This window comes from Perna viridis, chromosome 11 (assembly GCF_037379345.1).
Source record: "Perna viridis isolate PV_CMFRI_1.1 ecotype Kerala chromosome 11, ASM3737934v1, whole genome shotgun sequence".
NCBI classification, from domain to species: domain Eukaryota; kingdom Metazoa; phylum Mollusca; class Bivalvia; order Mytilida; family Mytilidae; genus Perna; species Perna viridis.
The window spans coordinates 2,248,126-2,305,383 of NC_142455.1; the positions used below are offsets into that span (position 1 = coordinate 2,248,126).

Below are 57,258 nucleotides of genomic sequence, written 5' to 3' on the forward strand. Positions count from 1 at the left end.
CGATGAAAACGATTTGACAGTTTGTCTTAGGATTGTCAGAGGATGTAGAAAATCGAGTTAAAAGTTACAAAAGAATGATAGGGGAAAAGTGAGTAATATCTTTTTGATTTATGAAATCGCAATGTCATTTATATAATTTATTTTTCGAATTACTGACACTTAATAAAATTAATGCATTTCTATATTTCAGATGACATTTTGAATAAGATTTCATGGAAAAACTTGTATTGTTTTCACTATGATTGCCTGATTCTTGTAGATAACAGTACTGAGACAGTTGCAATAACTAATGATACAGCCCCCTCTTTAAGTTAATATAGCTAAGGAAAGACAATCAGAAAAACTGTCACAAATGAAAGAGAGCTTTCTTGGATGAAGATAAACAATATCAAAAGCCACCCAAATTGTTTTAGGATATATAAAAGTGATCAAGAAGACAAGAAAAATTAAAAGAACTGGATTCTAAAACAATACAAACAATTTACTATAAAATTATAATCCCTTAATACAACAATTTACTATAAAATTATAATCCCTTAATACAAACAAGTTACTATAAAATTATAATCCCTTAATACAAACAATTTACTATAAAATTATAATCCCTTAATACAACAATTTACTATAAAATTATAATCCCGTAATACAAACAATTTACTATAAAATTATAATCCCTTAATACAGCTATAAGTCATTATACAATAAATGGATGAAGAGATAAAACATTCGCCAAGAGCATGTAACGATATCTCCATGTACCAAACTGACAATCTGCAGTATATGGACATATGGACAAACTGAGGGATATGAACATTTAGCAACCAAAAGATGACAGGTGAAATTTGCCGTACAGAGCTGTTAATCTTACAATAAATAAACGGAGGGATAAACAGAAAATTGAAAATTTGCATGGGAGGATCTCTACAACTTAATAAAAAAGAGGGGAGAATTATACAATCCCAAGATTTTTCCTCAATTATTGACAAATATGCATTCCTTGAATATAAAAAAATTCTGATAGGACTGGCAGAACCAGGCGCAGTTAACATCGCCAAAAACGGCATCAGAAGAGTTGTTGTTCTGAATAAGACAGGGGAGATAATTCTCACTTGTTAATATGACATAAACATTTAGAGACCATTTACAGCACCATGGCGGATTGCAACCAGTAACGACAATGCCAATATTTTTGACATACTGATCAATACCTTGAGGGTGTTAGATCATACCTGATTTCTGTTTATATTGAGGTCACACACACTTTTAGTGCAGCACAAGTTCTCAATAAAAAAATATCGAAATAAGGCAGAGCAATGACAGAGCTATTTGCTAATGTGACAACAACAAAGTCAGATTACGGATGATCAAAGTAAACAACTTCTAAAATGCACTTTTTTCTATGAAGGATGATAAATAAATATTTTGTTGGCATGTACCTTTCTTTATTTTTTCATTCATTGTTTGTCTTTATCTGTAGGCATTAAATATATGGAAAGCTATCTGTTATAATTCATTTATTTCATATATACATAATAATTCCTGCTTAAACAAATGATTGAAATAAAACATTCTCACAAATAGAAACAAATCAATATTTTGAGATATAATTAAACCTCCATATTATTATAGAGAAAAACAGATAAGTTAAACATTACACAAACAAAATATGTCCATATAGAAAATTGTGAATTAAGTTACTTGAAGATTCAGCAATTATATATGATTGGTTCGTGTCACAAAACAAGACAGAAAAATCCTCTGTGAATGTCCAATTCACAATAAAAATTATGTGAACATAACAACAAAACATAGAAGTTAAATTCACATCAGGAAAATTTCCGCATGTGTCAAAAACTACTTTGAATATGATAAACTGAATAGATAACGCTTAAATTTCCCTAGGAATGTTTAAGAGGTAATAATATCAAGTTTTAAAACAGTTTGTTTAACTCAATGTAATTTAAACAACTGTAAATGGTATATGATATTAAATACGGATTCATACTGCATTTAATGAGTTTATTGGTCAACCGGAATCGCCCAATTTATAATATATGAATGGGGCTGGATATGAGATGCTAACCAATTGATTTTCGTTGAGTGGGGCATGGAAGGAAATCTGAAAATAATATTGCACTATGGTAGTTTTTTTTATATAAAATGGAGAAGTGTTGTATATACTACAAGCATAAAACAAAACATCAAAATATATGATTGTTTCATCAAACTTTTATTTTAGAAAAAGGAAATTAGGCACTATAAAAAATAACAGTTCATTGAACCTTTACACGTACTTCTTGATCGTATTTAAATCCTATCTACTAGTATAACCTTCATCGCCTAAACCCTGAGAAGCAGTTCCTTTTCAACACCCATCAAACGGTCCATTAACCTCCTTCCATTCATCAGTTTTTTGCCCCAACCATAAAAATCAAAAGGTTGCATCCTTACCATCGAAACAAGAAACACATGATTACCCTAGTTATATATAACTGAGTCACTCACGAAAACGTTTCATCTATTGTAATGAAAATAGTTGATTTCTCGTATTCTTATTTTTGTTGCACGAATAATAGGAAACAATAAAAAGTAAAAAATACACAAAGTCTGGTTTTATTTGGATTGATCTCAATCTAGACGCTGTTTTAAAAAGGTCTGTTATCAAATGATTACACATAGTATTTTTTAATTCCTTGGGAATTTCATCTATTCTGATTAGTTAGTTTATTCTGCCAAAATCAGTTCCGTTTAACAAAATGTTCAATACCCTGCCAGTTGGAAAAATTGTCATGTTCATTAAAGTAGAGAATGATTATGTTTATATCCAATAGAATTAGACCTTCTATGGCGTGATATTAAAGCGACTTAATAATAAATTTATGCAGTCACATAAGTGGTAACATATGTCTGACAAAAAGAAAATCAAAAACTCAGTTGAATCAATGTATGCCATGAGACCAATTTAAGAGAAACATATTTTTCCAAAACTCTCTCATTCTCTCATTGGAAATACGATATGTTTAACCTTTTGCGATAAACTTTGATCATTAAGTACTAATAGATCAATATTGTCTTCTTTTACACCGGGAAAAGGAAATAGCTCCTGATACAAATTATGCTAATAAAAAAGGAAAAACAGTCAATTTGAAAGACATTTGTTAACTTGAAAGGCTAATTATCAAATTTTGGTTCATGAAAATTTTCATAATCAATGTAAAATTATAGAACTAAGTCGTTGTTTAAATTCATATACCAGTATATCGAGTTGACAGTCAACTTAAACCGTCAGATCCTAAGAAATTGTTACGACAACTATTTTTTGTAAATCATAAAACATTTCTTTTTAACTTTATAAAATTGAGTCGGTACTTTATTCATAAGACTGACAGTAAATATTGTGCAACGAATTTGACAGTCAGCTTTGATTCATAGATCAAAAAGTCAATTATCAAATTAAGTCACTTTATTTTAGAAATGGAGCAATTTTTTTTTATTTGTAGAAATGACTATTTTGGATTTTCATTCATTTATCAATAGAACTTAAACAAACAGCTAAGCCTCAATGGCTCTTATAGAGATTTCAACTCATTTTGTTGAGAATGAATTTATGAAATATGTTTAGGCCATTCATAGATAATTGTTTAGTTCTAAGTTTATTTGTCAAGCTATTCAAAGGTTATTATTTGGTTCTTGGGCTATTTGTCATGGATACAAAAGAGGATAGAGGTCTCTTTTTTTATCTTCTTATTTCCTGCTAAGAAAATTGAAAAGGAGTGTTTCCATTGTTCATACCCATCTTCTCCAAAATAAGTGCATTTTGTTTCAATTCCATTGATATGGCGATAAGATTAAATAATGATGCATACTTGTAAGAAAGGTTAAGGCGTAAGAACCAAAAACAAAATTTCAAGGAAGTTCAACCAGAACAATATAGTTTAGATATTATAAGCAATCTTCTACTATCTAATATAACACTATTTCTGAAAAATGCATGAAAAAAAATTTAATTTATATCCATTAAAAAGAAGCAGAAAGTATTAGAGTTAAGATTTCTTGAAAGTTATGAGGTATGTACATTACTACAAATTACTTTTAATTATTTTAAGTAACATTCTGTATAAGAATCAGGCAGTGGGTGATGCGTCATTTTTCTTAATTGGATTTCTTTTGCCTTAAATACATTCAGCACATATAGAAAACAAACGAAACGCTACTTAAATTTATCCTGAAGCATCTGTGATGTAGATACCTTTTAGCTAGTTATATATAGATATATATTTATCCATAGTGTATTTGACCTATCAATACCTTAAAAAGGCTTACTTTACATACACTTTGAGCGTTATTTTTGGACATTATGAGTATGAATACTAGTATAACATTAAGATACCACACCTTAAACACATTTTGCCTGATTCTTACACAGAAAAGTACTTTATTAAGTATGATTTTTTTTAAAATTTCATTCTTCTCTAAGATCAAACAAAACTACCATTAAATATTATCTAATGACTTTAAACAAATACTTATGAACACATTGAAAAAAATATAGAATACATGTATTTAAAAATTTGCTGTCTACATAAATACAACTCATATAATCTTACTTTAATGTCAGTTTCTGTAAGAATCAGGAAGTGGATGAAACATAGTGAGATAACAAAAAAAAAAGAACCACTCTAAAGGTGTAATGTTGCGATTTTATCAGAGTACTCTATGTTCCTAATCATGCTGCTGAATTAGATATCATACAATTGAAATACTCTGCTAATGAACATTTCACAGGGAGATAACTCAATCAAAAACCTCAATTTTCTAACATTCTAGTGTAAAATGATTGAATATATCCAGTGCTGTTGAGATAAAAGAGAAGTGAATTAAAACAGAACAAACTTCTTAAAGTGAAGTTTTATCACCATACCAGTGTGCATTTTTGACTTTTGTTTCAAAACTTTCCCATTTTGCCTGATGCTTACAGTGACTTTTACTTAAACAATTATAACATTATTTAAACTATCTTATAAAGTCAACAATAACAATATGTCACCAGGGGGCACTACAGGTGACTATAACTAATCAAGGGAGATAAACATTTGTCCTATCCAACACTTATATGGAAGGAGGAAGTGGAAATCTTGTAATGAAAAAAGGGGTTGATGCAAAGTAAGGAGATGTGCCTTATACCTAGGGAGTAAAACCAAGTCATGTTACCAGGTACCATATGCTAGAAAGGGGGGGGGATGGTCGCATGAGAAAAAAATTGTGATTATGGCAAATAAATACAAAATTAAGAATACCGAGATCTTTTCAATAGGCTTTTCACAATATTGTACCCACACATAAAGGGGCAAATACCCAAATAGGTAATAGTATTTCTTTCATCGTTATATTAAATAACTTGGCCATTATAAATTATAAACAATTGAAAATAAAACCATAATTATAGTATGCTATTTTTACATATTCTGCTTTTTACAATTTTTGTAAAATAATAGTAAATAGGAGACAGGGGAAGATTTTGTTAAATAAAAAAAAAAAGAAACGCCACAAAAATTGAGTACTTTAATCAAGAACATACCAGGTATATTGAGAATAAGGCCCGAATTGGAAAACTGTAAAAAGTGTTGAATATTTTTAAATATGTTTTAAATCTGGCATAAATATGGCTATACATTTATTAGTAGAAGCCAGTTAGATACATTTATAAACTGATATGCTTTTTCTTGAAATAATAATGTACATTTTCCTCCTCAAAAATCTAACCACTTAAAGAGGAAGACCTAGGGTATGGGGCATAACTCATAAAATCAGTGATATGTTTGCATCATATTCAATTTCACCAAAGCCTCTCAAACTTTCATTTGAAGCAGAATAAAAGGAATCCAAGTTAATTAGATGTTAACATACGATTAATGTTAAATTCTGAATACAAACGTTCCAATGATTTTTAAGAGTTGTGCCCCTTACCCTAGGTTTACCTCCTTAAATATATGCAAGTTTAAAATTTTCTGTTGGTCCTAAGGTATCTAAGGTAATATTCACGGGCACTTGTTTCCATCAATGGGGGGTGGGGTCAGCTCCATTATTACATTAGAAAGATGGTGTATCCCCCTCATTCACAGAAACTTGTTTCAATCAGTTGGGAGGAGGGGTGTATTGCTCCATTCTTAGTTCAGTAAGGTGTATCCTCAATCTATTTACAGAAACAAATGCCTGTGGTAACATCTCATTCAACAGAGTACCAGGACACACTAATGCTCTATTTCTTTACTGAGCTGAATCATTTAATAATGCAATAGAAGGGCTGTACCAGGAATGTTTCTCTTCACATCAATATATCAGGAATGTCCTAAATATTGTAATTGTGAATGTTCCATATATCATATTTAGGAATGTTCTATATATTGACCTTATGGAATCTTCTATATATATATATATATATATGAAACTTCAGGTATGTTCTATATATTGAACATTATCACAATAGGGAATGTATGTAAACACAATTTTATAACAATTTTAACAATAACTATATAAATTTCATCACATTTTCATTTTGCAGAAAAAAAAACAATCAATAACAGATTCATCAACTTAGTCATTAATGTAAATTTGGGGTTTTTCTGTGAAAATAATTCTGAGTACACACTAGTTCATTGGATTTTACAATAATCCCTATGTCATGGTGTATATATTTCCTGAAGGTCAGAGCACTCCCTAAGAAAACTTGGGATGTTTCGTATGTACAGGTCTAATTAAAGTTCATGCTCTAAAAAAGCAGTAATAACATTAAATATCTCTACATAAAAAAATCAACATTTCTGAGCCACACCAATCACAAATACAGTATTTTCATGTTTCCTATTTTCAACAGTCAACAAAAACTTTGACCTTTAATTTCAACTATAACCATAAAACTCATTGTATCAGCTTATGCTACAAAACATTGCACCTAGCACCATGATGAATGTGAAAGTTGCAAAATAAAATCTAAAAAATACTACCAAAAAATGGTTATATGTGAAAAAACACATTTGAAAAGATAAACAGTAAACTTGAAAATGAACACTGAAATCAATTAAAACCCTTTAGTACCCACAGACCAGAAAAATTGTGCCATTTTCACACATCTCAGTTGATGTCAATATACAATTAAAAATTCAATTTTTATTCAGCTATTGGTGGGAAAATGATGTTTATCTATTATGTATATTTAATATAGCTTAAACTTCCTTATGTAGCAATCAATCAGGACAAAAGATTAAAGTGTTTTCCCACCATGGGCTGATGGAACTGGCAAAATTGTCAAAAACTGCAGAGCACATCCAATAATTAATTTCTCTTTTTATTTAACATTTCATTCAAAGCTGTTGTCTCATCAGTGAAATATACACCAATCAGTTGCACCAATATGTATTTTGAGATGGCCCTTTGCATTGCTCCATTATTTCCTGTTTCACTCAGTCATACCACATGACTGTTAATCAATTGTAAATAAATGAATATAATTATTTTTCACTCATTTGAAAATAGACTTATGTTCTAACAGACAATACTCCACAATACGACTTTGGTAGACCATATTGGTAGCAATACAGTGATTATTTTCATGTTGTGGCCAGATCAAAGTTGGTCCAAATACAATGGCTATGTTTTGCACTTCCATTCTATTTTCTTTACTTAATTCTACAACTCTGAAAAACAAGGCAATACATTAATATACATAAAGTTTATTCACATCAGAAAAAGAAAGTTTCAAAAAAGTTTCATCAAAAGATTTGCACAGACCTTAGCTTTCTAATTCTATTCGCAAGCAGTACAGAACAAATAATATCAGTATTTATTTAACACTGAAATCATCACCAAAGCTAAAACTTAGGTGACTCACTACAGGTTATTACCAATATCCTATCTGATCTAAGTTTGATTATCTCCCCTTGCAAGTCTTCAGGATATTACCCACATCCAATCTGATCTAATGAACATCTATAAATGACTCCTTCTTGAGATTGCTGACTTGATGCAATCCATATTTTTACTGTATTTTACGAAAATAATCCACTTAATCCAGAACTTTGTGTTATTTGGGACTATGTACAGAATCACATTATGTACGGTGTAGGCAAAAGTCACAGAAATTATAATAGTACAGTGAATTGGTCAAAGTAAACACCTTTGGGGTTGTTTTCTCAAAATAAAATGCACTAATAAGGTTTATAAATACAAAGACACATGGGCAGACAGACAGTTCGATGGACATGGCTATTCCAATATATCCCAACAAATGTTGTTTCTTATCTATCTTTTTCAGTACACTCTTTTCTAATTGAAGATTTTCTGATGACATTAAAAAACCCAAAAGAAATGTGTCCATAGATGCCCCTCCGACACTTATGATTTCATCAATGAGATACCAGGAAGTTGAGATTCAACCAACACAAATGCTACACACAGGGTACAAGTTAGCTAAGGTAACATCAGGTATTTTTTCTTCTATCATTTCTTAACTATGCAGTCTTACATAATTCTAGTTTCCAGTGTTCCAATTCAAATTATTTCCATAGTTTTATCCTATGACATACTCTGTACTTACTTCAGGAGATGATGGACAAGAAATTTGAAGGTTTCAAAGTTATTTTTTGGCAGACTATGTACACAGTCTTTAAATATTTTTAGCCTCTCAGCATTGGAATCTTTCACTGAAAAATTAAAACTTATGTATATTATTTCATGTGAAGGCTTGATTCATCCAAATTTCATGCAAACTCTGTCATAAGGTTTATCTGCTCAATTCAGGTGAAAATCATGTGAAATTTGTGTGAAAATTATATGTAATAATTTTGCCTGTGTATCCAAACAGCTTGATGCAAAAATAAAAAAAAAACCATTCAGGCAAATTAAAGCTTGGTTCATAACTACAATTCAGGCCAACTTATTTTTTTTATCAAAAACCATTCAGCCAACTAAAAACAATTCCTTAGTTTTGCCCTTCTTCGTTTTATTCAAGGATGCTTCATTAGCTTTTTATAAACCCTGTCAATCAGGATAGTCAAAATCATTCTCTTTGCCAGCATTACATTGTAGCAATTTTAAACTCACTTAGAGCAGGAACAGCTTTGTCGAACATGGCAAATGTCAGCAGAGGTTCCTTCAATTCTCGGAAAAATAATTTTAGAGCACCTGTTAATGTATAAACATCCCACTCCTTTGCATCAAGATCGTACTTATCTGTAATATAAAAAAGTCAAAATTATCTGTTAAAAAAGATGAAACTTATCTGTAATAAAAAATAGAAATCTGTTATCTCTGGACCTATGCTTTAAATCACGGTAAAAGGTAAAATAACAAAGTCCTCGGTAAACAGGAGGTTGTTGTCCAAAATGGATCCCACCATGTGGTATACCTACAAGGAGAATGTGTTAACATTTCAAGCTGCTGTGATGAGCAGTTTCTGAGGAAACTGTGACGTAAAAAACCTGTTACAGATGGAAACATGGACAAAGCAGTGTACCCTTCTCATTTGGAGCGGGGTTATAAAAATATCAAACTTCTCTGTGATAAAAAAAAAAATATCATTCTTACTTGTAAAGAAATCATATTTTCAAATCTTTATGAAATGAAAGGCATTAAGCAATCATATTTGAGAAAACAACTAATCAATCAAATCAGGTCTACTACACATTTATAGGAAACATGAAAACTAAAGTTTACCTTGATCAACTTGGAACCTGAGTTTCTGAATTGTGGCCTGATTCCCACTGATTCTGTAAATTCCATCGTGTTCCAAACCTAGAATATATGTATATGTCATCAACCCTCTTTTTTTTAAAGCAAAAGTTAAATTCTTAGTTCACCAGCCATAACAGAAATAAAAACCCTGATGCATTAAGTTTTACTTTTACTTTTTTTGCCTACAGTGATAAAGGTATTATGCACATATTGATAGAATTTAATCTCAGAAGTAAAACATAGGGCTATAATGGAACATGAAGTAATACCCCGGCATGTAATGCTGAAAAAAAGAGGAATGGCAAAATGTTCAAAATGGCATAACCTGAAAACCCCATTTTAGAATTTGCTGAAAATTATACATAACCTGTATTTTAAGGTACTTAACAATTGTGCAAAATGTCAGTAAAAATTCATCGATTGATTCTCAAGTTATCATCTGGAAACCGTCATGATACAACTTTTCAGAGGGTATCACATAATACCTTAGCATCCTTAAAATTACCGGAGGGCCTAAGAAAACAACGAAATTATTTGACGTTGGACCGAACATTGCAAACTGTAGTCATTGGTTGATTAGAATGTAGAATCTACAATCACACCTGGGAATTACATTTAGCTTGATATAGTTTGGAGTTATCTAATTTCAACAACATTAATCAATGAGCCTCAGGCAAGCTTAATATATTTTTACTTATTAAATAACAAAGGAAAATATATATTTCTCTGAAAATTTGCCATATAGTCACTTTGAAAAAGAGTTTGTGAGCTCTGTTCGAGTTTCATTTTCCTTCCAAACATTTTTTATGTAGAACGTATTGAAATCAGAAAACTGATCTGCGTTATATTGTTTACTGCTGGGAATTCTGGGATCTCCAAACACTGCATTACAATGGAAAATCTGCTGTTCATCAATTTTCCAAACATTTTTACCATGCGGCAAATATAAATTTGTCACTTTTATCAATACATGTACACAGAGAGATCCTTTGCTTTTATTACTGAACTGAACGCTCAGCCATTGTTAATGATAAATATCCATGCATTTCAATGAAAGATTTGCACCCATTCTCATGAAACCAAAAAAAAATTGTTGAGGTAACATCTACCAAATTAAAATCAAGCATCTAACATCAAGATAGCAGAAAACATTACCTCTTTTTTCTATAGCAACCACACACTTCATGACAAATTTTGGTATCTTAGCTTTTTCTCTATCACATACAATCTTCAGCTCGCTACCAAACATAGCATCTGTAATACAATATATTATCTAAAGTATTGCATTGTTTACTATCAAACAAACAACTGGCCTAGTAACAAATGATATGATTATCCATTATTTTCCAGTATTTTATTAAAATCTAATTGCTTGTAAATAAAGTATTTGAAAAAAAAATTTTTGTACCAAAAATTGTACGGTACTTCTTATTTCAAAATTCCTATGCAATATACATTTTAATTTAATGTGGAATTTCTTTGAACACCGTTAATCTCCGAATGTTAATTCCATGACCGTCTCCATTTTTTACAGTACACATGCACCGACTTTTTAAAAAGATTTTTAATTGTTTTTTAAATATATTCGACAAATATATTTTTAAAATATATTTTTTACAGTACACATGCACCGACTTTTTTAAAAGATTTTTAATTGTTTTTTAAATATATTCGACAGTTGCAAATGATAACAATACTGTCTTTGAAAAATTTTTGCTTCAATCTATATTTCACAATGGTATACATGTATATATTTTAAGATGTTTTGCTGGTGAATTGCAAGCAAACTCAATTTGCCACCACCAATATTATTGTCACCTCCAAATCGTCATAATTGATTCAGTTTCATCTCCTAATTTACTTATATAAGTTTTTTACATGTTTCAAACCTAAAGGAGAGTGTAGAGTTCTCCAGTTTTGAGTGATTGATCATTGATTCATATACATATGAGCTTTAATTTTCTCCTGTTTTCTACAAGTTTTTCACAAATTTCACGGAAGTAACCTATTCTCCATTCGCTAAAGACAGTTTGGATTTCAAATATTTTCTTCATTCTTTAAAGTAAAATCATATTTTAACATGCTGACCATGGCTCACATTTTAAAAACCTAAGTTTGATTGTCTCCAGAAAGAATTCAACTAAAGCAACCTGAAGAAAAATAAATATATCGCAGATTATACCTTTAATGATGCCCTTTTGTTCCAGCAATTCTTTAGCTGGACGCCGTGTGAAGAAGTTCTGTAACCATTTAGATTTTGGTTTCTCCAGACTGTTTTCTCCACTGACATTGGATGGTGTACGACTGTGAAATACTGAAAGGAAACATAAATTGAGAGTTTCAATACTTTTACTCTTATTTAATAAATATATCATAGCAACATAAATTAATAAATTATTGATAATAAAAATGGAAACTTTCTAATTTATAACAAATATGTTGATTCTTAGAAAAATGAAAAATATTAAATTGATAATTAATTTCAAAGTCATGAAGTAAAATGAATCCCATATCAAATATTTAGTCATAAAAATATGAATGAAACCATCTTGTAACTGTGTTGTGCAATAGGACTTAATGAATATGAAGACAGAAAATTTTGGGATATGTGAGTTTCCATTGTTCCAAAACATGAAAACATAAAATACAGTTTTCCTTCATTAAGTCCTATGGAAAACACAGTTACCAGATGGTTTCATTCATATTTTTATGACTAAATTTGTTCATCATAAACATATGTTTTACCCTACATATGTGAAAAACATGGAAACACCAGTTTTTATACAAGTTTCAGTGTGCATCCTCCAAAAACATATTTTTGTTCTATATTAACTAGGATAGACATAGATATATAGACATAGGTATATAAACATAGGTATATAGACATAGGTATATACCTAATATGATACACAAATATTAAACATATAACTTCATATTTAAACCATTTGATTTTTTAAACATATCTTGTACATTTCTATGTGATTTAAGTACTTCTCCATCTAAGAATCAGGCAAAATATATATAAGGTGTGGCACATGAAGTAAAAATACACGGAGATTTTACTACATTATCCCGGTATTTATACCTCATAATCTCAAGAAATTACTGTCAAAGTGTTTGTAAAGTTGGCCTTTTTAAGATGTTGATAGTTCAAATTAACTTGAAATGCACTATTGATAAATAGCGGGAAAATTTTCCTGCAGTTTTTCCTCATATAAGCAGTCAAAAAATATCTATGTCATCAATGCTTCAGGATAAATTTTAATAGCTTTTCAATTGTTTTCTAGATGTATCTGAAGGAAAAAAGACCAAGGTGCCACTTATTGCCTGATTCTTACACAGAATGGTACCTAAATACATGAAAAACATATGGTACAGTTTTACCTGCACACACACCACAGTATATAAATCAGACTTTGTGGCACTGAATAAAAGAATGCTTCTCTAGTGAATTCAATCTAAGAGTGAAACTAATATGCTATGTGATAACATACATGTACTTATAAACCTTGAAAGTAAATTCAGACAATTCAGAGGTTTTGAAGGCACAAACAATGAAGACTTCCATTGTAAATTATCATTTTAGAATTTGGAATTTTAGGGAATAATTGAATTTACACTACAAAACAGAAAACCAATACACAATTGTGCGATTTTTATGATTACCATTTAGCTGTATTTCATCTATTCTATATGGGTACAAAAAGTCTTTTTTTACATTACAGAAACTAATTTATAAGCATAATTACAATACAGTTCATCCAAAGGTCCAAAACCAGAAAATTAAAATTTTGGCAAAATATTGTTTGAAAATGAATATTAGAAAGAAGCTACAAGTGCCTTATAGTAACTAATTCAGCTGCATTCCTTCTAAGTTATGTGACTATTATCTGTGTCATGTGATGAAATATAAGAGCAGTGTGCTCCATGCAAGGAGGAATATAAACTTGAGGCAATATTACTTCAGGAAAAGTTAAATAATCAACTTCCTGTATCCATGCAGAATAACTATCACATCATCTGTAAAGTTGGAAATTTTAATTGGGTGTAAATTTTGTTGTTTTTTTTAATCATATAAATTTTTTCTTATGAAAATATTTTTCATATAAAAATATAACTTCCTCAAGAAAAACAGAAGTGTAGAGGATATTAAAAAAATATGTATTACACCCATCAAAATGACCTACTATATATGCTATCATGCCAAAACAACTGTCATCATATCATTTGAATAATAATAAACAGGCAGATTAATTTCCAATAAAAAATTATTTTGGGTTACATAGTACAAAAAAACAAGACTGAAAATACCTGATTTACTTCTCGAAAGCATGACTGCTAAAAAAACCAAACTGACGTCAGTTGATTGTAAAATAATTGGCAACTATAAATTATTAATTCCAAATACTATTAATTGAGAAGTACTTTTTTCCAAAATTTTAAAACATTTTAATTGGTAAGTAATCAGTATAATATAAAACCACATCACCCAAGTTAATGCTTAAGCAACTTGTTTCTATTCCAATACAACATGACCCCCCACCCCCCACCTTTTTATGAATCTCAAACCACTACCCTTTACTAAGAGGTAAAATCTATGTGCAGTGTAAAGATTAGTTCATCACCTTACAAAAAGTGCTTTACATGTGTATCATGAGATTTATAATTATCCACCACCAGTAAGCTTCAGGCCTGTACTTCAAGATTTTGTTATGCTGGATTTACCTTTATCCATGGTATGATAAACATCATTTTCATGTGATCTACCCACATACAAAATATCAAAAGCCAACTTCGTAAGACAAAAAGGTTACAGTTTGGACAAGAGTTTGTAACTAAAAAACATGGAGTCTGACCTTGAATGCAAAGTTCAAGGTAATAGGCCACTATCCATGGCACAAAATCTAAATATTTCCCAAAACAAAGGAGTGCCTTATCGAAAAATGCAGCAATTTACTCCCTTAAACCAGCAAAATAATTTAATTTTAATTTCACATGATTTTCATGTGACTCAAGCAAATATATAGTGGGAAAAGATTAACATAACTTTCATGTGACTCTAGCCTTCATGGGAATTGAATTCCATATAAATATCTCATTAATTTCATATGAGGCTTGAATCACATGAATTACACATTAACAATATTTGCCTGTGTCTATAATGTACTGGCCTAAGCTAAATGTTTCATGTTTCTCATTGATCAGAATGTTAAACACCACCTCTGCATGGATAACAGAAAGACAAGACATTTTTAGATATGCTTTAAGAAGGCAAATATTATATCTTGAGTAACAGATCCTATAGTGAGTAGAAGCAAGACATATTAGAAGCCAAAACTATGTCTTGCACAAAGTCATACGTCTTTTAAATGAAGTTTTTCGTTTCAGTTTTTCATCTTCTTCCTCAATTTCTGGGGGCCCTAACGAAAATACTGCATTACCTTCTCCTGGCTGGTTGCCCTGGAAACAAAAAAGAATAACATTGGTAAATATATTATAACAAGAATGGAAATGGTGATTATGTCAAAGAGACAATAACTCCAACAGAATTTAAAATATCAGCACAAGGCCACCAATGGGTCTTCAATGAATGACAAGGAAACTCTCACATATAACAAGAATATGTCAAAGAGACAATAACCCCACTTGGATGAAAAATGTCAGCTAAAAGCCACCCAGGGGTCTTCAATGAACAATGAGGAAATCCTCACACCACAGGGCAGGCTGCAGCTGGCCCTAAAACAACAACATACACAGGTACAGCAAAATAGTTGCTGGTATATACTCCAGCAACATAAATGTAAACTGAAAGTAAAAACAAAACAATACACACAGAGGCTAGAAATTTCCACCACTGTGAACAAATGTGAAGACATTGCCTTATTAACAATGATTTATAAAATACTAATTTTTAAGCATATCAAATACATGTTCCTTCATAGTAAATAAAGCCACATGTACCAAACTTAATTAAAACATTTGACTCACCAGCTCATTAATTTTAATCTCTAACTGTATGTGTAATTTCTGGAACAATTTGTCATCTTCAACCTGGACCAAGTACTGGTCACCATGGGCTGTGTTAATCTAAAATTGGAGAAGATATGGTAATAAACTGCTAAAAACTGGGCGACTCTTTACTTATTCTATGGAAAAAATACTTTCCCTAAAATACACTACAGCAAAGATGGCATCTACCACTTTTGCTGATGACAATCCAACTATCAAAGACATTTCTTGTGCTATTTTTTGTCTTTTTTTATAACTCAGTGAGACTCATTGGCTCTTTACATATAAAACTCACTAAATCATTGTTCAATATGTAAACTAGATGTCTTTATCCATCTTCTACTATGAATGGTGGAAATGACAAAAACCATATGGGATGTAGTGTAACCAAGATAATTACAGGAAACTCTTCACATACATTGTACTAATTTAAATATACTTCCTATTTCCTGGATAAAAATTCCATAAACAAAGAATTCTATAGATGACAAAAATAACAAAAGGTTGTACTCAAACGATAACATTATGGCAATTTAAAATGGACTGGTACCACTTTCAATACAAGGTTTTTGTGTGGTTTAATAGCTCTCCAGGTATGATTTAACCCTAAACCTGTGTGATATTTTGGACACTGTCTTTCATGTTTGAAGATCTGTCATTGAGAGCAACCTTAATTGCGAAATTTTAACAGCTATTCAAACTTAAAAGGCTGTGTCAAAAAATTAAACAGGTGTTCACTGGTATTAAATAGAACCTATTAATGTAATGTAGGAATAAATTCTTCCTAGATTTGTATTGAGAGTGGTATCAGTTAAATTAAAATTGCTATAATAAATGTAAATTCTCACACAATGTTTTATTTATTTTGAAGGATCAAAAACCGAAAAAATCTTCTATGTAAAATTAGAGTTTAGTAATGATAATAAATAGCAGAAAGAAGCATTATAAAATCCCATTTTATGAAAAATTTTACACTTACAATTTTTTACGAAATTAACCACAGATTTGAAAACGCAATTTCATTGAAATGTGCTGCAAATGAACAAACAAATGCAAATAAGAAATCATTGAAATGGAATCCTTCTCTGTGGGTCCCATGGTGGCAACGAAGCCATATATATGAAATGGATTAAGGTGATTTACCCAAATGACAAATATCAGTAACCCTAATCAAAAGACAAAATTTACAGCCTGGCCAAGAGTTTATTACCAAAAAACATGGAGTTTGACCTTGAGGTCAAAGTTTAAGATCAAGGGTCACTTCCAATGGTACATGACACATTGTTTTTATGTAATCTAATCAGATGCCAAATATAAATTACTTTTCATGGTGGGGCTGAAATAACAGAGTACAATACAACTTTCTAAATTTCTATTGAAAATGTAAAATTTCCACTTATCAGTACAGATAAAATTAAAATGAATTATCTTCCTGATTCTGATAAGGAAAATGCCTATAAACCTTTCATACAACAAATACTTCTCTACAGGAGAACACACAAATAAACCTCTACACAGGAGAACACACAAATAAACCTCTACACGCAGGTTTCCATGACTACTGCTAACCACAAACTTACAACAACAACATTCCGTTTACTGGAAACATCTTTTGTTGCCTTGGTAATTTGACAACCTTGTAGCGGTACCATGAAGTCAGGTTTACCATAGGGTGAACCAGGAACACTTTTAGATGATTTCATGTCTTTGTAGAATACTAGATTTGATCCATGTAACTTGGCAAAACAATTCACCCAATTTTTTCTACAATGAGATAAAGAAACTAATTAAGTAACATTCTTTTTTAAAATCAAACAGAAGGTGATTCATGCATGTCAAAAAAAAACACCTAATTCAGTTTTATTTCTTGTTCAGAAACAGTTTCTAATCACATAATCAGTTTTAGTTTTTCACATGATTTCATGGAAAAACTTGTATCTTTTTTATTATGTAATAATAAATATTTTCCTATTCAAATCAATAGAAAACAAAGCATGCAATATATCCCGGTATTTGCATGCTAACTTTCATTCGTATCTGGAAAAATTCGGAGACGTTCCGAATACATTTTTAAATTTATTGCACTGTTGTCATCTGCTAAAAAAATGGCTGAAAGGGATATTGACAGGTTGTTATAAAAATGCCAATGACCTCTTTATATGGGTCAACATATTTCCGTGTTTAGTCACAGTTATTGTGATTCCATTTTTCTTTCAAATAATGCAAACAAAAAATGCATTCCTTTCAATTTTACTACAATTTATCAAACATTCATAAATTCATATTGCACTAGTTCATATATTTATTATGCATCATATTTGAACTAGTGCCATAAAACACATACAACATTGTCAAATGCATTATATCCAACAAATTAGTATAATGTTAACTGAAATATTTATTACTACAATGTATATAATAAAAGGGTTATCGCAAGCTCGTGCAATATAATATTCTGCTCAGGACAATATTCACCAGTATTCATGCAATAACCCTATAATACCATGATTCAACCCCTGCCTGATCCTTACAGAGCACTGAAACAGTATGACTACCCTGGATTTGACTTTTTATGAGTAACTCGGCCAGAGTTTCTAGAAAAGCAGAGGATGCTTAACCTACCAGTATACCTGGTCCATGCTCCTACCTTTTAGTGGAGTCCGAGTTGCTCATTTACTTTTGTTACTTTGTATGTATGATTTTAGTTACTATATGTTCTTTGTTGTGTGTGTCTGTTTTCCATGTCTGGTTTCTGTATTACATTCTTTTGATTTATGCTTGAATCTTGGTTCCCTTGATTACTCTTTTGCAATATAACCCACGATACACTCCTCCTCTTTTTCTATTGTTCAAATTTACATAGTCATGGAAAGACAATCAGAAAACAATCACCAGGGAAAGAGAGCTTTCTTCAATTAAATAAATATCCCTAAAATTGTTTGATGATATATAAAAGTTGACCAGAACATGATAAAAAAATGAATGAGCTGTTTTCCAACAAAATACAAACCATTCAAAAAGAAAATTTTCATGTACCTTAATACAGTTATACAGTTTATCATACCATATCTGGATGGATGGATGGACAGACAGCTGGCATATAAAACAAAAAATGTGAACAGACAAAAAACAGACATGGTAATTTCTATCTATCCCCAAGTTCATTTGTGGGGCAATACTTTTTTTCACCTATAGAGCTTTCAATCTGCCAGCATGTAAAGGGATGAATGGACAGTGGTATAGTACATCATAACTGGCAACAGCTGGGCATATATAAAAAGAATGCCCTACAGAGCACTAATCCATAAACATGTGGACAGATGGATAGACGGAGGGATACAAACACATATCCATCAAAAGATGAGCACATACAAATTGTTCTACACAGCTGTCAAAAATAACAACATGTGGACAGATGGACAGACAGAGGGACATCAACACACATCCAACAAAAAATGGGCACAAACACAATGCCCTACAAAGCTGTCAATCTAACTGAATGAGGACATATGGACAGATGGATACTAAAACACAGCTACCATATTATAGGCACATTAAATATGCCCTTACAGAGTGATTAATCTAAAATCATGTGGACTGATGGACAGACATAGGGAAATGAACACACAGTAACCAAAAGATGGGTACATAAAATTGCCCTACAGAGCTATCAGTCTAAAAGCATGAGGACAGATGGACAGACTGAGAGGTACCAACACACAGCCAACAAAACTGGGCAAATAAAAATTGCTGTACAGAGCAGTGAATCTACCAGTAATAGCATGAGGACAGATGGACAGACAGAGAGGTACCAACACACAGCAAACAAATTTGGGCAAATAAAAATTGCTGTAACAGAAGTGTCAATCTACCGGTAATAGCATGAGGACAAATGGACAGACAGAGGGATACCAACAAACAGCCACCAAAAGCTGGGCACATAAAAATTGCTGTACAGAACTGTCAATCTACCGACAATAGCATGAGCACAGACAGACAGATACAGAGATACCAAACACAGCCAACAAAAAGTGGGCAAATAAAAATTGCCCCACTGAGCTGTCAACTTACTTGACTTTCTTGTTTCCTTCCATGATTTTAGCTCTGTTGACAGTACCAGAAAATGGATCCTGAAAATAATTAGATAAAAAAACATAAAGCAGATGCAAATTTTTATAAAGGCAAAAAACAGGCATTTGCTCTCTTCACATACAGGAATAATGGCATCATATATTTTCGTATCTTTTTTCATGTGTTTAGAACCTACATGAGAAACAATATATAAATTTTATTTAGGAAAATAAGTTTACCACATCATGGTTCATATGTATTTCAATATGACTGGGAATAAAATAATTTTAATCAGTTTTCATACAAAAAAAAAATCATAAATTTTAAAACTGGTCCAAAAAAATTATGTTGAAATTTTTCCTGAGAGAACTTAAGTAGTACTCGAGCTAAGAATCATGCAAAATGTGATTCACGGTTGGAAAGCCTACATTTTTTGATATTTTGTTTACATTGTTATAGTAAATAATAAACAGAAATTAACATGTGGCTTTCCATATAACTCGTGCTCTTAGGAGACAAAAATTGTATAGAATGTACTGTAGAATTCAAAACTAAGAGCGATAACTCTGTAAATGACACTAAAATACAATAGATTCTGTTGGATTTTTAATGTGAATTACCTCCTAAGAGCAGACAGATTGGAATGAATGATTATACAGTTATAAAGATCCATCAAACAACTCAATAACAAAAATAAAAATATCGGGCTTAGTGTACAAAAGATGAAAAAGTCTAGGGTTCAGGTCTTGCCAAAAAAATTTTCAACTCCTGATATGTAGCCTTTTTTGGGTTGTATCACATATTACAGAATTTACATTGACTGCTACTTAATTATGGTATAAAATAAAATGGAAAGAAAAGTGAATGGTTTTATATTCTTCACTAGAAATTTACAATTTCTCTGAATTAAGCATGTCCTATCATCAAAATTTCTTTAATGAGTATCTCAGTAAATTAAATAGGAAATCCATGCTTAAATTGGTAATATTGAACTGAAGTGCATAAATCTAATGTGATAATTCCGCTTAAATTTGTCTAATCAAAATGGTCGGTGCAATATGATCAACTACAAAAGTTGACTAACTATCCTTCAAAATATGAACAAAATCCGCTCAGCATATTCCAAGGAGTTGCCTCCACAAAAGTAAGCAGATGGATGGATGGATACCAGTATTTCTATGTCCATTTCCACATAGGGGTTGGAATGAAACCTTGAAAGATTTTGTTATTGCATGTTTATTGGTTTTTATTTAAGTACCAGTCCATCTAAAATTCAGACACTGCCCATGATAAAGAGATTCATGGTGTAGAAAAACCCATGGATCAGATGATGCTTTTCAGTCTACATATGCTGTATTTTCATGTGACAATAGTCCTTTTTGTCTTTAGATTTGTACTTTTGAGAAAACTACACTTTAACTTCCCACTAAAATCAACTAAATCAAACCAAATAAAGAAAGATAACTCTTACAAAGTGCTAATTTCATGTACAATCTATATAAATTTTATCTCAAAAGCACAACAACCAAATGAAAAACTAAGACTGGTTATGTGATCTATAACGGTTTCTGAACAAGAAATAAAACTGAAATCGGTGGGTTTTTTGACATGCATAAATCACCTCCTGTCTGATTTTTATAAAGACTGATACTTAAGTGGCCACAAATTGAAACCTGTCCAAAAAAAAAAGTTGCATGTTGTGTACAAGTAGTTAATATTGGACAGCAACATATACTCCATCTATATATAGCCTCATATCAAATTTGAAACTGAGATAATTGCCATAGAATTTGGACAAACATAAAGACCAAACCAAGCTCATTGCATTAGTTAAGCAAATACAGTAAAATTTGTCTGTGTCACACATTACAATGCAAAGAATTGAACAAGACAAATCCATTTTTTTTTTTGTTTTGTTTTGTTTTGTTTTTTTTTTTTTATAAGATTTGGAATTTTCTAATTACTTAAGTACCATTCTAAGTAAGAATCAGGCAATGGGTGGCACATCAGTTTTTGCAATCAGGTCCTCCAATATATTCAATATATATATAGAAAACCACTGAAAAGCCATGAAAATTTTTCCTGAACATCTGTCACATAGATATTTTACTGCTTATATAGGGAAAAAGTGCAAAACAATTTTTCCGGCATTTTCCCAAAGTGTATTTAAACTAAATTTGACACATCAATATCTTAAAAGCAAACAAACTATATTTTACAAACCCTTTGATGGTTATTTCTGGAGTTTATGAGGTATAAATACTTGGATACTGCAATAAAATATCTGTGTCTTTTTTCCTTCATGAGCCACTCATCTTAAACTCATTTTGCTTGATTCTTAGGCAGAGAAGTACTTAAAAGTCTACTTCTCAGGATAATCAAAATTAAGTCTGAGAAACTTATTTTACCTGCATCAGCAACAGCATGTTAAGTATCTGCTCGTTTACTTTGGAGCCATAAGCAAATTTTACATGTGAAGAAAAGGGTGTGGGTAATTTCTGTGGTCAATAATTAATAAATTTAAGCATGATTACTAGGGGGGGGGGTCAAAAGATTTCATGTAAGGGGTGGGGAAAATGGAAATTAAGGCTGAGCAAAACTAGGTCAGAACATAATTTGGGGAAGGATGTACGAAAAATCATCAGTTCATGTGAAAATAATCATCTTTTCCCAATTTCAGAGAAGGGGAGGGGCATCCCACTCCCTGAGTTCAAAACTCAATACTATGTAATATAAATAAACAGGTGTAATGTACTGACCTACATTATATTGTCAAATCATCCAAATTTGTTGGAGCTGAACAAGATTATTTTATCACAGTACTACAAATTAACAGATTTGTTGTCTACTACTAGTAATAAAACAGGATATCCTAGTTTGTTTAATCTTTCAATTTATATATAGTAACAAACTGTCTTTTAAATTAACAAGTTGTAAACTTTTTAAAATTTGATATATAATTTGTTATAATATATTTTACATGTCCCCTTTTTTGTTTTTAGAAACCAACAAAGTCAAACTAAGGGTGCCTCATTACTTACATGGATTAAATAAAATAAAAAAAAAACACTTCCATCATTTTTCCTGGATTTGAAAAAAAAAAATATATATATATCACACTCTAAACTATCTTTAGGCATAAAAAAGTAAAAAAAAAGTACATTTCTCTCTCTCCATCATTGCTTACTATGAAAAAAATTGGACTGAGAACAAAGATACTTAGTTTGGGAGATTTAAAGTATTTTACCATACATTGTAAGGGAGGTAACTCAAACTGCCATAATTATCTCAAAGCAGCTATCACATGGATACAAGAGCGCAATTATTCACAATGCAATTTCCATATGGGGGGTCCTCACTACCACTTAAATCTAAAAATAGATCTGGGTGAAAGTTCTCTAATCTAACGCAATGTCACCCATATAGCTTTTAAATTTTGAAATAAAAACCACCACGTCATGCGGCGTTTTTGGCTGTAAATTCAAGTTCAAAAAGGGAGAATACTTTTTCAAACATCATTTTTCAGTAGCTACCCTAAGCCTTAAGTGCTCCATAAAATACACATATATGGGCTGCTAGCTTTCAAATTCGATACTTTTGGTTCCTTACTGTTCGTACAATTTTTTTCATGAAAATATCTTTTTTTATTATCCACCAATCGTGAATGTTTCTGTATTTTCCACTGGGCTGCATGTTGGAGTAAAGATCTGGCTGAATACTGAGGAGACATAATTGCGCTATTGTAACCACATGCATTGCTTAGATTTAATCAGTTTGGTAACTGTGTTATCACTCTTGATTTATTATGAACAGATTTCTCAGCTTCATAATCATGCAGGTGCATGTGACTCATGCTAATACGCCTCAAGTGCCTTCATATTGGGCACTCAAGTCATAAAAAGTGACATCATGTAGAAGAATTGAAAACTAGAAATACAACAAAAAAGCCAACACAGATGGTACACCCTGCTTCATATGGAGTTCAAAGTTCAGTGGTGAATATGTATGCTTACTAACCTCCCTTGCCTTCAAGTAATAATCATATTCTTCCATGCATATCTACACATGATATCCAATCTTCCTATAAAATTTCATAAAAGTTCCTTGAGCAGTTTAACTAGTGTTTGTGCTTACAAGAAAAATGCACAGACAAATGGACAGACAGGCATGGTGAATTCCTATATGCCTTCCAAACTTGGGGGATGCAAGCTTTTAATAGCAATAGCAACTGTAATGCAGACCTGTAAGTTTGACAATAGATACTTTATATGTAAACACAATATGAAAATGAAATAAATGAATTTATATAAAAGGGAAATAACTCCCCATCCATAAAGGTCTCACTAACCACTTCCGGGTCAAATGGCCACCCCCCTATGTAGTACCAAAAACACACTGAACCTAGACATATGCATTGTAAGTGCATTATTTGTGTTTATTATGATTAAAAGTAGTCAAAATAAAGCTGAGAATGTGTACTTTAAAATCATATACATAAATAACTACTAAAGTGTATGAATATTGTTTACATGTGTGAGTAATTTGCCTCCATGCTGTCAGTTAGCAGAACAGGTAAAAATGTGGATTTTCAGTATTATTTATTCAAGTAAATTTTGTGAAGAATTTCTACTATCATCGTACCTTTAGCATAATGATTTTGGAAGCCTTATTTTCCAAGCTTCGCAACGGTATGCAACTTTAAGATGTCATTTGTCCTGGGAATTCACAGTGAGACTTTGAAAATTACTTTTTTAACATGTAAAGTAATGGAAACGTTAGAAGTGGTTAGTGAGACCAAAGCATAAGGAAGATAACAAGCAAACTATGCACTAACCTGCGTAGGTGTGAATGTAGATTTCTCCACGTTTTCCTATAATAATATATCATGCATGTCAGTATACAATCTTGATGCTTGTCAGTTTAAATATCTGTATATAAGGGATCATGGGTAATTTTTGGATATATATCTAATTATACTAATAACACCAGCTGTGAAGATCAAGACAGAAATAGACAGAGCCTCAATCTTGTAAGATGCCAACCCTGTCATGAACTTTAAAGTTGGTGTTGTTCTACAGCAGGTGATTTAACAACACTGAGAAAGCAAAAAAATATAATTTGAAATATGAAAAATTCTGATTTTGTATTTACTAATTGATAAAATATTTTTTAAAAAGTTGAAAATAAGTTTGGTTTAATACATATTCAGGAAACATCGTAACTTCTATACGTTATAACAAATCCATCGTTTTCAAACTACTTCTCAAAAGTCTGCAGATAAATCTTACAGAAACTGTTCCGTAGTTTGTTTGTTTTTTTTAAAAAAGCTAATTTTTTTTACTTTCCCACTGATAGGCAAGTATTGGATAAAAGATTTATGAAAAATGTAAAAATCCAAAATATACCCATTATTTTTTTCAAATGCGGTTAGGTGTAATATTGTAAGCAAGCTATTATAAATATCTGAAGCTATTGTGGTATTTATGATGCTTTTAACTTGAGTAAAATAGCATCACTGACTCTAAAATGCTTTCAAAGCTTAAGGAATACTTTGTTTATATTTGTAAATATATTGATGTATAAAAACTGAACTAGTGTGCCCTTCATAAACAATTTGTGAAGAAAGAGAATTAAAAATATATACTGAGGTATATGGCTATTAAATATGTTTATATATTTATTGACAAATTCTTTATTATTGTTTACTCATTTCTCAAACACTAATAAAAACTGTAACATTAACTTGAAAAGCTTGGATCAAACACATATTCAAAACATGCAACTAAACCATGTACACCAGGAAGTGCTAACAGATATACATATAAATGCAATATATATATAGTGACATGCATCAATACAAACAATAAAGCAAAGCATTGGCCAGAAATTTTAACCCAAAGAGCTTGGAAGCATGCTTTATAAAAGGCAAGGAAAGTGACAGTTTGCTTGTTATTGCTGCAAATAAAAAGCTGACAAGTGATAAAAAAGCATAATCTTTGATGTACAGTACTAGTTGAGTGGACATTTCCACTTACCACAGTGGTGGACAATTAACACATAGTACTACTCAGGTGGACATGATCGCCTCCATTTACCATTGTAAAGTTTTTGACAAAATGACAAATTCAAATTGTCCACAATATTAAAACAATATGCCATTTGAGTACAATTTTATTAAAAAAAAAATTAATAAATAAATAAAAAAAAAAAAAAAAGATGAGAGAAACGTCATACAATGACAAAAAACTTAAAAGTGATATGATTTTTCAAAATATGACCACTATCTATCAGTGAAATTGAAAAAATCCACTTGAACCTCTGACCCCCTTGCCTCCATACAGATTAATGGTTGGTACCTTAGGAGAATTTTAATTATGAAACTTTGTTTTGACAATATCTGTAAAATGGCTCAAAACTATTTACAAGTAATTCATTTTGATTAGAAATCATGACTTTAAAATCCAAATGTATTTCTGTTTTTTTCTTTTTCATACTTTTTTCTTTTAGTATTAAATAAGGTTTTAAGGATACATGACCAAAAAAAAAGTTACTGTAATAAGTTTATTGAATGTTTTGATAACATTAAAGTCCCATTAACAATAATAATGATTTTATGGTTGATTTAACCAGGAAGTTTGGGGCAAAACTACATAATTTCAGAAATCAGCTTTATAATCTATAATATAATGTCTTTTTTTTTCTATTCATGATAAATAAATCATTTTTACATTCATATTCAACAGTTTATAAATACTGGTAATTCAAAATGTGTAAGTAAATTTTGTGGGTACTAGTCATGCAAGCTCTAAAAATCAATTAGCTAAGAGGGGGGGGGGGGTAATAATTAAAACTAATAAAGGGAGGTAATCGTGTAAAACTGTTAAAGGGTGGACAACAAATATTAACTAAAAGGAGGGAATACTATAAAACTAATCAAGGGAGATAACTCTTGACACTTACAGCACCAGCCTGTGTATTGAGATTGTTTGGAAGCGTCTGTGCACGAGGCGGAGGGCTTGTCGGAAAGTGAGGAGGATGCTGAAAATTAATGCTACTTTCTATAAACATTGATCTGGCCTTCACCCCTCGCCCAATCTGTGGTGACCTAAGAGGTGACTTGGAACGTGTTGATGATGGACTTGCCTGCGGGCTGGGCAACTCCTGTACAATGTCTCCATTTGATTGCCTGTTGTTAATCTGAAGATTAAGACAGTTAAATGTTAGTAATACAGAGACCTAGTTATAGTTGACAAAAAATAATAATTTAAGTCCACTTTGATGTGTCGATAAAAATATCAGCAACCTTCATTGTAACATCAAAAACAAAAAAGAATAACAGCAGTTTTAAGTACCATTCTGTGTAAGTATAAGGCAATGGGTGGCACATCATATTTCTAAATTTGGTCTTTTTTGCCTCAAATATATTCAATACATCTAGAAAATAACAGAACAGCTATTCAAATTATCATGAAGCATCTGTGACATAGATATTTTTTGATTGCTTATATAAGAAAAAAGTGCCAGAATATTTTCCCACCATTTTTCCAAAGTGCATTTCAACTAAGTTTGACCTATCAATACATGTATTTTAAAAAGGCAAATTTTACAAACACTTTGATGGTTATTTCTGGAGGTTATCCGGTATAAATACTTGGTTAATGCAATAAACTCTCTGTATTTTTTTCCCTCATGTGCTACACTTTATACACATTTTGCCTGATTCTTAGAACGAGAAGTACTTAAAGTCTGAGCAGAAAATATGACAGTGATTCTGATAGGGCCAGATGTGTTACCCTGTCAAGATGTTCAAAACTGGCATTTTTCTGTTTACCAGAAACATCAGTCAATTTGACTAAATGCTGTCATTGGAAAATTTTTCTATATTTTACACTATCACAGCTGTAGCCTGAGATAGAAAAAAAAATCAGGCAGTAACAATAGCAGAAAAAATTGATGAAAAAGTTGCTGATAAATCTATAATTTTCTTGAATTGATAAATTTTATCTGTTTTATAATTTAAACTGGAAGGCCTCAAATGACTTAAAAATAAGGTATCCTCAGAATTTTATATTTTTTCAAATTATAACACAGAAGGATTTTATCAATGATAATCTATACTACCAAAAAATTCTTAATAAAATTTATTTTCTACCAAGTGGACCAAATTATATTGAGTTAGAACTCACATGCAGTAAAAATAACAACCCAAAATAATAATACAGTAAAATAACATGTAGATAAGTACAGGCTGACCTAAGAATCATGCAGAGGGAGATATAAGCATATATTTTTCTCGAATTTCTTAATAGCATATGAGAACCAATATGAAGTAGAATGGGAAAAGGAAAAAAAACTATGACCTGTGGGCATTAATTGGGATTAAAAATTTGAGAACAAGTCCTTTTTAATGATCTTCAGAATTGAACATTATCAGCTAAAATATGAAAAATTCAAAAGATTTCAAACAAACAAATTTGACCAGTTTACTTACTTGTCAACACAATTCTCATACCATAAAAGAAACTTTTTTAAAGATTTTATGTTTAAAAAGTTCAAACAAATTTTCAAGGTAAAATCTTTTTCGTGTGCATGAACCTTAGGTGAACCTGTATTAAAAATTCACTGGTGTATAATATGTAGTCTTTAAATAGAGATTATATCTTACATCATTTGTTAAAAAGAAAACAGGAGAGAAATCTAACACTGGAATATATCATTGAACTTAGTACAACTGTGAAGTAAAAGAAAAACAGGAAAACATTGGGAAATATCTTGAAGAAAAATGTCTATGAATTGCAGAAAGACTGTGTAGACCTATGAATGTAAAGTAGGGGAAAATAGAGAAAAAAATGAAAATTCAAAGGCTGAATTAATTACAAGTAGCAATGCAATCACACTTAATTTTTAGTATTCTGAAAAACTAAAACAAAAACTGTGAACAGAACTTCACTCTTTTAGGATTGAAGAGATATATCATAGAACAAGAATTTATTTTTATAGGTTTTCCTTGAATTTTATTCCCACATTTACACATACATTACAGCTCAGAATATGTTGCGATTTCCACTTGCCGTGGGGCACATGATATGCAAGCTTTAACTGTCTTGTAATAGTAGGATTTCAATCATTGTGCAGGAAAATATCAGTGAAAATAGTTTTATGTAAAGAAGTATCTTATATCTGAGGGAAACCCAACATTGATACTGAACAAAACTGTTATTTCATGAATTCACGATTGATTGATTGTTGGGGTTTAATGCCTGAGCAGCAATATTTCAGCTATATTCAGGCGAGAATTCAAGAATCTATAAACTGACTTTTTTCAATAAATAATGTAATTTGGTACCCACAAATACGAGTACTTTCACAGTAACATACACATATTTTTGGGCTACATCTAGTTCATTGGTTTTGAAACATAAAAAAGAAAACTAACAGAAAAGAGGAGGGAGCTGGTTGTAAACAGATAAACATTTCATTGAGAAATTTTTACAGTGCATACAATAATTATGTTCAGGAGACAGAGTCAGTTTTCCATCATTTAAATAACTTCTTTCAGTAATTTACAGGACAATGTAGATAAAGATGTTAAATTGTATCTGACAATGTAATAGACGTGGATAGAAAGTTTAGTCTCTCTCTAAATGATTTGTGATCAATTACCCAAACAACTGAAAATGACCAATGAAAATTGGTGAAGTGAGTCTAGATTCCCCTTTAAATTAAAACCCATTAAAACAAGAAATCAGTGATCAATAGCTCACAAGAGATATCTCCCTTTCAATCACAATATAAGGAAAATATACAAAGTACTTGGTTAACAGGAAGTTGTTGTCTATTTTTTTCTGAAAATGAATTCCACCTACTGTAGGAATGTTAAAATTTCTAGCTGCTGTGAAGAGCAGTTGCTGAGGAAACTGTTCTTGAAAACATTATTACAGACACACAAAAACAAGGACAAGGGTAAAACAGTATACCACCTCTCCTTCAGAGAGGGGTGTGATAATAAGTGATTCATGATTCAGTTTTAGTATTTCCTCTTTGGCCCTTTGTTGATGAAACTGGATGGAAATTAATCCATGAGTTGATAATTCTTAATTTATCATAGATTCAGATGGCTTAATTGATCAGGGCTTTAAATCTTACACCATGGGCAAGTGAAAACTGCAACACGAACATGGGCTGTAGTGTAAAAGACAATACCATACCATACAGGTAGAGGATACAAACATGGGCTGTAGTGTAAAAGACAATACCATACCATACAGGTAGAGGATACAAACATGGGCTGTAGTGTAAAAGACAATACCATACCATACAGGTAGAGGAAACAAACCTTTGGAAGTTCCCATGCTGTCTCTGTACTACCAACTTTGTAGAAATATCTTTTTCCCTCAGTATTAATACTGCTCATCCACTAAAAAACAAAACATGAGGTTACATACATTGTCATGCTAGGATACCCCTTACTTGTACATGAAGTTGATAGTACGTTTAACACACTGACATGCTAGGATACCCCCTACTTGTACAGGAAGTTGATAGTACGTTTAACACATTGACATGCTAGGATACCCCCTACTTGTACAGGAAGTTGATACGGGACAGCACCTAAAACCACTTACATCATATGCCCCATCTATATAAAGCAACATAACAAATTTGAAACCAATCCATCCATTGAAAGCCAAGATTTTTGCAATGAAAAACAAATTCTCTATCATTCCATAGAGTGAAAAAAGGCCAAGTCCTATGAAACAGGAAGTTGATATTGGACAGCACTTTAAATTGCTTAAAGGTTACAGACCACCAATTGCATCATCAATTTGGAACATGTGCAAAAAAAGTCCTACGCCAAGGTACAAAGTAGTCCTTTAGCATGCCATTGTAAAAAAAGTTGACAATATTTTTGAATGGATGAACTTTTTTCAAAAAGGGAATTTTATTCTGATAATTTTGAGCCCAAAGTATGCTGCCTCAAAGTTAAATAAACTAATTTGGTGGAACTATAAATATAGATAGTCTAAATAAAGAATTTTTATGATTCCCCAGGCTATTTTTAGGGTGCTGCACTGCAAGGTAGTAAATCCCTTGTGAAATTTTGAGTGACATAGCAATACATGTGTATGTTTCAGGTGATATATGGTTTTGGTTAGGTTAAACTTAAGGTAAACTACTGAGGATCCCCTGAAAATGAGCAAATTAACATAGAGAGTAATGTGAATCTGAATTAGTGGTTTGTAGCCTTACAGAAAATTTGGATGCACAAATGGATGGATAGATGGATCGACAAAATGACAAAAGTGATTCCAATATACAACCAACTTGCTGAGTTGGGGTGTAACAGAATGCTGGTGAGCTGCTGCTCCTTCAGTGTACCAATATCTCCCTCAATAAGACCTGTTACCAACATAAACACGAAAGAGACATGCTATAGATCTTTTATGAGAAAATGTGGTATGGGACACCTAACTAAAGCTGCATACCCAATATCAAGTGGCTGTTATTTGCAGTTCCTCAGTAAAATGCAATGAAAATATGTTTTTGGGGAATGGACAGAGGAACAAAAGTAAAATAGTTGAGCTTTTTCCTTCAGAGCAGGAAAATAATTGCAACTTGATATCATTTACAGAACTTAACTGTTTGTGCAGTGATGAAATTGAAACTGTATAAAATGCAGTGAGCAACTGTGCAAAGAGAATTAACTTTTATTTAAAAGTCTTAAATTATCTCCCTTTAAAGGCATCACACAAAAATTGTATTCCCTCATACACATGTATGTATGACATCCAACCTTCCTTGAAATCCCATGAGTCATTTAGGAGGAGTGCATATAAGTTTCAATGTGTAAAAAACCCTAAGTTGGATTACCATCCTTTAGAGGCATCAGATAGAAATAATATATTTCCATCTACATACAATGTCAAACCATCCATAAAATATAAACAAAATGATTAAGGAGTTGGGTTTACGATGTATGTGGACAGATCAAAGTTAGAAATAGTAGGCTGCCCACCAGCCTGACACAGCTATTTTTTGGCAGGGTTGGCTAATTTTAGCAAAAATCTATATAGCCATATAGTACATATATTAAAAAATTGTATTCAGGACTGGCTAGAATTTGAGTGAGTTTCCTACCCTGGGACAGATGAACTGACAGACAGTGTGACTTCTATAAATACAATTTGTTCAAGCACCAATGCTCAATATTCAAAAATATATTGGTGCTGAGTGCAGTACCAGAACATAATCAAGATTTCTACATGTAGCAATATCTTTCCTGCTGATTGGAAAATGTCAAATTTTTTAAGTTTGTTTTAAAATTTTCAAATTTATGGGCAACTTCATATTTGTCAACAGCTAACTTTTCTTTCAGTCTTAATTTCTGTCAGAGTTTTCTTTCCATTTTACACTTTCCAAGTTTTCTTCAGCCTATTCTTGATTTAAATAATTTCTCCACTCTCTATTGTCAAATTATGATTTAAACAGCTTTAGTGGAGAAATAATTTGAACCACTCACTACTGAAAGAAAACCTAAATACCGGTATAAATATCCTACCCTTTCCTCATTGACTTCATTGGTGTATACCGTGCCCTCTTTGGTCTCCTCAACACCCCAGCCTTCAGGGATATTTGTCAGGGTCTGGTCTACATTTATTTCCGGCAGTATGCCAATTCCTGTCCGGTTGACCTTAGCATCAAGTTTTGCCACCTATAAAAAAAAGAAAGTTATTTTGGTCAATTGAAGGTGTGTTAGTCTTTTTATAAGATACCTGATGAAGGGGGAGATAACTCTGCAAAGAGATAAATCAAGTGGACAGTGTATTTGAAATGGCATTTTTTGTAATAAATGACAATATCATAATAGTTAATGCACAAATTTTCTGAATTAACTGTCATTCTTTTTAAGTCTAATATCCATTCTAAGAAACCTAAGAGTCCTCTGTGGCATACATCTTAAAAACAAACAGCTGTGCTATAGTGCATGATACACTCCTTTTTTTTGGTGTAGAAAGTCCCAACTAAGAAAAGAAAACTTGAAAAAGAAAAAGGGCTTTCTTCCATAATGTCCAACATTGCAATATGAATTTATTGACATTCATCAAAAAGATTGAGGAGTCATACAACATGTGAAGGGAGAAATAGAGATTCAGACAGACAGTTGATCCCAAAACATCTAACTAAATCTCAGCAAACATAAAAACAGAAAGGACTGTCTACCTATGGTCAACATATTTTGTTGCATAGGATTAAACTAACCTTCATGAGTGAAAGGTTTAAGGACTTTCCCAAGTTTCAAATCAATGATTCACAGTTAAGTGTCAATGATAAAAGTCGAAGGTCCTGGACCTAGTTAAAGAGATTCTGAAGGTCAAAGGTCAGAAATTAATGGTCCTGGACTGTGGACTAATAATAATAATTTGATACCCTGTGATTGGTACACATTTAAGGAGGTAGACCTAGGGTAAAGGGCACAACTCTTAAAATCAGTGGTATGTTTATATCATATTCAATTTCACCAGTGCCGATCAAGCTTTCATTTGAAACAGAATGAAATCAATCTAAGTTCCTTTGATGCTACATGAGATTGATGTAAAATGCTGAATACATATGTTTCAATGATTTGCAAGAGTTGTGTCCCTTACCATAGGTCTTCTTCCTTAAGACACTACATTTTTCTTAGATATGGCAAGTAGATTGTATAAACAGGTTTAAATTACATAGGAACACATATCAGGGGGCATCATGGTTGGTATGAAAAAAATCAGGGTTTGGTTTGGACAGGTTTTTATGGTTAACTAGTTCTTTGAAAGGACTAGATATGGTAATCAAAAGGAGATATTATAAATATACATTCTAGCTACATGTACATCATGTATACTTCAAAATATTATATACACTTAAACACAGGTCAAAGAAGAAGTCAAGTGTAGTGTATTTTTTTAGGTATACAAATATGTAATTATAAAAATATACCAAAATCTGTTTCTTAAAATGTTTCAACCACAAAATCTTGTATCACAAGTCCTCTATGATAGTAAGACAAAAGTTCATAATTTCTGAGATAAATATATTGTTAGATAAGAAGCAAGCCTTAAGGAGGTAGACCTAGGGTTGAACTAAGGGACAAAACTCTTGAAATCAGTGATATGTTTGTATCATATTCAATTTCACCAAAGCCCATCAGGCATTCACATGAAACAGAAATGAAAGCAATCCATGTCATGTTGATGCTTACATGAGATTGATGTAAAATACTAAATACAAACATTCCAATGATTTGTAAGAGTTGTGTCCCTTTCCCTATGTCAACCTCCTTAAGTGTAATAAAGATTTTTTCTCATGCATTTTTATATGTTACCTTGAACTTTTGACCTTTATAGTAGCCCTGAGACACCAGAAGTAGTTAAGGCTGTAGTTAGTTTATTTTTAGTTTAACAAACTTTTCTGTCCTATATTTGGCCAAATTGAAAAAAAAACTACATTGCAAAATTTTAAAAACATTGATTGTCTTTCATTTTTCCCCTATGATCAAGTATTCTTCAAGTAGAATTTTTTTTAAAAATTAGTACATTGTACCTGCATGAAAGAATATAACTGATGCTATTGGTGTAAATGTAAGTCATTGCACATTATTTTCGAAATTCAAAACTTGCCAAAAAAAAATATTATACTAGGAGATCATCTCTTGATGAAACTAAAAAATATATTTATGATCTTAACCAGGCTTTGTATTGAACAAAACAAAAATAAACAGCTGTTGCATTTTTTGCCAATACTTCTACCCATGGCCTTTCTAAAAAAAAAACTTGTAAAACTAAAAATGCAATAACTATGGCCTAAGCAAAGGAATACATTGACCCTAAGTCATGCATTAACTATGAGACTGTACTGAGGGCTTGAAATTATATCAATATTATCATACAACCCTCTACAATATACACTTCAATGTACTGCAATGTACACTACAATGTACTACAATGTACACTAAAATGTACTACAATGTACACAACAATGTATTCTACAATGTACACTACAATGTACACTACAATGTATACTACAATAATGTCCACTACAATGTACACTACAATGTATTACAATGTACATAACAATGTACTACATTGTACACAATAATGTATACTAAAATGTACTACAATGCACACAAGAATGTACACTACAATATACACAACAATGTACACTACGATGTACACAACAATGTACTACAATGTACACTACAACGTACACAACAATGAATGACCATTATGTGCAACATTTTTTTTTTTAATTTTGTGACACTACTCGAACATCCTGGTTTTTTGTTCTTTGAGGCCTCTTCACAATAAATAAGCATGTTCATGCACAATAATAAGAAAAGAGGTGAGATTTTTTTTCTACAAAAATATTGTGTATCATTCATGCCAATAATCCAAACCAACAAGTCTACTACATATACTACCTCAAACCTTTTTTTTTCATATCATCAATACATATAAAAATGCCAGCTCAAGGCCACCCCAGGTCTTCAATGAACGAGGAGGACACTCTTAACACAACAGGACGGGCTGCAGCTGGCCCCAAAACAACATTATACATAGGTAAGGCAAAATAGTTGACCCTTTATACTCCAGCAACATAAAAGTAAACTGAAAGTGAAAATGAAACAATGCATACGGAGGGTAGAAATTCCTGATTTTAGACAGGTGCACAAAATGTGCAAAGGTAAAGTACTTTGGCATGGTGTATTCAGAAAATGCCCACGATGCTGTTACAGAGTGTTGGACAAAAGGACAAATAGATGGTAGCATCTCTGCAAAGTTATTAAAGGCAGATAACTTTCAAATAAACTTGTATGTGCAGAAATTAGTAAAACTGTGGAAAGCTTACTGAAGAAACCCCCTCCCCATTCAAGTGAATATATAGTCAAAATATAAACAAATTTATCAAATAAGAAAATGATGCCACATCAGACTGAAATTGAATTCCACAATATAAGATACATGTACTGATACAAAACTTTGTGCATGGATTACGAACTGACATACAAATGGATGGACATGCAGACATCATAATCACTATATACCTCTAACAAAGCATGGGAGTATGAAAAACACCATTACAATTTTTTACACAAACTATCAAAATTTTATCTAGAATTCCCTAGTTTCCATTATTTTCTTTGTTCTAAATTTATCAAACTAGAGACTCTAGAGAGCCTGAATTGCTAACCTGGTCAAAATAGTTTTTATAGCTTTTTAAAGCTGAACTTTAGACCTTTCTGTTGTCACAAGAATCATTTCAACAACAAAGAGAATTTAAGTTATCCACCTGGTTTTCATAATATAAAATAAATCTCTGATTGTCATTTTATCTCTTCAAGGGCAATAACTCCAACATTGAGCAACAGATCTTTATGAAAATATTGGCATAGGTTGGACTCACTATGCTGATCAATTCCCCCCCCCCCCTATAAAATTAGGCTAAACCCTTTTGTTTTCAAGTTATTTCAACAAGTTGTAAATTTTTAGTAGTGATAGCCATGTTTTTGACAGATATAAAATTGTTAAGGATATCCTAACAAACATTCATGCAATGTTTGGTTACAATCCATCCTACAAGTTGCCTATGAGGAGATTTAAAAAAATATCTATTTCAGGACCATTAACTCCTTCATTTGTCAACAGATCTTTCTGAAAATTTTGGCATACATGTACATGTAGGTAATCCCATCATGTTTTTGCAAAATCAGAAATTCCCACACAAAGTTTGTTAAACATGTTCTACATAACATTCATGCCAAGTTTTGTATTAATCCATCCAATAATTTTAGAGAAGAAGATCTTCAAATTTGGAAAAAAAATCTATTTCAGGATCAATAACTCATTTATTCAACAGATTTTTCTGAAAATTTCCACATAGATCCATCCCATCATACTGAACAATTTAATCCCTGCAAGTGCAACTGTTTTTGAGTTATTTGTATAATTCTACAATTTGATCCCTGTGGTCTATTTTTAGTAACAGTGGCCATGTTTTTTTGCCAGATTAAAAATTCCAACAATGATTGTTAAAAATACCATGAGGAACATTCATGCAAAGTTTGGTTACAATCTAAAGAGTAGTTTCAGAGAAGAAGATTTTGAAAAAGTTTACTGACAAGGATGACGGACGATGTCAACGGACACATGGTGATGGCAATACCTCACATGGCCTTACGGCCAGGTAAGCAAAAAAAAAAACAAAAAAAAAACAGACAGACAGACAAACAACAACAAAAGTGCCATCCTGTATCTTTTACGAATTTATGTCATAGAGCTACATGTACATGAAAATAACAATAATCAATAATTTGGTAAATCTCAGAGAACCACTTACAATATAATTCACTTCAGGGAATGAAGTTTGTTTTCTCTTAATAGAACGACCGTTCCATGATGAAATGACTCGAGTAGAAACACTGGATAATTAAAAAGAAATGTGAACTTTCAATTCTAACCTAAGTAAGATAGAAAGTTTAAATCCCTTTATCAATTTTCCAGTTTGCTACTATACAAAGTTCATCAGGTGATTTTCTTTCCTGAAGTTAACTATATCATTTGCTGTAAAGCATTCAAGACCACACCCATCATTGATTAAGTAATGTTTCTCTTTCCTCTTTTGGGAAGTTTAAGTGGTCTACAATAATATAATTACTGTTCAGTAAAAATTATCACTTAAATTTTTCACACGATATTTCAAATGAAGATTTACTGATTATGAAAGCTGATGTCAAGATGAAAAGATAAAATAGAATTTTGGAAAGACAATGGAGGAAGTTTTTAGAAAACGTGGATAACTTACAAAGAACTGTAAGTATAGAGGAAGAAAACAACAGAAAAACCACAAGGATACAGTGTAGTCCAAGTGGATATTGCCACTTCCACATGCTCAAAGTGGAAAATAGACAATTCATTGAATACTAAGCTTTAATGCTTTAATGATATTTAATGTTTTTTAAAAAGGCAACACATCATAAATAAGAAAAAAATTGTCAACAAGCAAGAAATACAAAATCGTATTGTTTCTGGCTTGACTGTCTGTATGTTTCTATGTTAAAAAGATATCATTTCCTACAACCATACACTTTATTTTCAAAATGTCAATAAAATATATGTTACTCAGCACAACATCAATATATTTCGAAGAATATCATTTTCCAACCCCTAACACCCTCTACTATGGCCAAATATAAGCAGAAATCCCCCCCCACCAGATATGCCAATGCAGAATTTCAGCAGATACACCCGTCCTCTCCCCCTCTGGATCTGCAACTGCAGAATTTCAGCAGATACCCCCTCCACTCCACCTCTAGATCTGCCACTGCAGAATTTCAGCAAAAACACCCTCACTCTGGATCTGCCAATGCAGAATTTCAGCAGAAACCCCCTCCCTCTAGATATGCCACTGCAGAATTTCAGCAGACACCCCTCCTCTCCCCCTCTGGATATACCACTGAAGAATTTCAGTAAATAGCCCCTCCTCTCTCCCACTAGATCTACCGCTGCAGAATTTCAGCTAACAGCCCCTCTCTCTAGATATGCCACTGCAGAATTTCAGTAGACACCCCCTCCCTCTAGATATGACACTGCAGAATTTCAGCAGAAACCTTCCTATTTTGATCTATGTTTGCTAAATTTCACTAAAAACACTTATCCCTAACTTATGATAGCTGGAAGTACCACAATTTCTATTAATTACATCACCACAAGACCCCACTTACATCAGTATATAGATAACCTCTTATGTTGAGAGGTAATATTGTATGACAACAGCCAAACACTCGTCATTGTTTCCTCGTACGGTGTTGAACTTACAAAGTATGAGATTAAATTTTCAAGTTCAGTCAATAGAAAAATCTATAACTGCTAGCACTGCAAGTCCGTTGATAAAGACAAATGAAAGAGTCGGCAACAGGCTGAAACATGGTTATCACAGTAAGTTTGTCTTTGACTTTGCATGTATCAGGGTTATCAACAAGGTCATCATAGATTTAAGATGTATCCATTTTCCAAGAATAGGACCTTCCAACAAATGCTGAATTGCAGCTCAAGAAAAAGCAATACACTAATTTCCAAGAAAGGATGGTCTTTCCTCCGAAACCATGGCAATTACTTAAGTCTGGGTTAGTGAAATTTGGACCAAAGTAAATATTCAATGCCACTGTCAAAGAATTTCATCTACAGATAATTTTTTAAAACAAAAAAATCAAACTTAAAAAAAATCATAAAACTAAGCAGGGGTTCAAATTTAATTTCAAAAGTGGAAGGTCCAAGATTTTGTAATGTTTTGAATAATTGGTCCATTTGAGGAAATTAAAAGTCCACACCTGTGTGATGGAAAGAAGTACAGACGGATGGAAGAAAAGAAGGACTGATGGACAGACCAGAGGCCCTTTCACAGGATTTTCCAAAAAGGGGTGCAAACTTATCAGCCAGAGGTTTTGAATGCCAAAATAGTGACTTTAATTGTAACAACTGAATAAAATGATGAGCTAAATATTGCTTGTTTGCAGGGATATATTAGAAGTATTTCATTGGATAAAATAAGAAAATTTGTCAACTGGTCAAGTGGGCAAAACTTTACAGAAACTGTACTAACCCAGAGTGAAGTTGCCCTTATGAAAAACCATATAAAGTAAGGTTGCCCAGCAGGCAAGCTTAGTTTTTGCAATGAAATTTGCTTGCGACAGACCCAACAGGTGATTGCATATTTTGACCCTGAAAGAGGAAAATGATGTGCTGGAAACATGGAAAAGAGAAGCCAGAATAAAAACATACTGTGAAAGTACTATTGTTCGTGGGGTACCAATTTTTGTGGTTTTCTTGATTAGGCCAAACCACGAAATTCGATTCCCAACCAAAACGAGAATCCCATTGATTTGTACATCGCATCTACCCCAAAGAACTTGAGATAAAGGATACTATAGACACTGTGAAATCAGCCTCATATCTATCACTTAGAAATCGATGGTAAAGGAAAACTATTGACCAAACTTTACGACAAAGGTAATGACTTCTCATTCAGAATTGTCAACTTTCCTTTCATCTGTGGCAACATCCCTTCAGCATCTGTGGATGGAGTGTTCATATCACAACTCATATGTTATGCCAGAGCTTGCCGAAACTACGCAGACTTTTTGTATCGCGCTAGAACTTTACAAATAGGCTTCTGGAACAGGGTTATGTTGCTACAAGATTGAAGTCATCACTACAGAAGTTTTATGGTCATCATCATGAACTTGTGGATCATTGTGGTGTATCCATCAGTACCATGAAAACTGATTTATTCAACGGGTCATAGTTCTCCTTTCCTCTTTTGTCTACCCCGGACTTGAATTTTTATGAGCAACTCGGCAGGTGTTTCTAGAAAAGCAGAGGATGCTTACCCTACCAGTGCACCTGGTCCATGCTCCCAGTTTTTAGTGGTGTCCAAGTTGCTCATTTGCTTTTGTTACTTTGTATGTATGATTTTAGTTACTTTATGTTCTTTGTTGTGTATGTCTGTTTTCCATGTCTGGTCTTTGTCCCTGGATTACATTCTTTTGATTATCGTTATAACCTTGGTTCCCTTGATTACTCTTTGTATAATAAAAACTTCACCACCAAGAATTCAAGAAACCAAGAACTTCTGTTTCTTCCCTAATCTACAAAAATTGGTATCCACAAAATAAAGTGCTTTCACAGTACTATGCTGGACTGATAAACAAAATAATATAATTGTACTGTAGATATCGAAAAATACGTAATCAATGTCCTAACGAACAGAGAACAGACAGACAGACAAACAAAACAATAGCAGTCTAACTCCCACACTATAGAGTGATTGGGGTTGTAAAATTATTTAATATATGTATAGATGTTAAACAATTAAGTATCAGTCCTTATAAAAATCTGACAGACGGTAATTTATGCATGTCAAAAACCCACTGAATTCGGTTTTATTTCTTGTTCAGAAACGGTTACCAATTACGTAACCAGTTTTAGTTTTTTCATTTGGGTGTTGCACTTTTGAGACAAAAATTATACAGATTGTACCTTGCCCTTAGCACTGAGTTATTGTTCTTGACTTAGTTTTATTTGGTTGATTTTAGTGAGAGATGAATGTGTGATTTTCTAAAAAAGTACAGATATGAATGCTGAAATGATTATTGTTATGTGAATGTGTAGCATAAGCAGACAAAAAAAGCATTGTTTGGTGGGTTTTCTACACCATGAATCACTTTACCATTGGCAGTGTCTGAATTTTATATGGACTGGTACTTAATAACTTTAACCTTAATTGTTATTCCTACAGAATTATATCAAGGAAACAAGTAATTTTTCCACGCTTTTTATTTCATTCAAATAATATAATTATACATTTTTTGCATGTAACTTGAGGACTGTCATTCTTACCAACTTAGAAGCTTTTCTTAAATTCAACCTTCAAATGTGGCTTTCTTAAAACGTATTTCCTCCTTTTAACAACAGTTTTTTTTGGCTTTTTTTTATATATAAATTCTGAATCCCAGGTGAATTTCAAATATTCCGATCTACCATTTTGACTCAGAAATGGACATTAGAAAATTTTACTTCAACATTCAAATGGTTATACAATCAGTCATGTGTTTATATAAATCAATTTGTAGAAAATAAATTTCATACATGGACACATAGATTGTTCAGTCCCAGTATCAAAAATATAAAAAGATTTAAAAAACATCTAAATAAAGCAATATATATCCTTACTGTTGTATATTCAATAGGATATTAAAATACTTCCCATTAAAAACATAAATATGTACATCAAAAAAATTATCTTACAGTTAACTGGGGACAGATAGCAACTGCCATGTCCAATCCTAAAATAGCATATGGTAAACAGGAAGTAATATACTAAAATTGTTTAAACTTCAACTCCTAAAGTTTCAATGGGGTCTATGCCTTTATATGGTGAAAATACGTACATGTAAGTGGTGTGTGTGTGTGGTATATTGTATAAGTGGCTGTAGTACAAACTAAAATAAAGTTGTAAAGTTGAATAAGGAGATAACGAAAAAAAAAGATTATAATAAACTAGTATAGGAATACATATTAATATTGTATCGATAATACTTTATTTCATGACGATTTTAAAGTTTAATTTGACATAATATTGTTACTGTTATTTCTGGATTACATGTACTTTGCTCCAAAAATACATTATTAGTAAGGTACATGTATGAAATTTTGAAGTACTTGTTTTTGTTACTTTGTATATATGATTTTAGTTACTTTATATTCTTTGTTGTGTATGTCTGTTTTCCATGTCTGGTCTTTGTCCCTGGATTACGTTCTTTTAATTACTGCTATAACCTTGGTTCCCTTGATTACTCTTCGTCTCTCTGCTAACTTTGATTTACAAGAAGCATTACCTAATGTTTATCTTCCCTTTTTTTCTAGTTTCAGGTTTTAAAAACCCCACTCAGTTACTCCCAAGGAAACAATTTCTACAAACAATACCAGACAGAAGTAAAATAATTGTCTGTTACAAAACAAAAACTGTTCCACTGTATCAAACAATTAAGTACTTCTCCGTGTAAGAATCAGGCAAAATATGTATAAAGTGTGGCACATGAAGGGAAAAAAACAGAGATTTTATTGCATTAACCAAGTATTTATACCCGATAATCTCCAGAATAACCATCAAAGTGTTTGTAAAATCTACCTTTTTAAGATAATGATAGGTCAAATGTAGTTGAAATGCACTATGGAAAATTTTCCCGCACTTTTTCCTTATACAAGCAGTAAAAAAATATCTATGTCACAGAAGCTTCAGGATAAACTAAAATATCTTTTCAGTTGTTTTCTAGATGTATTGAATATATTTGAGGAAAAAAGACCAAATTGAGAAATATGATGTGCCACCCATTGCCTGATTCTTACACAGAATGGTAATTAACCTTTTACTCTGTGTGAAAATTGTAGTCCTTGACCTAAGGAAATAGATTATAACACAACTGAAAAAAACATATGGCTTCTACCATACCAAGCCTATCCTGAATTCACCATTAGAATAAAGAACAACAGCAAACTTTACCACATCTTCTAAAGCTACTTCTTACAGATGTGTTTATGAGAAACCGTTTCATTTTGAACTAACTAAAGAGATGAGTATTCCAGCAAGATGGTTGGGGGCAGTTCCAAGACAGTGCATAAAGTTAAAAAGAGCAATTCTTGCTTCCATGCCCTATTAAATGAAAGGATGTGTTGCTTTCCCCATATTAAGTAGCAGTCTTTGTAAAAATCATGCAAATTCTGTAAACTGTGATACACCTCAAAAAAGGCTACATATTTTTATTTTTGTTATTAAGTTGCTTTATTGGTCTATATGATGAAATGATATAACTATTTATTCTAATCTACCTTCTTCTACAACGAAAACTCTTATGGCCACTATGGAAGGGGGAGGTTGGACTAGACAAAGAACCTGTTTTAATCCAGTATTTAAGTAAAACTCCAGCTAAGAATCATGCAGATTCTGTAATATGTGATATACCCAAAAAGTGGGTACACATTTTTATTTTTGTCATTAAGTTACTAATTAAGGTCTTTCTGATGAAATTTATAATCATTCATTCCAATCTGTCTGCTCTTATGAGATTACACACATTGAAAATCTAGTAGTTTTTATTGTATTCTAGTGCCATTTACAGAGTTATCTCCCTTAAATTTGAATTCTACAGTACATTCAATATAATTTATCTCCTGTGAACAAGAGTTATATGAAAAGCCACATGTTAGTTTCTGTTTACTGTGACATTTTAAACAAAACATCAAAAATAAAAATATGAACGCTTTCCAACCATGAATCATGTCTTGTGTGATTCTTATGTGAAGTGCTACTTAAACTGTTTCAATTCATGCTTTTTCAATCTTTACAAGAACACATGACTGCAACCAACCCAACACTTCCCCTTGCTTAAATCCATTATAGATTCTCTATGAACAGAGTGGCTTAATATCAAAAGAAATGATGCCCAAAAAGAAGTTTTCTAAGCCCAAGCCCCCAAACGCCAAAAAAAACTTAAAAAATACTTAAGTGTGAGAACATTTTTAACTTCCATGGTCACTCCAATTAAAGTTTTTGAGATTGATGATGTCAAAAACAGTTAAGAATTTTCTAAGACTGATGGAGGTAGACCTAGAGTAAGGGACACAACTCATAGAAATCATTGGAACATTTGTATTCATTATTTTACATCAATCTCATGTAAGCATCAAAGTGACTTGGACTGATTTCATTCTATTTCAGAGAAAAGCTTGAAAGGCTTTGGTGAAATTGAATATGATACAAACATATCACTGATTTCATGAGTTATGTCTACCTCCTTTAGTAATTTTTCAAGTTTTGTGGCGCTGGGGCAAGGTATACCACATAATAGCCTTTTACCATGTGCCATGATACTTTTACTGACAGAATGTTCAGGTAAATAGGTTTATATTGTCCATCCCCTTTACAAGAATTGCAAAATATGTTTTCATATTTGATGAATCACATTGAAACATGTTTGTTCATGGCTGGTTTAGAAATTTGTGCCAAATCAAACAAATTAAAATATTAGCTTTTCAAAATCATACAATATGTCAAATGATTAATTAATGTTTTACATCCCATGGCAGGTATTTCATGCATTTCAGGGCGAGAATGTTTGATCAATCAAACAGACCCTGCTTAGAGCTAAGTGGACATTTTTCATCCAGTGGGGTTGTCGCCTCTGACATTTTCCCCATTTCCATCTGTACCTGATTTGTAACATGCAAGCATACAGAAGCAACCTACTGATGACACATTATTCTAACTCTAAGCCATATATGACTACCAGTTATAAAGTCTCTGGTATTACTTGGCTAAAAATGAAAATCATACAGAAACTATATGATACTCATTTATAAAATCATATTTTTACAGTTATTGCACAATGTTTACAATTGTTTTCATATCTAATAACAATAACTGTGCTAACCCTGTCATAAACTTACAATACATTTCACATGGATTTGCCACATTCTTCAATGGAGGGTAAATCAAAGCATAAAACAAATGTTGCTCATTCCGAGCTCATTTCCACAGTGGCAAGTGATAACTACATTCACCAAATAAATCTAATTAGATCACCAACAAATGTTGCCCATTCCGAGCTCAATTCCACAGTGGCAAGTGATAACTACATTCACCAAATGCTGCCTATCAGTGGCTCATTTCCATTGTGGCAAGTGGTACTGACAAACATTCACAAATGTTGCCCATCAAATGCTCACTTCCACTCAGGCAAGAGGTAATGATAAACATTCACAAATGTCGTCAATCAGTAGCTTACTTCCACAGAGGCATGTGGTACTGACAGACATTCACAAATGTTGCTCATTAGTAGCAAGTATTAATGACAATATTTAAAGTTGCCCATCAGTGGCTCAATATCACTCTTGTAAGTGATAATGAGAAATATTCACAGATGTTGCCCATCATCAGCTCACTTTCACTGTTGCGAATGTTAACAGCAAACATATACAAATGTTGCTCATCAGTAGCAAGAATTAATGACAACATTAAAAGTTGTCCAATAGTAACTCACTTAGCAAGAGACAATGAAAGAATCCTCTGACTTGTAGTGTATTTTCTCAGATTGTTGAAAGTATTTATATCAAGAGCTAGGTTTTTACCACAGTTAAGATATGCATTCAGGAAAAGGAAATCCTCAAAACATTAACAAGATGTACAGGGCTATCGATACATACATGTACATGTACTACAAATATTTTCTGAAAACCACAAGTAATTAACAGAAGAAGCACAGATACACTGATTTTGAAGGCTGTTCCAGGCTAATATTTGTCATTCTTTACCCTTAATTATGTTTAAACTAAACAGTATAAATTTTAAACAAAAAGGGGGGTGTCCACTGTAGCAACCCCCTACACACAGGACCTGCCAATGCAATAGAAGCAAAGAAGAGGCTGTGATAAGTTAAAATTTTTACCAACAAAATGAAAACAGACAGATAAATAGACGAATCTATACAATAATCAAAAATATACATGTGTACCTCTTCTTTCTAAGTACAGCTCTGCCTTAAAACCAGGCAGGGGGTGATTCATCAAATCTCAAGATATTCAATGAGTGTTCAAATACATTTGTTATGTTCTAAAAACAACTCTCTCTGCGTTCATTTTTTTTTATCTGCTAACTATTTTGAAATAATTTTTGACTGGTTATAGTGTAAAAATTCTTGTGTGAAAATTTCCTTTACTTTTCTAAATTAGAATTCAACCAAACTTTCAGTACTAGTGTTAATACCTGCAGCGACCAACTTTCTTTTGCACTCTTATTGTCGAATACAGTTTTTAAGCAGCCTACTAAGGATTATGGAGTCCTTAAGATGTGTAAAATTAGTGTTGCTAAGGTAAAATACAATGGAGTGATTTTCCCCCAGTTTTGAGGAAGAGCCTGAGGCCCATACAATAAGGAAAAGAAGCACGAAAACTGAGACTTCGTGAAATACACGAGGGCAAGGGTTTTTATTTAGTATTTCAAAAATAATTTCAAATGAAAATCCTAGGTGAAGGCTACTACAGTCTAAAATGTATTGAATTCCATGAGGTGACCTCTGAATGACTAACACTAGACAACACTGTATAAAGCTCTATAGTAAACATGTACATTGTACTAATAATAAGACTATGTTTCACAATGGGGAATTTCACAGCAGAAATTTGGGAAATTTGGAGAATATTTCTCATTTGAAATGGGGCGGAAATTCTGACCTAAAATAAGGGTTGGAAAATCATTGCAATGAAAAGATCTCTTTAAACAAATTTCTAAGTGAGTTTCAAGTCTGCTTCATACATGTACCCTCTACCAAGAATAAAAACACGCACACTACCAATCTACCAATGCTCCTGAACCAGGTACATGTACAACAATCCTTAAATACTTACAGCAAACAACAATGTGAATTTTTTTTATGTGTAACCTTGGCCTTTGACCTTTAAAACTGACAAGGTTGTAGACTTTCCTAAAAATTGGGTAATTGTACCAAGTTTGGTCAAATTCTGATGAAGGATTTTGACTTCAGTGACTTCAATATGATTGCAAACAGACTGACAGACAGTTACTAAGTGGCAGTACAATATCCCTGCCACAACTGAGTTGGAAGGAAATAAAAGGTCAGTTCAATTAGTTGCATTTACTTAAATTGTATATACATAAAACTATAGAACAATAAATTTGTTAATTGTTTTTGTAATGACTGATTCTCAGATGAAGTTTTGTCTCGAAGTTTTCATCGTGAAGCAGCAAATTAGGCAGTATCTGTTCAGTTATTCAAATACATGTACATGCACTTCATTATGAAGACAGAGAAAACAAAACAAAACAATCAAATACATGTACATGCACTTCATTATGAAGACAGAGAAAACAAAACAAAACAAAGAATAACAAAACATTAATACCTTAACCCAACTCAAGACAAAAGAACTAACTGAAATGAACAAGGGTGTATCTAAGGACATCACAAAATTTGCAGTGGTCCATATCCCGAACAACATGTCTACAACACAGGTTTACCGAACATAAGGTTAACAGTTGAAGGCATATGCAGGGTACAAGTATATTGATAAGCATGCATCGCCATGGCAACTACTTACTCTTTCTCTCGCCCTTTGTCCATGGATCATCTTAAAATCAAATAAAGTTCAAAGTTCATGAATCAAGCCATGTGACATTCTAGCATTTGTTGGAAATTATATATGAGCAATATATGCATGCAACATTATGATTTACATAGGATTCAAGCAAAATGTCAATTTGTTCGAACTTTTTAAGCAGTTTCCTTTAAATCAACAATATATAAATGGACATAGTCTTAAAAAAAATAGATTTAGTCGTAATCTTGAATTTTTGATAAGTTTATAGCACATGCAATGATAATGTTCAGAAGATAGAGTTGGTCTATTTTAGCTAGTTGTGTTATAGTAAGTTGTTTCACATTGTTTTTTTCAAATTCAAACTTTGTCAAGATAAAAAATAAAAGTTACAATTGTCACATTCCTGGTGAAATACAAAATATATTTTTGATCTTTGCAAGGTTGTTTTTTTGTTGTTTTTTTTTTTTTTTATATCTACTGCAGTTTGATTTTTTTTTCACCCTCCTACCCAAAGTTTTCATCAAAAATTTTCATAAAACTAAAAATATAATAAATATACGTATGGCATCATACCACAAACTAAGTACAGGACCAGCATCCAAATATATATATGACGTAAATTAACTATGTATAAGTTTACGATATTCGATAATGAACAAATGATCAGAAAATTCACTACAAATTAGTACAGCTTACACAAAATGCCAAGAATGTATCCATGAAAATAAGGTGATTTTCAAGTATTCTTTAAAACCTGCAAGGTGAAGCGATGTGAATGGGTGATCATGATGAAGCTGGCAAAAATGTAAATCTCAAGACCAAATACAAGGAAAATGTACATAAGGACCATCGATTTGTTCTAACATGTAGAAAGATTCATTAAATTGTGTTTTCCTATACCTACATGATCTACTGTACAAAAAAAATGTATTTCTACATGACTAATGCACTACCAAGAAATGACTTAAATACAGTCAATAAAATAGGTAACTTCAGAGAATAGAGTTGGTCTTCCACAGGGCCTAATCTAGACATTGATCACAAGGAGAAGTTTGAGTAAATGGTATTTGAAAAATAACAATAACTATGTAATCTATTACAAAAACTTCTCCTTGTCAAAGACAAAAGGGAGAAGTGAGCACAAACAAGGAGAAGATTTTGCTAATTTCTCCTTCTAGATTAGGACCTGCTTCCATTGATTAAATTACCACTAATTTACAAACAATGTACCGGTACCTATAAATAAAATTCTTAAGGTAGTTTAGTGGACAATTGAGGAAATTTAAATTTCTATCAGACATCAAAATATCTATGAAATGATAGAAATTTTTAATTTCCCTTTCAATTAACCATTTCAGAACCTAGGGCAGTTCATCAGGGTATTGTCTTTCAATGAAGGTATAACAAACTCTCTTCCCTGAAGTGAATTATTTTACTCACTGTAATATAGTGCAAATAAAACACTTCAACCAAAAGAACCACTTAAGTATGGTAACCACAGAAAATTCAATTTTAAGAGATTGTATCTCTCTAAAATATGAGTTCCCATATAGCAAAAAAAATACATGTTATCATTCATGTGGATAAAAAAAAAATACAGTAAAAAAATGACTGTGCTTTTTAAAATAAATAATTGAGTTTAAAATCTGTAGCACATGTACAGCAATTTTTAACATGAACACAAGTTTCATGACGGTTCCTTTTATTTGGTCTTAAGGAGGTAGACCTAGGGTATGGGACACAACTCATAAAAATCATTGGAAAGTTTGCATTCAGCATTTTACATCAATCTCATGTAAGCATCAAAGTAAATTGGATTGATTTCATTCTGTTTCAAATGAAAGCTTGATAGACTTTGGTGAAATTGAATATGATACAAACATACAACTGATTTCAAGAGTTGTGTCCCTTAACCTAGGTCTACCTTCTCCTTAAAATGTGCTCATACAAAAGCTTGGGATAAAAAAAAGACAAAACAATAAACACAGATACATATCATTCCAATAAACAGATGTTTTCCATACCTGTTGGGCTCTTTCATGTTTATTAGGATGTCTTGGAGGTTTCCACGTCCGTTCCAAAGTTTCCTTATTAATATAGAACAATCGGTTAGTTTCTGGATCGTGAAACATATCCCAAACGTCTAGTAAAGTTTTAATATAGTCACACTTTTCCACGTCAGGTGAAGGCGGTTCGTGCTGTCTCGTGGGGTAAAAAGCCCCAAAATTTGCATAGTCCTAAAAAAAATTGATGAAAAATATATGGTCAAAAAGCCTGAGCACTGAGTAAAAAGATGATGAGACTGAAAGAAAAGACAACAGTGTAAATCTATGTAGGTATACAAGTAAATGTATTTTAACATAACATAGGCAAATGTGCCACACATGAAAATCATATAGTTTGCATCACATAATTATCATATGAATCGAGCACCACATGATATTCATGCACGTAGGTTTCAGTTTACATATGGTTATCGCATATGTCTTCAAGCCAAAATTAACATATGTGAATCATATGATAATCATATGACTACGTGTTAAATATAATATGATTATCATATGAATATCATATGTGGCACATTTGGTTGTGATAACCTTTTAACATAAGAGGGGACTCAAATAATATCAATGAAAAATTTAGAATCTCCTGCATAAAAACGTAGTATTTTGGTTAAAATTACTATATTTTCTGTGAAAAATGCTAAAAATAATGAATTTTTACATAATAAATTCGCTTTTATGTAAAAATCATAATTAGAAAATGTAAGTGGGCTGTGGGGAAAACTAACTTCCTTGGAAGCAAAAGCAATAAAAACAGTTTAAAAACAAGCATAATTGGTATAAAACAAATTAAGTCCCCCCTAAAAAAATATGTCCCAACAACCTTCCTAAGAAAATTTCTGACTACAGTTTAGAAGTACATGTACATTTGTACTTGTATGATAGAGATGTCAGACTCCACTAAAAACTGGGAGCATGGACCAGGTGTATCTATATCATATTCCGTTAATCACATGTTTAATCATTTCACAGTAAATTACACAACATCAGTTTGTTTTTTGTTGTGGATTTCTTTCAAGGCTGATATGGATATTGATATCAACCCAACAGATTGTCATGGATATCTGAAGTTCTGTCTGTATCATATAAATCCATAAAAGTCTGTACTTTTAATTAACATACATGTATGATTAATATGTGCAAAAGCCAAATTGATTTTAATAAATAAAAAGCTCAAGGATCACACTGGGTGTCACCAATGTAACAATTTATGATTTTTACTTATTCTGCCAATGAAAGTTACCAACTGGCAATTTAGCATTGGGTTTTTGTACTCCTTAAGTACTATTCCGTGTAAGAATCAGGCAATGTGTGGCATGTCATTTTCCCCAATTTAGTCATTTTTGCCTAAAATATATTAAATACATCTAGAAAACAATGGAACAGCTATTTAAATTTATCCTGCATCATCTGTGACCTAGATATTTTTTTACTGCTTATATAAGGAAAAAGAAGGGGGGGGGAATTTTCCCGCCATTTTTCCATAGTGCATTTCAATGAAATTTGACCAATTGATATCTTTAAAAGGCAAATTTTACAAACACTTTGATGGTTATTTCTGAAGGTTATCTGGTATAAATACTTGGTTAATGCAATGAAATCTCTGCATTTTTTTCCTTCATGTGCCACACCTTATATACATTTTGCCCGATTCTTAGACGGTGAAGTACTTGAATATTGACTGTAAGCAACTACTGTCTATAAGGAATATACTTAAGCAAAGATTGAAAAGGGTTGATAAGAAAGAAAAAGACAAAAGCTGCTAATTCTAAAAATCAACAACAAAAAATAGTGAAGTTAATGTTAAACATTAATGTATTCATTAACTGAACAAAGTAAAAATTCTTAAAAGTGAATGAAAAATGTTATTTAAAACCAGGAAAAATAAGCTGTATTAATCAAACCAGGTTAAAATAAACCAAAAAGAAAAGCATATCTTGAATATCCAACTAAATGCATTGAAGAAATACCTTAGGTGGTGGTTCCTAAAACATCAATAAAAATGTATTACGTTTTGTAAGTTGGATCCTAAAGTCATTTAAAATGCAAAAAATTATCTACATGTAAATCATTATAATTCCAATCTCATTAGAACATGTCTTTCATGCATTATGATTGGATCTTAACCTTCTACTGCCTTTGTGTTGACAGTTTTATAACTTTGTAAAGTCTATGTTCATAAAAAACATGGCTATTACTGCTTCATCGAAACATAGAGCCCATTAAAGACATGAAACAGTATATTTTGCTTTGTTCCATTCATTTTCAGCATTATCTAATCAGAACAACAATTATGAAAGAGTAAGATTATCAGTAGTGGCTATTCACGATGATACAAAATGTAGTTGGAACTGACAACCATGTCACAATGTCATTTGAAAATTCAATTCCACTAAATGAGTGTCTTCACAAAAAAAAGATTAAAAAATGTCATACATGCATATTGCAGGATGCATATTAGTATAAACATAATTTACTAGATAAATTTATTCTTTTACATGTATGTAAACTTTAGTGTTTGTATCATCATAATTATGGCACTTACATGACTGATTGTCAACAACTTCAATGATACTGGTAATACAAATTTTTATATGCATTTAAAAATCTATGAACAAAGGAATGTCAGTTATTGCTATACAGCTTGCTTCCGCCTAAAACAAATGCACATGTTTATTTACATGTATATGTATGTAATATATACTGTAACAAATAAAACATCTTACAAAAAAGTTCTGTAATACTTGTAACCTTTACTTTCCAAGTAAGATGATATTAAAGAGAACCACTTATACAGTCTTTATAAGATTAATAAGTGTGTCAAATGTACACTACTGCCAACAAAAATATGTAAAATTGAAATGTACAAGTCAAAGTATCTCTACCAACTATAGAGAAATAACAATTTCATATTTTTACAGTTTGCTATTTTTGCTACACAGTGTAACATTGTCACAGGAATTATTCAATAATTTAAGCAATTTAATAAACAGAAATAATTCATATGAGATTATGAGTTGAAGTGAAACGATTAAATGAATTTCACCTCAAATTTTGTTACAAGGGAGAGCAGAAAAATTTAAACAACAGGTTGACTGTAATGTACGTACCTTATAAAAACAAAATACAATGTAGATGACAACAATGGTGCTAAACAATGTGAAAATGACCTACCAAGAACTCACTACAAATCTTTTCTCTGAAAATGCACTTATTATTTAAGAGGAATAAATGTATTATGTGTGTACATGTATAACATACACGTTTTCAAGTACCAGAATCAAATTTCATGTACTTAAGAGTCGACAAGTGATGTAACACTTACACTATCAGTAGCCTCCCCGTCATTTTTGTCACTGATCCCAGCATCTGTTCTATATTTGTCTAAATTGACATAATCTCCATCATCAGAAAAGCTCCGTCTCAATGGAACACTAACTGAAGGAACTGGGATGCCAGATGATTTGTTATTACTGGTATCAGAAGATTTTTTAAAACTTGATTTTCCTTTTTTTCCAAATGTAATCCCTACTTCACTTGAGTTAATAAAATGGTCTGATGAACTTGTAGACGCCATTTCTGTCCTTAAATTATCAGTTCCTGTGACAATTTTTGTAACAGTGACTTTTTCATCATTATTATTGTCAGATGAGGACTCATTCGAGTTATTTGACCGAGGAGAGTCATTATCAACATCATCTAATGTTTGAACATAAGTGGCAGGCACATAAAATGTGAACTCGTTGGTACTCCCAGCATCTCTAACAACTTCCCACCAATCACCACTTTTCGATATCAAGTGATATTCATCTCCCTTGTTCATAGTGATCATGTGACCATCGTCATCATTGTAAGAGTAGTCGTATAAAGCTCTTAACCTAACAAGAGGGAAATCGAGATCCAACTCTTCGTCGTCAGCTGACATATTTCAGTAGTTTAAGTAATACAAAGCTGATTAAATTTCAACAACTTCTTGAACAAGATAATCTATTGAAAGTTATTCACAAATGTGAAAGCCAATTTGATCACTATGGCAGACCCATCTTTCGATTAGAGTAAAGCTGGGTAAAAATTAACTTTTCACAATAGAATAGTTCAACTTCAATTATATGTTTTACCTTCAAAAGGATATTTATTAGACAATACAAGATATTTTAAGAGTGACAAGACGCAAGTCAACTCAACTTCTGGGTTTGAATTGGTTATATTTAGAGGTATCTCCTTATAGTAAACCTGTTTCTCACTTTAATGAGATTAAGGAGCATAATTTGGTTATTTTACAGTTAATCTTTAATCCGATTAACTACATCATGTTACTGTAAAATTGTATTTTCTTTGACTCTTCAGGAAGAACTACTCTCGTTCCGGAAGTTGACCGATGACATCGCCCACAGTTCTTGTTTTGTTTTTTAGCCGAATGTGATATGGTAGCAATAATTTGATTGGTCAGCATTAGCAGATGCGAGTTTAATTTGCGGGAAATTATGAATATCAACAAAACCAGCCAAAAAAAAAAAAAAAAAAAAAAAGGCTGAATGGACGTGTGCTCTGGAGATTTTTGAAAAAAAAGCTTCCAAATCTCGGACTTTCATCTCACTCTATTAAATTAAAAAAAAATAGAAATATTTACTTTATGTTTTTATAGCTCTCTAATTTTCCCCCATTATACTTAACAAGGCAGTGGCGGATCCAGAGAGGTACAGGGAGTTAGCACCCCCTCTTTTTGTTTAAAAAATTGTCATTTTCATGTATTAAAATAACAAAAAAATGTTAAATAATGACATAGTATCCCCTTTTCTGAGGAACCTCGGCTGGTACCCTCCCTTTCAAAGTGCCTGGATCCCCCATGCATAGACCAGTAATCAAATTTAATTATAGGTCTCTGACCCATGCAAGGGAGATGTCAAATAGAAATATTGACTTCGGTTGCTGCTGAAATAAATAAAAATTATACATGCAACAATTTAAACAATTCTTACCCGGCACCAAATACCAGCACCACTCACTACCCCTCCCAGGATATTTTTTTAAATGGTCGTTCAGAGAATCGGAGATTATCCTCATCGACGAGGCTGTGCGTGATATTAATTGGTAAATAAGGGTAATCAGTGGCGGATTCAGAGTTTTAGGTAAGGGGGGCCCAAAAAATTTCACCGGTGATCGATGATCGCGAAGTGATCCGAATTTGCTTGGGAGGAGTTTGGGGGCATGCCCCCAAGAAAATTTTGAAATATTAAACCTTATCCTGCATTTTGAGGGTATCTTGAACAATTTTTCAACATTTTTTTTTAAATTGCAATTTACTAAGGGGGACAGCCTATCAACTACGCATTATTTTAGAAGAAACAGGGTATATTTCAACCAAGGACTGATATCTAAAAAAGAATTAGTAAAGACCTTTTGAGACACATTTTCTCGTACCCCAGATATTTATGGCGTCCAAGGACATCAGAGTAGTTAGTACTTGCTCTAGCGTAGCGAGTCAATTGTGAAATATAAACACTATATGCAGGAAATGAAGGTATATGGCTACACGGGTAGGGAAAATTTATGATATTAGAATTAAACTCGTCTCTTTTATCATAAATTTTAGTGCTGAGAAGAATACTGTTGTCAAATTCGAGATGTAGGTAAAAAATAAAATTGCAGAACAAGCTGTTTTTGTAGTCTCCTTTATCTCTAGCTCTCGTGCATATATTGAAGGTAACCATTTACTAAAAGAAGCTTCTCTAGGGTAGAAAGGTTCTTGATGGACAATACATCATCAATATATCTGTATGTAAAGTTAAAGGATTTAGCATTTTTTATAACAAGTTTGCACCTCAAGCATATCGCAAACCTGCTTTACTGTGTAGCACACTTTTCCCTTATGCCATGGTTTAGAAAATTATGTGGATTTGTAACCAATAACAACATAATTTTTTTTCGAAATAGCAAACGATTTACAATAAGTCCTTTCCAACAAGATTTTAATTTACCAAAAGGCAACGTAATGTAAAAAAGTTGAGAAGTCAAACTTTGGAGAGAACTAACTTCCAAAAAGTCATTATTGTGATATTTTTGTTTGAGTACATGCGGATCCAGAAATTTAATTTGAAAATGGAGGTTCCGACACAGAAATTTAACAGAGGGTTCTCTGCTATTATTTTCTCGTTTATGTCCTAACTTTGCACAAAATTGACAAGTTTCCAAGTGGAGAAAAGTTAAACATCGAAATCCACTCTTGATCCCGTACAGGATAGAAAAGGGAACGGATATAGTAAACGCAACAAATGCATCAGGTAGACAGAGATCGACAGAAGATTTCCAACTAGTGTAAACACACCTCGGAGTAAGCTCTGAAAGTCACCGACAGTAAAAGTATTAAAATCCACGATAACATTACGATGGAACTTCTTTAAATAAATTAAACAGTAAAATAACGACACAGACACTTTTATGGTCTGACTGTGGACAGGAGCATGTCTGTGGTGTGGGGTTAACTAGTTTTAACCACCCCTTTAATGTATGGTCAAAAATGAATTGAAACATTGCACACCATCAAATTCACTCAATAGTATATCTAATGGAATACTCCAACATACACCATATAGATCCACCTAAGGATACATATACATATATTTCAGAAGTGTGCAGATGTTGAGAAAAGAATGAAAAGAAGAGGACTGAATTAACTCATGTGGCATTGTTCTGCTTAAAGGTAAGTTAAAATCGAATGTACGTGTACATTATACATTTCAATGAAATTGTTTATTCTTTACAGACAAGGCTGTAGGAATGATTTAAAGAAAATAACCTCCATTGAAAAACGCAAACATTTATTCATCTACAAAACAAAATAAAATCGTGAAAGCAAGATGTTCTGTATAAAATATGAGGCATTTACCCAGCGGCTGATCCAGAGATTTGGGGGATTTGAAAAGGTTGCAAACTATTGGTATTGTTCGCTCATTTTAGTCAAAATGTTACAAGTAACAAGTAAAACAAAATTTTCCTACAAGAGGTGAGGGGGTTGAAACCTTCGGACCAACCGGATCAGCTGGGAGAGGGTTGAAACCTTCGGACCAACCGGATCAGCTGCTGGTTGCCATTCATGTATTATTTTCAAAATGACAATATTCAGCAAATTGTGGTAAAAACAACTGCAATCTAATTAAAATTAAATCTTTAATTACGTATACGCTACCCTCCACTTGGCACATGGCAGATCTTGTATTTTAATCAGATTGAACTACTGTGTAAACATCATACGAATATCTGAAATGCTCAGTTACCTCACACGTTTCATGGTACGTTTGGTTATTTATCTCATACATTAGTATTTATTTTTGCTCAGGATCTATAGACAGTCATCCAGTTCACTTCATGTCTAGCTAGACAATTCTTCCGTCTACTTTAAACATATGTTTTTATTTAAAAAAAAAAAACGACATCATTTATACACAAAATACAACAGAAACATTAATATCAATATTAATAAGTGATTTAAATGTCTCTGAATGCAAACATTGAAATGCTAAGATCTGGAAATAAGAATAGTCCTTATTTACTTAAATTAAGTTTGTCTACGGTATCTGGTTAAGTATCATAACTTCTCGACTAATGATGCCTTGTTTACTTATCACAGGTATTGTTCAGATGCGGACCAAGAAAACCATTTAAGAGGGTATCAGGGGTCCACA

The 57,258-nt window shown here is 32.1% G+C and overlaps 1 protein-coding gene across 13 annotated transcripts; it reads right to left on the minus strand.

The window, feature by feature from the left end:
- Positions 1–1,501: 1,501 nt before the first annotated feature.
- On the minus strand, positions 1,502–53,974 carry LOC148602297 (rho GTPase-activating protein 15-like). 13 transcript variants are annotated; one of them, XM_088553474.1, is made up of 19 exons: positions 52,902–53,974; positions 51,547–51,561; positions 49,538–49,750; positions 47,514–47,543; positions 32,369–32,521; positions 30,146–30,226; positions 26,770–27,006; positions 24,644–24,679; positions 19,810–19,868; positions 17,319–17,502; positions 15,718–15,816; positions 15,171–15,189; positions 14,041–14,064; positions 11,912–12,043; positions 10,885–10,983; positions 9,712–9,789; positions 9,100–9,228; positions 8,594–8,699; positions 1,502–7,694 (listed from the first exon to the last, which is right to left on the minus strand). In XM_088553474.1, the coding sequence occupies exons 1-19, from the start codon at positions 53,499–53,501 to the stop codon at positions 7,520–7,522; spliced, it is 2,469 nt and encodes an 822-aa protein (XP_088409600.1). In that variant the 5' UTR covers positions 53,502–53,974; the 3' UTR covers positions 1,502–7,519. The 13 variants fall into 13 exon arrangements, with proteins under 13 accessions (XP_088409600.1, XP_088409599.1, XP_088409603.1 ...); XM_088553473.1 differs by having other exon boundaries at positions 14,041–14,067; XM_088553477.1 differs by lacking the exon at positions 14,041–14,064 and having other exon boundaries at positions 15,090–15,189; positions 24,644–24,675; positions 26,865–27,006.
- Positions 53,975–57,258: the final 3,284 nt, after the last annotated feature.

Excerpts from the sequence above, each read along its gene's own strand:
- LOC148602297 (XM_088553468.1), bottom strand. The coding sequence starts at position 53,501 with ATGTCAGCTGACGACGAAGAGTTGGATCTCGATTTCCCTCTTGTTAGG. Across the intron at positions 15,817-17,318 it reads GTAAACGGAATGTTGTTGTT|ATTAACACAGCCCATGGTGA; the intron begins GTAAGTTTGTGG and ends CTCCAATTTTAG. Across the intron at positions 9,790-10,884 it reads GGTTGCTATAGAAAAAAGAG|GTTTGGAACACGATGGAATT; the intron begins GTAATGTTTTCT and ends CATATATTCTAG.